This window comes from Osmerus mordax, chromosome 3 (genome assembly GCF_038355195.1).
Source record: "Osmerus mordax isolate fOsmMor3 chromosome 3, fOsmMor3.pri, whole genome shotgun sequence".
NCBI lineage: Eukaryota > Metazoa > Chordata > Actinopteri > Osmeriformes > Osmeridae > Osmerus > Osmerus mordax.
In genome coordinates, this window is record NC_090052.1 from 21,447,028 (window position 1) to 21,515,488 (window position 68,461).

At 45.1% G+C, this 68,461-nt stretch overlaps 8 protein-coding genes and 1 pseudogene across 18 annotated transcripts; 3 read left to right on the forward strand and 6 right to left on the reverse strand.

Moving 5' to 3' along the window:
- Positions 1-2,677: 2,677 nt before the first annotated feature.
- hrob (homologous recombination factor with OB-fold) lies at positions 2,678-7,202 on the reverse strand. 2 transcript variants are annotated; one of them, XM_067233056.1, is made up of 10 exons: positions 7,030-7,202; positions 6,818-6,868; positions 5,772-6,710; positions 5,468-5,551; positions 4,799-4,933; positions 4,160-4,268; positions 3,649-3,734; positions 3,412-3,534; positions 3,127-3,313; positions 2,678-3,045 (listed from the first exon to the last, which is right to left on the reverse strand). In XM_067233056.1, the coding sequence occupies exons 1-10, from the start codon at positions 7,042-7,044 to the stop codon at positions 2,990-2,992; spliced, it is 1,785 nt and encodes a 594-aa protein (XP_067089157.1). In that variant the 5' UTR covers positions 7,045-7,202; the 3' UTR covers positions 2,678-2,989. The 2 variants fall into 2 exon arrangements, with proteins under 2 accessions (XP_067089157.1, XP_067089156.1); XM_067233055.1 differs by having other exon boundaries at positions 6,818-6,871.
- A 213-nt stretch (positions 7,203-7,415) lies between these two features.
- Positions 7,416-10,252, forward strand: asb16 (ankyrin repeat and SOCS box containing 16). Of its 2 annotated transcripts, none has more exons than XM_067233233.1 (7): positions 7,416-7,583; positions 7,823-8,173; positions 8,251-8,518; positions 9,028-9,436; positions 9,523-9,606; positions 9,698-9,736; positions 9,926-10,252. In XM_067233233.1, exons 2-7 carry the CDS (start codon positions 7,837-7,839, stop codon positions 10,109-10,111), a joined length of 1,323 nt encoding a protein of 440 aa, XP_067089334.1. In that variant the 5' UTR covers positions 7,416-7,583; positions 7,823-7,836; the 3' UTR covers positions 10,112-10,252. The 2 variants fall into 2 exon arrangements, with proteins under 2 accessions (XP_067089334.1, XP_067089333.1); XM_067233232.1 differs by having other exon boundaries at positions 7,417-7,583; positions 9,698-9,811.
- Positions 10,253-10,431: 179 nt separating this feature from the next.
- Positions 10,432-13,828, forward strand: tmub2 (transmembrane and ubiquitin-like domain containing 2). The gene is made up of 3 exons (XM_067233689.1): positions 10,432-10,526; positions 11,165-11,757; positions 12,088-13,828. The coding sequence occupies exons 2-3, from the start codon at positions 11,180-11,182 to the stop codon at positions 12,455-12,457; spliced, it is 948 nt and encodes a 315-aa protein (XP_067089790.1). The 5' UTR covers positions 10,432-10,526; positions 11,165-11,179; the 3' UTR covers positions 12,458-13,828.
- A 6-nt stretch (positions 13,829-13,834) lies between these two features.
- On the reverse strand, positions 13,835-21,583 carry atxn7l3a (ataxin 7 like 3a). 5 transcript variants are annotated; one of them, XM_067233683.1, is made up of 15 exons: positions 21,267-21,583; positions 20,484-20,567; positions 20,134-20,244; positions 19,876-20,008; positions 19,388-19,559; positions 19,169-19,266; positions 19,000-19,058; positions 18,730-18,775; positions 18,268-18,354; positions 17,682-17,719; positions 17,516-17,584; positions 17,361-17,404; positions 16,342-16,413; positions 15,442-15,578; positions 13,835-15,185 (listed from the first exon to the last, which is right to left on the reverse strand). In XM_067233683.1, exons 3-15 carry the CDS (start codon positions 20,182-20,184, stop codon positions 14,995-14,997), a joined length of 1,197 nt encoding a protein of 398 aa, XP_067089784.1. In that variant the 5' UTR covers positions 20,185-20,244; positions 20,484-20,567; positions 21,267-21,583; the 3' UTR covers positions 13,835-14,994. The 5 variants fall into 5 exon arrangements, with proteins under 5 accessions (XP_067089784.1, XP_067089786.1, XP_067089787.1 ...); XM_067233685.1 differs by having other exon boundaries at positions 19,036-19,058; positions 21,267-21,582; XM_067233686.1 differs by lacking the exon at positions 16,342-16,413.
- A 181-nt stretch (positions 21,584-21,764) lies between these two features.
- ubtf (upstream binding transcription factor) lies at positions 21,765-31,757 on the reverse strand. 5 transcript variants are annotated; one of them, XM_067233678.1, is made up of 22 exons: positions 31,705-31,721; positions 31,494-31,562; positions 28,912-28,964; positions 28,603-28,775; positions 28,185-28,268; positions 27,397-27,552; positions 27,217-27,281; positions 27,003-27,129; positions 26,769-26,879; positions 26,535-26,668; positions 26,273-26,414; positions 26,142-26,183; positions 25,927-26,040; positions 25,632-25,787; positions 25,278-25,424; positions 25,082-25,192; positions 24,878-24,966; positions 24,605-24,794; positions 24,443-24,490; positions 24,270-24,338; positions 24,062-24,187; positions 21,765-23,942 (listed from the first exon to the last, which is right to left on the reverse strand). In XM_067233678.1, the coding sequence occupies exons 3-22, from the start codon at positions 28,946-28,948 to the stop codon at positions 23,847-23,849; spliced, it is 2,217 nt and encodes a 738-aa protein (XP_067089779.1). In that variant the 5' UTR covers positions 28,949-28,964; positions 31,494-31,562; positions 31,705-31,721; the 3' UTR covers positions 21,765-23,846. The 5 variants fall into 5 exon arrangements, with proteins under 5 accessions (XP_067089779.1, XP_067089781.1, XP_067089783.1 ...); XM_067233680.1 differs by lacking the exon at positions 31,494-31,562 and having other exon boundaries at positions 31,705-31,757; XM_067233682.1 differs by lacking the exon at positions 25,632-25,787.
- An 813-nt stretch (positions 31,758-32,570) lies between these two features.
- Positions 32,571-42,306, reverse strand: slc4a1a (solute carrier family 4 member 1a (Diego blood group)). The gene is made up of 20 exons (XM_067232634.1): positions 40,923-42,306; positions 40,697-40,752; positions 39,735-39,832; positions 39,543-39,589; positions 38,430-38,595; positions 38,119-38,254; positions 37,847-37,919; positions 37,713-37,755; positions 37,373-37,557; positions 37,006-37,213; positions 36,690-36,893; positions 36,408-36,556; positions 36,006-36,200; positions 35,587-35,832; positions 35,329-35,418; positions 34,839-35,005; positions 34,489-34,730; positions 34,217-34,386; positions 33,797-33,970; positions 32,571-33,498 (listed from the first exon to the last, which is right to left on the reverse strand). Exons 1-20 carry the CDS (start codon positions 40,947-40,949, stop codon positions 33,421-33,423), a joined length of 2,754 nt encoding a protein of 917 aa, XP_067088735.1. The 5' UTR covers positions 40,950-42,306; the 3' UTR covers positions 32,571-33,420.
- A 2,921-nt stretch (positions 42,307-45,227) lies between these two features.
- Positions 45,228-46,436, reverse strand: LOC136941108 (migration and invasion enhancer 1-like; annotated as a pseudogene).
- A 1,179-nt stretch (positions 46,437-47,615) lies between these two features.
- Positions 47,616-49,014, reverse strand: LOC136940692 (migration and invasion enhancer 1-like). The gene is made up of 4 exons (XM_067232950.1): positions 48,881-49,014; positions 48,558-48,655; positions 48,299-48,375; positions 47,616-48,218 (listed from the first exon to the last, which is right to left on the reverse strand). The coding sequence occupies exons 1-4, from the start codon at positions 48,907-48,909 to the stop codon at positions 48,135-48,137; spliced, it is 288 nt and encodes a 95-aa protein (XP_067089051.1). The 5' UTR covers positions 48,910-49,014; the 3' UTR covers positions 47,616-48,134.
- Positions 49,015-50,830: 1,816 nt separating this feature from the next.
- Positions 50,831-54,516, forward strand: si:ch211-214j24.15 (uncharacterized). Its single transcript, XM_067232751.1, has 5 exons — positions 50,831-50,846; positions 51,079-51,765; positions 51,877-52,584; positions 52,680-53,351; positions 53,480-54,516. The coding sequence occupies exons 1-5, from the start codon at positions 50,831-50,833 to the stop codon at positions 54,277-54,279; spliced, it is 2,883 nt and encodes a 960-aa protein (XP_067088852.1). The 3' UTR covers positions 54,280-54,516.
- Positions 54,517-68,461: the final 13,945 nt, after the last annotated feature.

Consider the following 68,461-nt stretch of genomic DNA (forward strand, 5'->3'; position numbering starts at 1 on the left):
AGGGCAAAAAGAAAGGGTGAAAGTACTTAGCAGAAGAAAGGAAGAATGGAACGCTGCAAATGAGACGAAATTGAAACGTACAGGATAAACCCATACAGCGCATCAGCACTCTTCAGTCTGAACTTCGTGTTGTGCATAGTCACCCACATTATAATAGGCGACATTATAGTATTGCCTGAGTCGGTGGTCCGGGTCAATATGTTCAAGGTCAAGAGTTCAAGAAAACATTAGTATACCAAATGTCAACATTGTACTCTATGCTTTGGCAATGTAGACTAGGTCATACATCCCAACCTGCAGAGACTCATTTCCGGGAGGTAGCTCCCCCCCACCCCACACACACACACACACACACACACACACACACGCAATCAGGACGCGCGAGATGCACCTATCTCTACCAGAAATGACCATTAGACAGTCTCTCGATCGCTCGAAATACAAAATCCCCGATTTCCGGCAGATTGTACAGCATTTGCGGGCGTCAGGGAGCCGCTATTGAAATGCGGGAGCCGGGAGACTCCCGGACCTTCTGGGAGACTTGGGATGTCTGCTAGGTCAGGGTTTTCAACAACAGACTGTCAAGTTTTCGCTGTAAAACTGCGAATCGTGACGGTCACATCTGCTGCAGTCACTTAACAATGATGCTCCCTGCAACCTCGTTCAAGCCAACATAACGACATAACAGCTTTTGGTGTGTTTACATATATCCTGTATTTATGAAGTAGCTCTGTGTGAAGACTCCCTGTATGCTACTCGAAAAGCCTACAGGATGTTGTGAATATTTTGCTCATTCAGGAAATAGAATCTTTCTTTACATACCTTTGACGTACGCGTCAAATTTAGGCTATTGCTTATTTCACATAATCTAGTCGAGACGCCACCTTGCGGCCCAGTCACACATTGTCAAATCTAATCTAATTGCACTGCCTATTGGAGCACACTAAGGCGTTCTCTCTCTCACACACCCGACATACATTTGATCATCACACACACCCACACACAATTTTCCCATGCAGCCTCGGGTGTGCAGGCGGTGACACCGGCTCCTTAACAACTTAATTAGGCTAATCTCCCCTTTCCAATTGAGGTAATGAGCGCAGGTTTGCAGGGCTTATCAGTAGTTGAAGATATAGGCCTACAATAAAAAAGTATTAACCTATGCTCGTGTAAGATAAATATTGTTTACTGAATCAAGCAGTAGGCCTAGGCTAGACTACTCCTTATAGCCCCAAACGGAAAGCTAGAGTCCACTAATTGGGTGTTACAAATATTCCAAAACAAAATAGAACATTTGGTAGTTTTGTTGTCAGTTCAGGCTCAGTGGTCAACAAACATTGCTGTTATTTGTCATCATCTTAAAGTCAGAATACAGTTACTGACTTTTGCCCTGCTGACTGCAGGGCAAAAGCTTATAGCTGTTGTCGCCTCATCCTATTTGCCCGTTTGACTACTCAAACGTTTCCTTGGTCAAGAATGTTGCTTAGTTACAAGTGGGCTATTAATCATTTGTACTAGATTCCATCTCAGTCACTGTCAACCGGCAATGATAAACCAGAATTCCCTCTCACGGTTTAAGTCCTAGCAACGGTGACAGATGTGAGCTGAGGGCTGACATTTTATAAAATGATTAATACAAGCACCCACGATATGCCTGTGGAGGTTGAATACATAATTACTGCTTCAAAACATCTTAATGGTTCATGAAAAATAAAAGATTTTTACTGGAGGACAATTAGCAAGATTACTCAGGCAGTGAGGACTCAGAGTGGGCATCGTTACAACTATTTCTGCAGCGATATGACTGAGCCAACTAAAGTTGAAGGCAAATTAAATGCATTGGGGCCTCTGTTTGAACTGAGCTAATTAAATAGACATGTTAGCATGTATTAGCACATTTGCACGTGACAGTAAGGGATGTTCAGTGATTAAAACACTAATAACACTCTTAAAATCGAACGTATACGCGCTTGCACGATTTTCCACCCAAACCACGAATCTATACAGTACCAGTGGATTGGATGGGGAAGCTGCTGCCCTCTGTTGGTTATAATACGGATGCATGGATATTATTATAATGCGTGTACGGCCGTAAGGGTAGAGTTGATGCGTGAGTGTTGGACCAGGCCTCTGAGCCTTAGAAGACCCCATCTTATCAGTCACCACTCAGACACACAAGGAAGCCCCCAGACAGCTGGAGAAATGATTACCCCCTTCAGGAAGAACGTTTTTTTTTTTTTTTTTTACAGAAACCGACGACTGTAAACACCAAAGAATCCCAAAAAGGTTGACATTGTCTGGACGGCTGGAGACCAAACTAAAGACCAGAAGTCAGGGAGAGGAAAATGAGGCAATAGAAGGCAGCATCAGACAACCTGTTACAGCTGATTCTCCCCATTCTGTCAACTTTCAAAAGGGACATGTCTTGTCACTGTTTCTGCAGCCAGTCCAATTAACAGAGAACAATAGTCAGGCAAGAAAAGCATCTCGCCCTCATTTTATGTAACATTGCTTTAAATAATTGTAACCCACTAAAAGGCAATTAACCCCTCAGACACAATTCGAAAAAAATAATTGAAAGAGAAAAGGTGTTAAAAGACTTAGACTGACTCCTCCATTCAGCTCTAAGTGCAGACATGTTTACTGCAGGTAGACAACAAACCTTGGATGAAAGAAAATAAGTGGAGAGCTTTATAAAAAGATTCTATTTTTCAACCAACTGTATACTTTTACTGATTATATACAGTACCTATTGAAACGGTTACATATATACACACACACACACACACATTTGTATATTTTGACAAACTAAACACTGATTCTCGATTAATTTCTGTACAACAAAAATGCATTGAAGGGCTAGGGTTAGAAAAGAAAGTATTGGAAATGGTGCTCTATGATAGGAAGAGATGTTTTTGTCCAGAACATGTGATCATTGTGAGAAGGGGCATAAGAATGGTGTTTCTTTGGGATGAGGGTACGGCTGAAGTCAAAGGCTGTAGGATTCCACTGGCAACTCCACTAGAAGATCATCCAGGTCATCATCTGGGAAGCACACACAAAGGGGCCCATTGGACATTGCTTTTCAGAAAGCGTGCCCACACACACACACGCACACACACACACCTGCACCCCATGCCTGGTCTGGGTCTTGTAGTGCAGCTCCAACAGCCTCCTGGGAAACCACGTCAGAAACCCTGTTAGAACCTGATCTGGAGGCTCCATCTTCCTCCTCATCAAAGTGCAGCTCCATCTGAGACACAGGGGCTTCTGGGAAGGTGGAGGACCCACCGGACAACAGCAAGACGGGCTCCTAAACGAACAATCCCCCGGAACACCAGTCAACGTCACTAACAGTGTTCCGGAGTGACCTTTAAGCTTTTCCTTCCCTCCACAGGGTCGTCCTCTCACCAGAAGCAGTGTCGGGCGGCATGCGGAGCCCACGGCCACGCCGTCAGGTGGGTAGATCCTCAGCAGATTATTGGGCGTGACGTTGAGGTAGTGGTTACGATGAGAGGGCGAGAACACGCCCACCTTAAAATCGGAGAGAGTGAACGCAGAGGAGCGCAGCGTCACGTCGGACGTTCTGTGACATCACTAACCCGGCACGCGCGTCACATCCCGAGTCAAGTCACGGATCCATCTTACCTGTTTGAGAAGCAGCACGGCTCCTGCCCTCAGCTCCCCCAGTCTGTCCTCCAGAAGACGCCTATGCACCGTGCCCTGGATCTCCCCTGCAGGCGCACACACAGCCACACCACCACCACCTCCTCAACAGCCAGCTCGCTACACATGAGCCAGTCTAGCAAATAAATCATAAACTTCACATATCCTGCCAACATGAATGTGCTTGAAGAGGAGGAAAACTCCCCAGTGATCATAGAAATATGCTCCCGTCATCTACCAGCCTGGTGTAGTGAGCCTAAGCAGCGTTTGATTGTGTTGAGTGCTTGGCTTTCTTCGAGCAGTTTGAGTCACCGTTTTAGCGCAATAAGCACATAGAGACGTGAAGAGAAAGGTAGAGGGACTGGAGAGCAACATGAGGAGAAACAGAGGGAGGAGGAGAAGGATGAAAGACAAGAGGCCCACAGGAACCCAAATCAGGCCAGTCTTCCACTGGCCTGATCTGCTCACATAGTGTGCGTGTGTGTGCGTGTACCTGTGGGGTCCCTGAACACTGCCTTGGCATCAGCGTGTGTGTGGATGATGCTCTTCAGTACTACAGCCATGTTAGGGACCTTGTTCTGGGCCAGCTGTTTCAGTGCAGCCTGAACACAGAGGGAGGGGAGGGATGAAGGGAGAGAGGACTGGCAGAGGACTACACTTCACTGGCAATTATCAACCTGTCAGTTACTACATACCCAAACACACACACGTGTAGATAAATGATTCATGCAAACCACATCATTAGTAGGAGGCACATTCACACTGAGAAAAACAACAGAACCACCATTATAGTGATTGATGAGTGATCTCATCGAAGATAATAACTACCAACACATCAGGCATGGGGCTTCCATTTGTTATGATTATGTTGATAGAGACCTGTTGTGGAGACCAGCTCCGTAGTAACAGAAAAACAAGATTCCCTGAATACAAACGTAGAGTCATGAAGACCCTATTATGCAAGCAGTGTTGCACATCTATGCCCTATTTAATCTGCTAATGACACTGTATAGTGCTAACACACGTAACTGCTAATGATGCAGTTACCGGTAATGGCATGAAGTGAGAGAGACTGTTGAACCACTGATGGTATAAAAAATAATTTAAAAAAAGCTCAGTCATGACCACTGACCTTGCGTAGCACCATGACAACACTGTAGGAGTGGAGGAAACAGGACGGGTTCCTTTCATCCAATCCCATCTCGGCCTTCATTGCCGCCCAGGGGCCTCCGGTGCAGTCCTCTTCCTCGCACTGCGAGCTGGGAACCTGGACCGTCACAAACACACACTGAGAGATTGATTTGTGTCTTTAAAACATCAGTGCAACCACCCACGACATACCTCAAGGAACACAAACATCAAATGTAAAAAATCACATCAACTGCTGCGAGAACCAATGGCCACAAACATTAAGGATAACTAGACTAAGATGACACAGTGGTGATATCACCTGTCACACAGTGGTGATATCACCTGTCACACAGTGGTGATATCACCTGTCACACAGTGGTGATATCACCTGTCACACAGTGGTGATATCACCTGTCACACAGTGGTGATATAACCTGTCACACAGTGGTGATATAACCTGTCAGTCAGTGGTGATATACCCTGTCAGTCAGTGGTGATATACCCTGTCAGTCAGTGGTGATATAACCTGTCACACAGTGGTGATATCACCTGTCACACAGTGGTGATATCACCTGTCACACAGTGGTGATATCACCTGTCACACAGTGGTGATATAACCTGTCACACAGTGGTGATATACCCTGTCACACAGTGGTGAGTCTTTTCCTACCTGGCAGGGCAGTCTGGCCACAGCACCATGAGCAGGAGTCTGTGGGAGGGCCACTACAATGTCATCCAGACTGTGGCCTTGCGGCTACAGTGGGGGACACACAAAGTCATGTTCAGTATGCTACAACAACCCAACACATTAATGCATTTAGCAGACGCTTTTATCCAAAGCGACTTCCAAGAGAGAGTTTTACAAAAGTGCATAGGTCACTGAAGATAACAATGAGATAGCCCCAAACATTGTGGGTAATGATCCTGGAGGAAACTAACACGTGGACGTGGGGACCAGACGGGGGGAGACCCACCTGCTGGGGCAGGAGGCCGGCGGGGCCAGGGAAGCGGCGGGTCCTGGGCCGGGCGTGGTCAGAGCGAGGCCTCCTGGGGGTTCTGTTGGAGGCCGACACCAGCTGGACCAGGTGGTTGGTGAGGACTGGGGTGTGCAGCGAGCGGGGGGAGGGCATGGGTGCACCGCACCTCACGGAGGGGGCAGGGGATATGGCGTCAAACAGGCTCTGCCCGTGAGCAGCAGGGGAGGCTGTGGGTCGGTGTAGCTGCTGTAGTCCTCGGGGTGGTCTAGGGGTCACAGCCCTGGGGAAGTGACTGGAGAAGGGGGGAGCCCCAGGGACCACGCCAGGGCTCTGGGCTGGAGCTGTGCAGACAGGACGACCAGAAGAGAGGGAAGGGACAGGGGTGGAGGACCTGAGGGGTGGATTACTATTAGGTAGGCCAAATTTTTGGTTTGAGGTACTAAATCCTCTGAGCCCCACACTGGGCAGAGTTTGAGCCCCACCACAGGCTGAGGGACACAGCCTTTTGGCTGAGGAGACAGTCTTATCTCTGGCTATTGATGATGCTGGGGCTGTGGACACTTGTTTGACGTGGGCTTCGTGACCCAACTGTGGATCAGTTTCATCTAGTTCTGCCAGGTCGAGATCCCAATCATCAAATTCATCCTGAGGCCAGGGAGCCACTCCTTTCCCCAGGTGATTAGGCTGAGATTGACCCTGGCATGGTACAGAATCTGCAGATGTATCTTTATCTGTTTGCTTTGACCCAGGTGTAGAAAGCTGTCTTAAAGCCACAGAACCCTGTCCTGTCTGCAGGTTCCTCAGGGAAAGTGAGCCTTCAGTCTGTAACTGACAGGTGGCTTTGCGGTCGTCAGGATGCCTAGTGTCAGAAGATTCTGAAGCCGCGTTGGCAGCAGCAGAAACGGAAGGAACATACCAGTCTGCCTCAAGTAGATCCTAAAGAATGCAAACATTTAACAGACAATAGTAAAATTGCAGGTGTTGTTGGCACACGTCAACAATCGTAATTAACTAAATGAGATTCAGGTGGTTCTAAAATTCACCTCATCATCGAAGTCCTCGCCTACATCAAAAAGTCCATTAAACTTGCAAGTCTGCTGTCACGAAAGAAAGATGAAAACAATGAATAAGAAGTATCATTTATTTACAACGCTAACTACATGCTACTGCTAGATCTGATAGTTAACTCATTTTACAAACTAGCTAACACGCTATCATGAAAATGCTACACAACCCTGAAAATACACGCCCTTACCATGATCGCAGTCATGTGATCTTGCGAAAGAAATCTATAAGGCCATGGGTTATGTCATGTGTAATATAGTTTAACCATCTTGTTTTGGCCCTTGCACTGACAAAGTTAGTAAAGGGGGTAGCTAACTATAACTATGTTACTTCGACTTTGTTCGCTAACTAAACTTGCTCGTATTCCGGTGTTGGCGCCGCCACGTTTAAGAAGAACGTGCCTACGTCAGCAATGTTTACATGCGTTCTGCCGAGAAAGCGTGCAGTGGTTCTCAACCCTGGTTGAGAAGTAAGTTTCTGTAACAATGTCGCCACCTGTAGAGCGCGGTTGGTAAAACAGTGTCAAGGTGTCGGCTTGCACTGTCTAGTCTATTTATAACAAGCTCTACGGGTTCAGTTGTACTAGACAACAGCATTTCGGGACTGTACGTTTCCAGGACAGACACTTGGACGCTTGAGAAATAAGGGAAGTTAATGCGCGCACGTTCAAGCACCACAAGAACTAGCTAGGTTTCAATTTAGACTTTCAACCTTCAGTACCCACGTAAACGCCAGCATTTCATGGTGAGTGTAATGGCCTATTTTAATTAGTACTGCTAGTTATTTAGAGACTGTGGAAATGTTGTTTAGAAGCTAAGAGTGACCTTTTGATGTCAGAGAGTGCTGTACACGTTGATGCACCACTCTTTCCTTATCTAATTATGTGGAATTGGCTTAGATTTCACCTTAGTCCAACCTCATCATGAATATCTGTCAGTATTACTCTGTTAGTAATGGACTTTCTATTGGTGATTTGCCCCTAGCTTTAGATGTTGTCATGGCCCGGGAAACGTTTGCTTTTTCCTCTGCCTCCCTGCGCTCCCTGAGGGTGGAGCAAGAGTTCCAGGACTGGGAGGACACAAGAAGGGCATTGGCTCACAGAAGGGCGATGACCAGGGCACCTGTATCCCGGCCCCCCAGGCCCCCTCCCAGACAGCAGCGCCTCCAGGAGGTCCGGGCCCCCCCGCCCCCTGCTCGGTGCCGAGACACGGCCGTCCACAACACCTTCATGTGTGGGGACATGAAGGGAGTGCATGCCGTTCTGAAGGATCCCACCATGATCAACGCTCTGATGGAGACCGTGCATGAGGAGATGGTGTGGGCGCCCGAGATGGGTACGTATCAGAACCCCCACATCCGTATGAGCATCTGCCCGATTGACAAACCATAACGTCACTACCCCGTGTTGCAGGTATGTGGACCCTGAGCTCCAAGACGAAACAGACGTCAGCTTTGCGCTTGGCTGCCAGCAGGGGGCATTACGGCTGCGTGGAGGAGTTGCTGTTCCGTGGGGCGGAGGTGGATGCCGATCCCGGTGGCAGCGCTGCCCTTCATGATGCCTGTGTAGGAGGCCATGCGGTCTGTGTACAGCTGCTTCTCTCCCATGGAGCAAGCCCTGATCTGCTGTCTGCAGAGGGAAGCGCACCCCTCCACCTCTGCACCTCTGCCCAGTCATTCCAGTGAGTGACAACTATATATTAAAATGGCACCATTACGTCCTTTCTACACACAGCATATTTCTAAGATAGACGTTCTATAAAAATGTTGTATATAACTGGTCCCTGATGTACAGGCAACACGTGACTCTACAGGAGATATTACGCATTGTTTCTTCTGCGTTGGAGCCAAACCTTGAGTCTTAAGCAACCCTAAAATCTGTTTGTGACAACGCATGTAAAGGAGCCACGCAGAAAAACACTGTATTTCGATTCAGTGGGTGGTGACTGTCAGCTCATTGTGTCTCTGTTGACGTGTACATTTACATTTACATTTAGTCATTTAGCAGACGCTCTTATCCAGAGCGACTTACAGTAAGTACAGGGACATTCCCCCGAGGCAAGTAGGGTGAAGTGCCTTGCCCAAGGACACAACGTCAGTTGGCCTGACCGGGAATCGAACTGGCAACCTTCGGATTACTAGCCCGACTCCCTCACCGCTCAGCCAACTGACTCCCGTGTCTCACGTGTAGGTGTGCCGAGCTGCTGTTGACAGGAGGGGCAGAGGCGAACGTGTCCACGTCCGAGTCGAAGCTCACACCCCTGCATGTTGCAGCCCGGCGGGGCTTGCAGGAGCATGTGGAGCTCTTCCTGACCTATGGGGCAGATGTGCTGGCCAGGAACCGCGAGGGAGAGACGGCGTTGAACGCGGCCTGCTCTGGGGCTGAGAGGCCTGCTGAGGCGGGCCGCTACCTCCGCGTGGTCCAGATGCTTCTGGAAGCTGGCGCTGATCCCCGCACAGCAGGACGGAAGCGGCACACGCCCCTGCACAACGCTTGTGCCAACTGCAACCACCGCATCGCGGACATTCTCCTGCAGCACGGGGCTGTTGCTGAAGTCGAGAACTGCGCAGGCTACACGCCCATGGACTGCCTGCTGCAGGTGGGTGTGACGGGAGAGGGGGGTGTGGGGGGAGGGGCGCTTTTAGGACACGCACAATCACATCCAAGTGCTTTCCCGTGTTTCAGGTTGTGGAGGACTATCCAGACCAGCAGCCTGAGGCAATACTCCGTTCCCTCCTAAACCACGGGGCTCAAAATGCTTCTCCCAAGGTAGAGTACAGTACCATGCGTAAGCCAAGCTCTATTCCCTGCCATGATTCTGAAGCTGTGCTAAGATATACGATTGCTGTCCTTCCCATAGATGCTGAAGCACTGTGTACTATCCCCGGCCACACTGGAGGTAATGCTCAATTCTTACACTGTCGTCCCTGCCTATGAAGAGTGGATGGACTCGGTCCCTGTTGAGATCCATATGGTTGGCCTCACATAATATGAGATTTTGGCACAATACTTTCCTCTCCTTTATCAGGTCACAGTCTGATAGTATATGTTACTCTATACTTGTTTTGTTTGTTTACTCTAATCCCAGGAGCACCAGTCTTTCTTTGACTCTGTGAAGCAGATGAGCGGGAATCCTCGGTCCCTGCAGCACCTGTGCCGCTGTGCCCTCCGTCAGCATCTGGGAGTTTCATGCCACTCAGCTATCAATACACTGGACATTCCTAGCTCTGTGAAGGACTACCTACTCCTTCACAATTGTGGTGAGCTCAGCTGAGAACAGTGAAGCCCATGGGATAGCCTTTCGGATAGTCATGTGGAAGTGAAGAGGATAGGCCTGTACTGTCACAACAGGGCATGTTGTTAGGCCCGAGCTTGTGCGTTTTCTGAATTTACCAATAAACTTCATGTTACAGTTTCTTTGTCTGACATTGTGTGAAAACAAGGAGTATAGACAAGTAGGTATGACGTTTAAAATGAGTTGCTTTTCTGACTTGATGGAGGTCAGTCAACAGGGCTTTTGACTTTCCACTCTTAACGTTCAGATTAGTACGTTCCAAGCCTACGTAATGTTGACGTAAGAACGGCTGTGTTTATGTGGCCCCGTGGTCGGAGGTTTTTCATACTTTGGGCTGTGGCTACATAAGCACCACGGTTGTTTGTTTTCCAACATGGTTTGATCACATTGCCAGGTAAGTAAACACATATAACCTGTTATCAAAACTACAAACTATATAACACACTTCGCATGTGTATTATTTTGCGTCACTTGGCAATGTAGCTCGCGTACACACTAGCACAATAATGGCTAGCTAGCAAGCTAATCTAGCTAGCTAGCTAAATAGACGAAGCTGGCAAAGGTCATTCATGTTTTGAGGCTAGCTTACAGTAGCTAGCTAACTAGCTTTCAACGTCTACGATCTCATAAATGGACGTTCTATCCTTGTCTAATGTCCAAAAATACCCTCCACTGTTTTACCCAATTATATAAACAAGGACTGATTACTGACTAGGTAGTGTTCAAAACATCAGTGACACAACACTCTTAGCTTAATACTATAAATTAGGTAGCTGGCAGGGCAAGTTAGTCCACACCATATTGTTAATCAGTAATCCTTTATATAGCTTAGTCCACGTTAGCTAAGCTACCTTGCTAAAGTCATCTAATATATATTAGTGTTCGCTAACTCGTGCTAGCCTGCCAGACCTAGTTAGCTTGAGCACACAACATCCAAGGATTAGATTACATTGACTGCAAGGGCCTGTTGTCACTTTATGTTCATGTAATATTCTTACCCTATGCACTTGAATGCTTCTCCGTTCTTCACAGGTCTTGAAGACAGTGATGGCGGTGTGTGCACTGACCATGTTGGATGGGATGGGCGGTGAGGTGACAGCCGCCGGCGGCGTCTTGTTCCTGGTCTTGGCCCTGGTCTTGGCTTGGCTCTCCACACATGTGGCCGACCGAGGGGATCACATCCTGGGCACCATCCTCACCGTTGGAGCTCACGCCTCCCTGATTGGGCTTGGGGGCCATGAAAGTTACGGCGGTGGACCTCCCAGTGTAGACACACCGGAGCAGCAAACGCCTCAGAACGCCCAGGAGAACAAGCCGGAGGAAGGCCAGCCGGGGTCGGAGAGGACCGACGGCGAGGGGACAGGGGAGGGGACTGCAGGAGCAGGTGCCGACCTGCTCTTGAACATACAGAGTAAGAAACCTCATCGATACCCTTCTGAGGAGGAGGAGGATGAGGAGGACGATTACGAAGAGGAGGAGGAGGATACTGACGAAGAGGGAGATAAGGTCTTGAAACAGAGCCCGATGATATCCACTGCCAGCATCGCTGTCCGTTTGAAGTTCCTAAATGACACGGAGGAGATAGCAGTCCTGAAACCACAGGATACAGTAGGTCTACTGAAGAGGTTCGTAAGCCCTGAAGAGAACCATATACATTTAGTCATTTAGCAGACGCTCTTATCCAGAGCGACTTACAGTAAGTACAGGGACATTCCCCCGAGGCAAGTAGGGTGAAGTGCCTTGCCTAAGGACACAGCGTAATTTGGCACGGCCGGGAATCGAACTGGCAACCTTCAGATTACTAGCCCGATTCCCTAACCGCTCAGCCACCTGACTCCCCATATAACCCTTAGATAGGTCTTTCGTTTCCATATTTGTTTAGTCGTGCACCAAGGAACACGTGGCTGTGTCTATTCATAACAACATTTTACATTTCTGTATTTTTTTCCTTCCAGCAAATACTTCTCTGGTCGGGAGCATCAGATCAAGTTGATCTACCAAGGCCAGCTGCTCCAGGATCCCAAACGGACCCTGCTGTCCCTCAACATCACAGATAAAAGTGTGATCCACTGCCACGTCTCCCAGGCGCTCAGGGACCCCAGCCCTGAGGAGGCAGCCCTCTCCGGGGCAGGAGCCGGCGTCAGAGCTACAGGTGTGGCACTGAGCACCAGTAGTCTGGTGGTGCCTGTGTTTGTGGTGATGCTGGCCGTAGTGTGGTACTTCCGTATCAACTACAGGCAGTTCTTCACTGCCCCAGCTACCATTTCCCTGGTGGGAGTCACTGTGTTCTTCAGCTTTCTGATCTTTGGGATGCATAGCCGTTGAAAGGAGAAGAAGCATCACTAAAGGATGGGGTTGATTGTGGACTGGATGGAGTTACAGCAGGCGGTGGATAGCGAAGGACCAAACAAAGACACGGGAGGCCTTGGAACTAATGCCACACAGCGGGCTGGGGTCCCTCACATAGGGGTGTGCCAGTGTCTCTGCATGCACCTGGAAACAGCATTTTATTAACTATTATACAATGTGCAAAGTATCAATTAATTCTGTGTTAGTTTAAATTTGAGGAATTTGAACAGGGCTGTGATTAGCTTCTCAGAAAAAGAATTATTAATATGTGTCAACAGGGTAGTTTAGAATAATTCTCATGCCGGTAGGTTAGATTTGTTTCATTATGTCACAAATTGTTTCTGGTCAGTTGGTTTCCGCACAATCTTCTAGATTGTGAAAGAATAATGCTTTATTGTGGAACATGGACACATTATTTCATACGCTTTATCATAGTGTGTATTGAAGTGGAGAAAAAAAAAATCTTAAATTAATATTTGAATTTCTGGAACATCTCATAAACCATTCACTGTGTGCTGGTTGTCTCTGTTCCATTTCTAGTTCTGTGGTGAAGAGAAGGTGTTCTCTGTTACTACGGTAATTGTTGCCTAGACTGCAACGACTGCCTTACTTCCAAGGCTGATATTTCTATGGATACATGTGGCTGGAATCACAATGCTAAAGTTATCTTGATTAGGGATACTCTAAATATTATAACATGCTGCAATGGCTGATCATTGAAATACTCAACATTTGTTTATGAACAGAACTATGTACATATAATGTATTTACTGTATATAAAATCTCAGAAGAAATCGAATGAAGAATCTGGCACTTGAAGAATCATTAGGGGATTATCCCATATCAGACTGAAACAGTCTTTAGAGGTCTCTCTCCCCCCTCTCTCCCCCACTTCAGTGCTAACTGAATAAAGCTTTTCAAAATGAGGCTACTTGTTTGCTCACTTGGTGTAGCCACAAAACATTCTCTTGACAGTGCCCAGAATGACGTGGTTTAATTCTGACAAATAAGACAACCCCTTTACACAAGGAACTGTAAGATAAAGAAAATAGTGTATCATAATTCTTCTTACTGTATACAATAAACATATTTTCACATGCACATATACACGTGCATGTGTATGAAAAAATATTTTTGTTTGTGAAAATTCACTTTGTATCGCGTCCTTTGTCCGCACTCAGGAGAAACACACATTGACAAGTGTACAGCTACTTGTGTAACACCCTTCATCTACCCTGTTCGTAAAGCGTTATGTGTCATATCTGAAGGGAATTACATTTATAATACATTGTATGCTCATGATTATCTTACAGAGCAGCTGGAACTACTTTGAATAAAAACAGGAAGCATTGGTAATAGTTGCGCAGTTTTTTTCCAGTATTTGAAAGTATTTTGTATACGATCGACTAATCAGCTAGAATAAACAACTCGCACAATGGATGTAAGGTTACCAAGGTTACCAATTCTGATAGACGCCACCTGCCAGTGCTGTTGAAAATGTATATAAAAGCGCTTATGACTATGACAACCAAATGCATACACCCTGAACACAAGATGATCACTTCAGATTCAAGTCATGCTAGTCAAGTCAAGCGAGGCTTCTTTGCAGAGGCTTATGTAAAGCAGATAGATCAGTGAGAACTTGTTGAAGGCAGGCATGTTGGGTATTAAGTTCAAGTTTTGTCATACAAGATGCTTTGTGAGCACAGAATGTTGTGTGTGTAGTGCCCCACCACCTATCATATAAGTATTATGTCTTATATAGAAAAGGAAATAAATAGATGGGGCTACATGTCTAAAAGCAGGTTCAAGACAGTTACAGTTATGTCAGAGTTTCAGTTGACGGGCAAAAGAAACATTGCGTGTAATGATCTATGGAAAGATGGAATATATTTTTACATTTATAATGGGAAACAACTGAGTCATGATTTTCTACACCACAACACCACATACATTCATAAAAACACAATAGTTCACACCATGATACATAGAAAATCAGCATTTACACTTTGTTGTTTAGAGACAAATCAAATACTCTCACTTGAACACAGAATTGCACATTTAAATATATATATTAGTCAATGTAAACAGAAAAGTCAAATATTTAAAATGGCACACACATACACACCCCAATGGCACATTCAGAGGTGCATAGTCATCAGAAAACACACTCATAACATTAAACAGTCAAACTTCCATGCACACAAACAAAGTCTTGTCTCTCATTATCTGACACACATACACACTACTGTGCAATACAATGCTATCACTGAAAAGCCACCATTTGATACTTAACTCCAATGTACTGTAGGGTAAACCACAAAATGGCACACTTGTTGGACACACAAAAAAAAAAATCTAATCTCAAAAGAGCTTGAAAAAGCATGATTGGTCCCATGCCTAGACAGATGACAGTCTAACTGACTCATCCTATTTCTCCTCTAGGTTATGATGGGGAGAACAAGCTGCAGGCTGAGGGGAGACTGGAGGGGGGGGGCAGAGGGGCATCTTTGCTAGTTGAGGTCGTCATAGATATTAGGAACAGAGGGAGCTGTGAGTTTGGGTCTCTTCTTTCGGTTGGATAAGGTGAGGTTACTCTGGGAACTGCTGCCCCCTCCGCTCGCACCACCTCCACCTGCAGCACCAAGCCCTAGAGACAGCTTCTTCTTTTTCTTCGGCCTCTTTGAGTCTGAATTGTTGGTGCCTGGGTGACAGAGGGACAGAGAGAGAGAGAGAGAGAGAGAGGGGGAGAGGGAGAGAGGGGGGGGAGGGAGGGAGAGAGAGAGAGGGAGGGGTGGAGGGAGAGAGAGAGAAAGGGGGAGAGAGAGGGAGGGAGAGAGAGAGGGGGGGGGAGAGAGAGCAATGGACACAGAATACACAGGCTTGAGATTAAGACAACACGGGAGATCAGCTCGCTAATTCCTTCACCATGCGTAGACATGGAGGAAGGGTTTCCTTACTGGCTTTGGAGGACGCGGAGTCGGTGGGGGATATGTCTGAAGACCCATCCCACTGCAGCCGGCTCATGAGGCCCTGTCCGTCTGAGGCGTCGTAGCCGTCGCTCTCCACCACAGAGTCTGCGTCAGGCAGGGACGACCTGCCAGAGACAACACCAACACGTCCTGTCAGACCAACCAGTACAGCACCGTTTCCTGTCAGACCAACCAATACCGCACCGTTTCCTGTGCTAACAAACCAAGAAAAAAAAAAGTATGTACGATTACTATGGCTAAATAAAGAAATATATATATCGGGCTAGTAATCAGAAGGTTTCCGGTTCGATTCCCGGACATACAAAATGACGTTGTGTCCTTGGGCAAGGCACTTCACCGTATTTGCCTCTAGGGAATGTCCCTGTACTTACTGTAAGTCGCTCTGGATAAGAGCGTCTGCTAAATGACTAAATGTAAATATATATATATATATATATATATATATATGCAAATGCTCTTTTTTTTCTTCTAACTCCATCGCTGTATTTCATGGAACCAAGTGAGGTGTCAATGCACACATCGCTGTCAGAATCTAAACATGAGAATGGAAGGGAACTCCACAGTGCTCCTGGGTAATGTCAGTAAGATCTGTGTCTGCCCTCAGCTTCCACCAGAGTGCTCACAGCTTTACTCCAATGGTACTACGCAACTGCACTTGTCCACCTCGCAAGAAGCACCCAAATCAGGGAAACGCTAAATGCAACGATTCAAGCAAAATCCGCAGTTAGTAGCACAGCATACACATGGCTCTGCATGGCAGAATATTGCACTGATTGCACTTAATGATGGGTCTAGACGCCGCTGGTGGCCAAACCGTGGACAGGTCTGAGGGGAGGGAGGGATGGGGGTTAAGGGGGGCACACTCACGCGGACGGCCCCAGGAGGAACACCCTGACTGCCCTCCTCTGTTCGTCCGTGTGCTGGGGGCAGCGCTGGGACCTGGCGGGACACAGCGTGGCATTACAAATCCCTGAGAAACAACTGCCCACAATGCACAGCTCAGTGGCCCTGCCTACCCAGGGCCACAGCGAGAGGGTGGGATCAGACTAAAACGGACGCAGCCAGTGACCAATCAGAGTTGCAAATGAACAAACGGCAGTTAGAGAGGAGGGTTTGATCACTGGCGGTGTCCTCTCAGTCTCCCACTATATGAGGCAGTGCCCTATCAGGGTCTCATATCGTCCAATTAGAATATCTAAGTTGATAATTGGTCAGATCAAGGCTGACAAACTTATTTATTTATTTTAATTTTGGGGGGGGGAATGCTCGATCCAAATCATAGTATTATTTAAGTTATTTGAGTTTGTATCTTGAAAATGGAAAACAATTGAAGGTCATGCTGAGTTGCCACTTGTGTACCCAGAAGTCCATCCCAACATACTATTCATGATCACTCTCATAAACTAACTTATGAAACTGATCATGACGACACGTCTGTTTAACACAGACAACAAGCACGTCTCCACATCTCCCATCAGACAGAAGCTCTTCCTTAAAAACTCCAACAAGCCTGTGAAGCTCAGCACCCAGGGAAACCCCAGGAAAGGACAGCACTTACTGACCTCAATACAGTCATGGCAAGAAATATAGACACTAGCAAGTGTCTTGCTAAATTTATTGTGTGTAATAAGTTGAGATCTAATTTTTTTTTTCTTTTTGCTCTACCGCAAACCCTTCCAAAAATGTGGATTACAACACGTTAGAAGAATAGTTTTAATTATTTAAGAAAATTGCAAGTGCCTATATTGTTGGCCACGACTACTTGACTGGCTCTGATAGAACCCGTTCATTCAGAGCTTATAATGATTCTAAATCAGCCTTCTCTGCTAAAGTTCTTCTGACATGGATCATCCACTCAGGAGCTGTGTGTGTAATGCAGTCCTTACCTAGTGCACATCTTCTTTGTATGCTCTGAGACCACCCCACATTGCTGTTGAAATAGTGATCCGTCCAGTTAGACAGGCATGCACACCGCATAAATACACTGAAGAGTAGGAACAGCTGCACTGATTAAATGGTGAGTAAAAGGAGAAATACTCACTGTAGTCAACAAAGATCTCAGTTCATCAGGACCTAACGTTTCGTAACTGATTCCCGTATTATAGTTGTACTGCAGTAGTGGAAGAAGCATTGAGAAAGAGTGGATGTCAAAAACGCTCTCGTCAAAAATGCAATCTCATACCCAAGCAATAGGGAACTTCTGTTACCTTGTATGGGTCTGTGTTGACAGTGTTACTAAGCTCACCTGAAAAAGAGAAACACAAACCGAGTTTTCACTCATTGTAAAACCATACGGCATCCTTATGACTTCTATTCAGTGATGACTTGTACTAGGCCAAATAATAATTAGAGGACTGCTTAACTCGTCTAAATGCCAAAAACACACCCAGAATGGAAAACATTTAATGCCTCGATCATCATTCTATGATTTGAGACAGCTCCTTTTTCTAGGAAACATGGTGTTAAGTTTTGCTAGGGGCCAAAACAACAAATGATGTGTCAAACAGATGAGGACTGCATTCATCTCCTTTATTCCACAGGATCTAATGGTGGTGTAGAAGGTTTTCCTAAGCCCTTGTAGGAAAATAGCATCACCAATTTTACACATGGTACATTATAGGCTTGAACAAGAATAATCACATTTTGAACACAACCACAACACTCCAGCAAGAAACATGATTAAAGTTGTTTTAAAACAATACTGATGAAAAAAAAAAAAAAAAAAGATATACAATATTTCAAGACATTGGAAAATGTACAAGGGTCACTTGACAAACCAAACTGCCGACTCACTGTTAGAAACGTGTGTGTAGTCAGTCATATGCAAAGTAGGACGATAATTGAAAGATGGTTTCACTCTAGCTGATAAAATTAAATCACCTTATTCAACACAAAATAAAAAGAACATGTATCATAAATCTGTAAACTTGAAATTTCACGTAATTTATTACACAACATTTAGTAAAAATTATCCTTGTATTGATCCTCTAGAGCTCTCCAGCAGTCCATTACCTCTATCTATTCACTGGCTTCTGATGCATAACTTTGGGTTATGAATTAGAAGGAAGTGTATAAATCAGCATTTTCCTGTCACTGAGGAAATGCCTCATTTCCCAACAACACAAAGGGAGTTTCCTGATCTGCAACACAAGGCTTGGGACCCAGCACTGCTAAACAGACCAGAGAGGTTAGACAACCAGTACCAGCTCAAAATAAATACATAACCTATCTACAACATCGATAGCTGTAACTCACCATTTTTATGCTTTAAAGATTTTGATCGCCTGGGTGAATTTGGATTCTAAGGAAGACAAAACGTAAACCTCATATTATGCTACTTTATAAATAGGATTACAAACTAAACATATATTATGTTGCATCAAATCATGTTTGATAATTTGTTTATTTAATCAATGCAATGCTGGTGTGTGGATAAATCAGTCAAGCATATGTTCGACTATTGGCTATTAGTTTACAATGGTTGTGATACAGAGCCACATGCACAAGAATGTAAGTGCTACTTACCAAAGTTACATGTTGTTTTAAAGAATGTAAAAGTACCTTATCTGATTTTCTTTTCTTGGCTGCGACAAGAAAAAGAAAAACAGGCAAAATGAGAGAAAAATATTATAAAAATTAGGATCAACAGCATTGTTGTACATCTCTCAACAGATCTGTTTATGTCACTTTTTACCTTTTTTTTCAGACCCATATGACCAGTCATTGTCATTGACGTCATCGTTATCTTCCTGATCACTCTCGGATTTGCTTGTGTTGTTATTGGTGGCTATTCTGTGAGGAAGTAAACAAAATACTAGTACTCTTAAAAAAAAAAAAAAAAAAAAAAAAAACAAGTTACATAAAAAGTCCTGTATGGTTCAGCCATGGTGTTGTGTTCAGGTCTCTTTCTGACCTGCGGTTGGCAATGCGACTGCTGTTGCGCCCCATGCCCAGACATTTTTCCAGGTGAGGTGCAAAACGGGAAGCTGCAATGCTTCTGCTGCAGTTGGGACACACACATTCCTTGTTCTTCCACTGGTTGTACACTTGCCCAAATATGTCCACCCCTGGTTGGTCCACAATTTCTAGAGGAGGTAACGAAACAAAAGCAAACCAGATTATGAGAATTACAAGTTTTCAAAACTCAGAAATCTCACCCCTTTACCATCTCATTCTTCTGTGTAGTTTACCAATAACTTATGACAAGACTTTCTATATTTAGCCATGTTAGATGATGGACAATGAGAATGAGTGGGGATAATGAGAATGAGTGGGGGTAATGAGAATGAGTGGGGGTAATGAGAATGAGTGGGGGTAATGAGAATGAGTGGGGGTAATGAGAATGAGTGGGGGTAATTCGCAAACAGCCTGAACACAATGGAGAAAGCACCAAAAACTAACCAAAGTCCTTCATGCTCTCTTGGTCTGTCTCATCCAAGAAGAAATAGCCCTGTTTAACAGCACGATGCACCTCAAAGCAGAGACCCAAACAGGTGTCCTCCACCAATTCTGAGTAGATGTCATGAGCCAAGGCCTGCAAGGTGAGACCATTTCAACACTCGTCAAAAGGTTTCCTTAAGTCTCAAACACTGCACACCATCCAAAATGAGAGCATGGTAAATAATCAAATGATGCACATCACTACGGGTGGCACTTCACCTCTAGCTTGGTGTTGTCCAGGCCTGACAGAGACATATCCTCCATTTTCATTTGCAAAAATGTTTGGGAGGATTCACAGCCACATGGTACAGTAAGGGAGATGTAACAGCACTACAAGGAAGACATATAAAGATCAGTATTAGTAGATACGTATGCATTATATTACATTTGCAGAGGTCAACCATTACCAGATTAACCATTAATCACTGTATATCATTTGCTGCTTCTCTTGTTATCTTGTTGGTCGTTTCTCAAAAACAAGTTAAGGGTCATGTGTCAGTATGGGGCGATTTGTATGATACAATTATAATGGGGTCATAGCTGAAATGTAACAACTGAGAATACTGTACCTTCTCCGGTACTTTTCAAATAAGTCCCATCAAGACTTTTTCACGGAATGGTTGGTTTGAATGTCTCTCTCGTTGTGACACTTCCTGAAAGTGAAAGTAAACAAACGGGCTAGGTTACTGCTAGGCTATCCTCCTGGCGTCGTTGATACTGTAGCATTGTAACTCCACCACACCATATCATTTTTTCGACAAAGACGGATGCACTGGTTAATATTATACCTACATTAACGTTAGACACGCTGTACGAGAAAGTGGGTTTGCACACTTTTACCAACGCAGTAAAAATAAAAACGTCACGGCCAAATACGTACTGTACTTACGAGCTAGCCACCTTTCTTATCAACAGTAGCTAGCCACCTTTCTTATCAACAGTAGCTAGGTCTGTACTATAATAACAAACATGCAATTCGGTTAGGCTAGGCTAGCTACTTAGATAGCTCTTGTTCTAACTAACGTCAGTACAGATCGAGAGACTTTATTTACAGCTAGCTATTTTTTTGCTAGATTATTATTATCAGCTAAACTAGTACTATACTAGTTCATAAAATAGCTAGACTAGCTAGAATAGCTAACGACGTTTACAAAAAAGACATGGCAATTAGTACTGTACTGTACACAAAACGAATCGCTAATTCACACTGTACGAATAGCTAGAGCTAGCCGGCTAGTACAGCTGTCATGTCGAAAAAGGTAGATGAGGTCCAGATGTTGCATATTATTCTGACACACTTTACATTCACTTAGCAAACTGTTTGCTAGATTGATAGATTTCCATTCACTCACCTCCACAGCTAGCTCCCCTTAGTTTTGTGAAAATAAAGCACTGTCTGAACTGACGACGCTCTGCCAAAGCAGGCCAGGCGTCATAGACGCCAAATTATTTTTTTACCAACTGGCATTTCAACAATCTTTGTTTCCTTTCGTCCAGTCTGTTTAATGATGCTCCAAATTAAATTGCTAATAATTTTCCACGCTGAATGCGCACTGGTTGGAGAAGTGACGAGAAATAGAATTTTACGCAGAAAGGACAGCCATTTTCTTTATATACAGACAATATAAACCGATCGCCGAGGTGTTCCTTCTTCGACAAATCTAATCTGTGGTAGATTACTTTACAAAGCGGAACAAATCCACATCCAATTCGTTTATTGCAAAATGTGACTGAGCTCAATAATGCATATTACCCCCGAGTGTGTTTAGGCTTGTGATTAGTCCTTCAAATAATGTTTTTTCTCGGCTACCTGAATGCAGTTATTCGGCTCACTAATACACGTACATACATTGCATTTTGTTAAAGACCAAGTTTATTTGCCCAAATATTTAAATTGCAGGGACATAAGAACACCCTTAGCTATAGAAAACATCAAAATGTGTCAAATGATCCGCAGTACAAATTTGTAAAGCTTTTGTTCTTTTTTTTCGATATCTCTACAAAGAAAAAAACATGGGGAGATGTAACAACTAAAACCGACAAAATTAAACTAAAAACGTCTCCCATGTAAGCAATGGGCTCACTGGCCTCAAATGAAGCCAATGACAAGGCTTTGCCAAATAAAAGTACTACTCAAACAATAACCACTCAATACAAAAAAGCAATATTTACAAATACCATATAACAATGTTTACCCCACTTTTTCCATTGGCAACTCAGGTCCCCCCCAAGTCCCTTTTCCCATGTCCTGACGTCATGCTTTTTCACCCTCGCTTGACAAACCATAAATAGCCCACTATGCTGGTTTAATTTATTTAACAATATTTAAATTCGTAATTGTCAAACTCAGTCTTATCTAACGTTTTTACCGCATTCTGGTATATGGTATTTAATTGGAGGTCAATTCCAAGACACTAGAAACCCATGAAATAACCCGTGGGTCATTTGTATATATGCTGGTAACAATCCAACAGCACTGATCAGCTGAATTATTTCGCTTTTAAACGGAGGCTTAATCAATATCTACATTCATGTTATTGGTGTGGTGTTCGGATGTGTCCTCGCGCAGGAACATTCACACTACGTAATCATAAACACGTAACAGAGTGCTCGGTCCTTTCTGACAGACACTGTTGAGCAGAGGACGAGGGTAGGGGCAGGTTTACATTAAGTGCACACCTTCTTTTGGGATACACATCAGACTAAAAACATCAGGCTTAAATTCAATTCAATTTGAATCTATGTCAAATGAATGGATTCACTGAAAATACAGACAACTATAAGCATTTTCTAAATCCATCTTAATGTTTCAAATAGAAAATTAAAAATCAGCAAATCATCAATAAATCAAGTGTAAAACAGTGGTTAAAGGAAGAAATCAACACCAAGTCTGAAACGTTCCAGCAAGTCAAGAAGAACTATACTCCATTTGTGGAAAGCAAAAACTGAAATTGCTCATGTCCACCAACAAACATTCAGTTTTACAGGTCTATTGATGAACATCTAAACCTCAAAAGCAACATCAGAATCAACATGAGTCAAAAAGAATTGTATTGGATTTGTTCTACAAAATTCTGAACTTTCCAAAAAGGTAGGTCATGTTATATAAATAAATAGGCGTCAGTTACCTTTGAACTTTGACACCAGTCAATGACAACGGAAAGGCATTTAAAAAAATGCACCTAACCCCACTCAAACTGTTAGCTAATTGTTACATCTCTGATTTTCCAGCAACAAAAAGACATTCATAATGGCTTAAATTTTTCCTGAAGTTACCACCTCTGTAAGAACCAAACAATAAAAATCACATCAACATTTTTAGCAGAAACAAAGCAGAGGCGCCAAAGAAGAATTGAAAAGAGAGAGAAAAAAAAAAACATTCTCAAGAGTGCAATTATTTGGTCACCTGCTACCTCCCACCCCAAACTAATCCACCAGAAAACATAGGTTCTTTGGCTTTGTGAAGCCTCTTTACAACACCCCTACTCCAATGCATGGTCGAGAAACCTCACACTTGATCAGTCAGGATACACATAAAAATGTGGGTTGTGGGGCCAAATTCAAATCACCAACCGAAAAACAGACAACCATTTCAAATATTTGCACCCATGCAACTTAAAACTATCCAAATATACCCAACTGCCCTATCACAAAGCCAGAGCCTCAACATAGGGTAGCCTAAGACCAGATGGGCAATGGAACCGGTTAGAAGTGAAAGAGATAATGGACAGAGGGCCTTAAAGAGCAGGGTATCCCCCTGATTGAACAGTTAACCACTACAGGGGAAATGAGGGGCTTGTGTGAAATGGAGGTGGGGTGCAGGAGCGCTCTCTGGTGGCGGGAGGGCAGCAGGGTCGGCACAGTGGCAGAGCTCCCTGGACTCTTGGCTCAGCTCAGCGCTGTTCAGTCTATCAGGTCAGAACCGACCCTTATTAGTCTGAATCAGAGTCCGACGTCTCAGCAGAGCTCGACTCGCTGCTACTGCTCTCAGACTTGTTCTCCTTGTCTTCCGCCTCCTCCTCCTCGTTCTGCAAGTGGAGTCCAAACAGAAACCGTTAGCCCTGCATCGCCATGGCAGCTCGAGATACCAAAAATAAACAAATCAGCAGTGAATGGCACTAGAAAGCCAGACCGTGCGATCACTAACATCATCATTGTCGTCGTCTTCCTCTTCACTGTCGTCTGCACTGGAGGAATCAGCCTCGGAAGAGGCCTTCTCTTCCTCCTCCTCCTCCTCGTCGTCATCATCATCATCATCTTCATCCTCCGATTCCTAGGGGGGGGGGATTCTGTGATGAGTGACCAGTGTTGAGCTCAGCAGTGTACCAGTCTATCAGTGCTGAAACGGAACGTACCACTTTTTTTACTGCCTTGGCTGGAACTTTGGCATTAGTGCCTCCTGGTTTTGCTGTGCTCTTTCTTTTCTGAGAAGCAAACAGGAAATGCATTAGCATTCTTTTTAAGAGATTTAGTACTGCATGACATACAACGTCAATCAAAAGGAATTCATAGAACATGCATGACTTACTTGCGAGTTGTATTCCTTGTAAGTGGCTCTCTCTTGAGGAGAAATACTCTGTAGAACCAGGGAAATAAGAGTTAGACAACACTTTGTGGGTTGAAGATGCACAGGAAGCACATAGGACGTTTAACTTTTCAGAACGGCGAGATCAAATTGAGGAAAGTGTACCGCTAGCCACTGTTCCAGCAGGACTTTGTACTGCCTCTGCTTCTCCTCAGCAATCTTCTTGTAGCGGTCCTTCTCCTTCTGGGTCTGCCTCTGCCAGCGGCCACCAATCTCAGCCATCCGCTCCTTCATGGGGAGATGGTTCAGCTCGCCATTGGACAGCATTTCCTGTGAGAACTTCTGATAGCCATTTCTGAAAGAAGACACAAATGATCAAAATGATGTAATCTTGTATTGTCGACCATACATTATTTTTATTTAAAAAACAACACTCACGATGGTGGTTTCTTGGGCTCGCCCTCAAACTTCATCTTCTTCCCTGAGGCGATGATGGTGGCAGGTGAGCGCATCTCACTCAGTTCCCTCTGTCGGGAAAGAGAGAGAGGAGGGAGTGAGTCAGCTGTATCACCTACACTGGTCTACATCCTGTCCATTCAGCAGATCAGCCTGAATCTTGTTACAACTGCTATCTCTGCTTACATCGTATCTTTTCTGGTCCTCTGCTGCCTTCTTGATCCAGACAATCTTCTCCTTCTTCTCCATGGTGTTCCACGTTGCTTCCATGGCCTTTTGGGCCTTCGGTCGGTCGTTCTGTAAAGCAACGTGTGTGATGTTTAGACAGGCAGTGACTTTCGAGGTGTGTGGAGTGGACTTGGGTGGTGAGTTTAAACCAAACCTTGAATCTGGCCAGGTAGTCTCCTATGACGCTCTGTTGCCAGATGTCCTGAGCTGTTTTGGGGGTGTCTGGGAGCTGGTTACGATCCTGTTTTCCTTTCTTCTCAGACTCGGCTTTCAGAACAGTCTCAAGCCGCTTAAACTTCTCCTGAAGGGGCAAGATAACAACTTGTCACCACGGTAACAATGCCATGTAACCTTCAATAGCTAAGCTTGCCTGCTCTTTTCTACTGTATAGTGAGCTGTGCAATTATTTTTCCCCAGTCAGTGAATGCCATCCGTGTTTGAGCTCTGGACAACAGCACCATGCTGTACTGTACTGCACAACGGTGTGCTATTTTCAAAGGTATTGTACCTTTTTCTTGTCTGAGAGGTCATTCCACATGCGTGCCAACAGCCTGGTGAGCTCACTCTCAGACAGGTCGGGTCGCTCCTGCTGCAGTTTAGGACGTTTTTCTTCCGAGAAGATGAACATGGCTGAGATGGGCCTTTTGGGCTTCTCTGGGCTGGCCTACAAGTCACAGAGTGGTGGAGCATATTGACAAGACCTCGAATTTAAGGAGCATGCTCCAGCTGCCCTGGAGCTCAAACTAGCTGATCCCTCGGGGGTAGTGACGGACATTTTGGATCTGGTGCATAGAGATGCTTACCTTTGCTTTAGAGTTCTTCTTTTTGGCGGCAGTACTGTTGGCTCCATTGCCTTTTTTAAAGCCCAGCATCTTTTGCTCGCCCAAGACACGCTGCTGTTCCTCCTCTGACAAACTCTGTGGACGAACACAAACAGCTTGTAGAACAGAACATTTTCCAATGATCATTAAAACAGGTCATTTCATTCATAAACCCCCCAAAAATAAACAAGACTTACACAAAGAAATCGGTTCATCTCAATTTCGTATTCTTTCTTCCTCTGAAAATAAAAATAAAAAATTAACTTGAGTAAAGACAAGACTTAGGGACAATTTGAAATGCATCTTCACAGACGGGTAGGTTTCTTACCTGCTCACAGCGTTTCTGGTATCCATCTTTTTCAGCCTGCTTGAGCAGCTTCCACTGTTGGCTGCACATGACCATGCGTTCTGTGCTTGGTACGTCCTTCATACTAGACATCAACTCTGCACAGAACATGGAGTAACCGTTCCTGAAACACACATGCAAAGTTCAGGAATGCACAGTATGAGCATTTATTTCCTGCCTGTCTTTCCATAAGAGAGATCAATCAGTAACAGTAGTGAACAAATGTCTTAGACGGTCTACTCACGGAGGTGGTTTGTCCGGCCTGCCATCAGACTTGTCTTTCAGATGTCTCTCAGCCTTTGTCAGGGTCGACTTCACAATGTTCTCCTGGGTCATGTTCAGCTCTGGGTGTTGTTGAATGTACTCCCGCATTGTCTCCTGACGAACAGAACACCAAAGAATTCACACCCACTTTGTTACTGGACTGACACTTGTATAAACTCCTATGATTGAACTTAAATAAAATAACTTCTCTCACCTCATACAATTTCTGCAGTTCCAGAGACTTTCCGATCCACTTAAGTCTCTTTTTGTCAGACAGCTGCGTCCACTGTTTCCCAAGACTATCTTTAATGTCTTTGGTGGTTGCCTGCCATTGAAAGAAACCAATACTGAGATGTTGACAAATTGTATACAGCTGACAGCAGTGAATGCAAGGTTCCTCTGCCAGTGCTAAATAGTCGTCTTGGAAGACAAAGAGACTGTGACTCACATCTGGGTGTGTTTTGAGGAGTGCCTTCTTCTCATGGTTATACCACAACTGCTGAGGTGTCCTGGGCTTCTCTGGCACATTGGAACCTTTCTTCGTCATGCTCTCCATCAGATCTGGGTGCAGCTCCCTACATATGCAAGGTACTTATAGGTCACAAACACAAATCCACCATAAATATGTTACAATAGTCAAGCATGATGACATGAAATCTCACCTGAACTTCAGCATGCTTTGCACAAATGTTTCCTTGTCTCTCAGGAAGTCTTCTACGTATTTTTTCTGTGTTAAAACGCAGAGGACAGAACAAAGCCGTACATGAGAAAATGACCAAAAGATATATTCTCTTTATATCCATCTGACTTTTCCCCTCTTTGACTCTCTGTGTGTAACCAACCTTCTTCTTGTCTGGAAGCTCTCTGTACTTCTTGGAGAGAATCTTGGTGAGGTCCAAGTTGCTCATCTCAGGGTGCAGTTTGGCATACTTTGCTCTCTTTTCCATGAAGAACCGGAAGTATGGGGTCAAGGGCTTTTTCGGAAAATCTGGATGCTTCTGTTTAACCAAAAGAAGGAAATAGTGTGTGAATATGTTTGTAGGTTTACATTATGTAATTTAGATATTCCTTGAGTTATTGAAATGCTTAGAAAGCTACTATCGTTATTCATATATATTCATCTAGGGAGTCAGGTGGCTGAGCGGTTAGGGAATCGGGCTAGTAATCAGAAGGTTGCCGGTTCGATTCCCTGCATTGCCAAATGACGTTGTGTCCTTGGGCAAGGCACTTCACCCTACTTGCCTCGCGGAGAATGTCCCTGTACTTACTGTAAGTCGCTATGGATAAGAGTGTCTGCTAAATGACTAAATGTAAATGTTTATGCTGAATTAGAAGTCCAGGTGCCATCCCTAATGGGTAGACTGATTCACTCTAGCCACTCAAATCTTTCTACTAATGTACCAGAATGAATTCTTTGTATTGCTTTAAATTAGATATCTGACTTTATCAGGATTCAAAGTCATTTCTTGACTGTATAACCATCTCCAGCTGAGTGATCAATACCTACATCCAGTCAACAGATTTGATGCAATTTAAAGATTTTTTTTTTCTTCCACAATAGATTAAACTTTCATTGTCATGTTGTGAGTAACCCTTTTGTCGATGTGGAATTGACAAAATTCAAGCATACCTTAAGCTTCTTGCCTTTGTAGGGATTCTTAATGTAGTCTTGGGCGTCAAAAATCAGCTCTGTTAATGTACGAAACTTACGAATCTGTGGGGGAAAGAATTACCGACATGCTTACACAAAAGACCACTAATCAGATTTACACATAGTCATTTAGCAGACGCTCTTATCCAGAGCGACTTACAGTAAGTACAGGGACATTCTCCCCGAGGCAAGTAGGGTGAAGTGCCTTGCCCAAGGACACAACTTCATTTTGTACAGCCAGGAATCGAACCAGCAACCTTCGGATTACTAGCCCAATTCCCTAACCGCTCAGCCACCTGACTCCCACACATCTCGAACTGCGCTTTAACATCACTAATCTGCTAGAAAACCCCCTCAGATTTTTTATCAATTAGGTAAAAGGGAGCATATGCCTCACCTCCTTGGAGACCTCCAGCCATTTCTGTTTACACATCTCTGCTGTGTAGGAGTTGAAGGCTACCTTTTCCCAATCAAGATGAGACTCAGATGTTTTATACTTAGTCAGGTCTTTCTGAGGGAGGTTCACTTTCATGACCTCCAACAGTTTAAGCAGATCATCTTGTGGCCATACTACAAACAGACAAAAAAAAAACATTTAATGTTTGATAGGACATACTCAAATGATTAAAAGTTATTCACTGCTAAACTATGAATGATCACTATTAACACTGAATAACACCACCGCTGAGCATACACATTATCTCACCTATATCTTTGATGGACGGTTCCATTTCCCCATTCATCTGTGCGGTATTTAGTCTGCATTAAAAAAAAATGAATAAATGTGGTAAGAATTAGGCTACTGTTATCATCAAAATAAACTACAATGGTAAAAAGGTTGTAATAATTCATATGAATGTAGGGTTAAAGCTGCAATAGGTAACATTATAAAATAAATTCCTCTAGCCCGAATGTGGTTTCATACAATAAGCCAAGAAGGGGGAAGAGGTTTAACGAAGGCGATTGGCCGGAACAGGATTGTTGGAACATAATTGGATGGAAAGTAGCAGGCGCTCCCCCCAAAAAATGAAATGACACCGATATGGAGCTGTCTTTGTTGCTAAAATCTCGGTGGGACTCATTAGCTTATGTTTATAGGGGACAAAACTATTCATGTTTATACGTACTCAATCTTATCTTTTGTACCCCAACTATAAAAATAGCATTCATAAAATAATGTGTGTAGTATTATATCGTCTCAAAAGTTATAAAAAGTTCAAACAAATGCATTCGGATTGTACCAAGTTAAAATAGATTCGATTATTAAATCAGTGGTATCTGCGTAACAAACTCCAGCCTATTCAACTCGTAATAAAAATCCACCTCGACATAATGGTTGATGTTCATTACACCGCCCCTAAACGTTTACGCTACATCGTGAGGCATAGGCTGTTGCTTGTGACGGGTACAAATCTCAAATAACACTGCAGAGCTTCAACTGACACTAGCAATCGCTCCGTCGACCTATTTGTCTGCTGGAATCTGATTTATTCGACGAAGTGTGTCTCTGGACGCACCAGTGTCGACCATTTCGTTTCTCGTGCGGTCGGTAATGGAGTATTTTCGTCGGAGTGGTGGTGGGGAGGTACCACGGAAGGAGGAAGAGAGGGTTTAGACACAGGCAGCTGTAGGCAACCAGCTGACCATGGACGGGGATCTGCTTTCGGTCTCCGACGAGGGGGAATGGTGGCCAGGGAGAATTACAGCCAAACGCGCCACTCGAAACTGCCTCACTACAGACATGGAGCTGGACGCGAATAGCTCCGCCATGAATCTCTAATCGCTTGCCTTCTTTCTAATGCTAAAGAGAGAAAACAACACGTCTTTCCATTGAAAAATTGATTTGTACAAACCGTACGGATCGCAACGTTTGACTTTGGTTATTCGGTTAAGAGACTGACCAATTACTCAACCAAAAATTCGAAGGGCATTCTTTGGCTAGGCGTAGCCGCGCTCGAATCTTGGCGATTCAGCAGTCAGCATCTCCTTGGTAGTCGTTTGCTATCTGGTACTTTTTGGTACAGTGGTTGTAAGACTATAATAATCTAGAACTTGAAATTCTGTTGCCAGAGTATGTTGTCATATACTATGTTTCTAGATGTAGCCATTTGAATTTGATACAAATAATATAAAATAAGTGATTAAACCCATTAGCTCGACCATGCCCAAGGCAAAGCAGCATAAGCTGCTGCCGCTTTGTGTAACCTGGCTGGGTGAAAAACATATGGCTATATTTGCAGCCAAATAATGACATTGGTCATTTATAGGTTAGTCTACAATGTAATTATGTATTCAAGCTTTATATCGCTCTGAATGACGAATCTTTTTGGCCCATCATGTCCGCGCGGACGTAGCTAGCTAGCTTTTCAGCTTAACCCCTGGTCCCCGCATGAGGGCAACTCGTTCTCTTAAAACCCGAGTGAAATATTTGATTAGCTGCGATTAATATAACTCATGGACTAGCAGTAACAATTAACATACGACTTAACATTTCAATTTCTAGACTCACCGAGATTGAAGATCCGGTCGCTTAGCTACTTTTAATTGTTTTACCACGGTAGCTAGCAATGTAGCTAGCTACACAAACGGACAAGGCTTGTAGCTGGCTTGCGAAGCAGCCAGGGTCCTCGATTGGGGGTGAGCACCGAAGAAATCAAGAAAACTGAAAATAATGTATATTCCGTATCGCTAAATGCTACAGCGTCAATGTTAAAATATTAGAAATCCTTCGTCACTCATTTCGTTGCATCCCACTGCTTTTTAGTAAACAGTTCTCACTGCTCGTTTGGAAAAAATGTTACACCCGAGACCGTGACTGGTTCACTGGCACAACGACGGTTCTAGAGCCGCCATTCTAGGCATAGCGAGTCTGCGAGGATACCTACCGTGACAAGGTCCTTTGGCGCACTGTGTGCTTACCAACAAATGGGCTTAAAAAGTAAGCCAGTGTGTGCAAACTAACCAGTCAGTTCCAACACCATAAGCAGGACAGAAGGCGGGTTTATGCAGGTTGGCGTTGACGGTTCTAGCAGTCAGGCGAGAGAGGGCGAGTCCATACGGTGAGATATTAAACCGAGATCCCTGATGGCTAACCAGAAAGGCGGCTGGCTGTTCCGTCAACAGCCGCATGGAGGTCTCGGCGCGGAAATTGTTGCCGTTTATCTTAGAAATATAGACAAACAGCGTCTGGTATGTTGACGTTTTAAAATCTAAGTGACTTATAAGTGTTAAATGCAAATAATTGCATTTAAAGAAACCAAAACATGAGACTTAAGTCGAATTTCCTACCCGTGGCTATGGACGACAAATTCGGCTATGGCGACCTCGGAATATGGTCTCCTCTCCAGCAGTCAGTCACTAACACGAGGTGATTTTGAAAAAAAAAATTAACAAGAAAATAAAAACATATTCGCGTTATTTACGCGAATGACGCTTGAGGGTTTATTTTAATTTATTTATCGTGCAGTTGAATTGTGGAGAGAGGCGGCTGGTACGTTACCTGTCTCAGCGTGAGTCGATCTCGTTGTGGAATAAGGGGTGGGTTGAATGTTGGCCAGCACTGCGCTGTCGGTCCAGGGCACAGGCGCTCCAGTCCCCGCAGAGATGGAACTTCCCCCCGCCTCCATCTCACTTGCTTTCTCCCTCCACTCAACGCTCAGCTCTCTCGATCCAACCATTTCTCTTAGCAGAGACATCCGCATTTTCGATCTCTCCCCCGCTGCCTCACGCACGATCCAGAGAGAGCGGTGCAGACCAGGCTATTCTTTCACCACATTCAGATTCTCGAACCGGCGCAAGTCAGTCACCAACCGAGCCACCATATATTGTAATATCTCACTAGGGATCTATGTGTCCCTTTTTACTTGCAAATATTGAATCCTTCATATCAAGACGTTAAACTTTTTTTGCCAGCGAGTCACCGAAGTGATGGCATGAATTTACATTTAGCCTACAACATCTCTTAAAAATAAAAAATAAAAAAAATTAAAAACTTGGTATTTCATTCTGAATTCCCCTAACTTTGGAATTTAGAGAGGATTACAATTTAAAATCCGAATTCAATAAATGTACTTTCCCAGAACAGTGCTTCCTTTTGGGAAGTCTGAAGCGGTTGTTTGACAGCTTCATTTTGTCCCTCATGTAATTTCTTTCAACTCCACCTTGTCTGTTTGTGGGCGTAACCCTGCCGTCCAATCCAGTCAGCCAGATTCATTGAAAACAAACGACTTTCCAATGAGCGTAAAGCCACGTTATATAGAACTGGGTTGGCATCTTTCTCCTTGTCCCTGTGGGGCCGGAAATGTCTAACATCCTCCTTCCATTCAGTCCACAAATTAAATGATGAATTTGATAATTGAGTCACGTGAATGTTTTTAATTGATAAGGTGAACATCACAGCAGTTGTACAGTGATCCACGCACACAGACATACAATAATGAACGAGCAAACTGCCCAATATGCATTACTGATGATACAATGGTAGAATACAACTACATGTATGTGATAACACTAAGATATTTACATTGATATGTAGATACTGTTCACCCAACTGTCAAAGCAATCACTCCAGCTCCTTACCAAGTTTGCAATTCTGAAAGCATGAGGTGAATACATTCACTGGACACTCATTAAATACTTTTGGCTATATATTTACAGGTTCTATAAAAGTATGGCAACCCAATCAAACATAATAGCAATTTTAAGAACAAAAGGACCAAATGCATAAGTTATTTTAGTTAGCAGACACAATCACAAAAAAGCTTGAACAAAAATTGATTAACAAAAAACATCTTTAGATATAAAAGGACTGAGTTAGGAAATTCAGTCTCATGAAATTCACAGATTTTGGAAGATAGTTTGATCTGTGTAGCGGTGTTAGATATTTTTTTATTCTATATAATAATGTTGATGTAATGGAACATTCAAGGCACTTTTAAACTATTGTATAACTTTAATATATATATATATATATATATATATATATATTCAGAAAAAAGTTTAAATTCTCTCTTGAGAATTTTTAGATTTTGATTGGAAAATGCTATATCAATGAAGTTTAGAGACGAATATACCGATAGCAAAGTAATTAGATTAAGAACAGAACTACTCAAAGATAACTATCAACATTTTGGAATCCAATTTGCACAACCATCTGTTTAAAAAAAAAAGAAGCTAGATTTGAATTGACTGGAATTCTTCTTCAGGTTAAAGGTATTTATGGCAATGGGGACTCATGGTACATATCCTCTCCTGGCTCTTCTTCAAACTTCACTTTGGCATCATCAGCATCCAGCTGCAATTTAACACACAGTCACAGCAGGTAACTAAGCAACCATCATATAGACAGGTATGGCACATTCTGTCAAATAACTAACATATTATTTATTTGACCACAATTTGTCTTGATTTCTTCAATTTAGTTTTCTGGGATCTTTCCGGGAGGATATGCCCTTGCTACAAGACACTTGTTTGCCCCCCCCCCCCACTCCCCCCCCCCCTTGTTTGCCACCCCCCGCCCCCCCCCCCCCCCCCCCCCCATACACGTTTTTAAATACATGAATGAGGGGGAAAACTAAGTCAGTGGTACTTACACATTTCATCTCCGTGACTGAAAAGACTGTACCAGTCAGGAGCATGCGCAATGGGATGGTGAGGATGATGACGAAGGGCAGAGCCAGAGAGAAGGGGCTCATCTTCACCGCCCACAGCACGGCCAAGCACACAACTTGGATCAAGGTGAACATGTGCATCCGCAAGGTCTTCACCTGCGACACAGTGTGGGGGCGGGGGGGGGGGGGGGGGGGGGGGGGGGGGGGGGGAGGAGGAGGAGGAGGAGGAGGAGGAGGAGGAGGAGGAGGAGGAGGAAAGAAACATTTACTGTAGGATTGAATACTGTATGACTGTATAGATGTCTGGAATACAATAAGAATTTGAAATAGTCAGACTGGTCCACCAGTTGAAGGAATCACAACAAGACTGGGACAATTGGGTGTCTGGGGGAGGCAGCATACCCTGGTGGCATAGGCATCCTGCGGAAAGTATTTCTTGGGTACAATCATCAGAAGAATGCGGTCCCACATCTGAATCCCACTGAGTGAGGTGATACCCATGTAGAGGAATATTCCAAACAAGGCAGTCATGGGAATCATCTTCAGGATGGGCTCCATGAGAATAGACACACCTTGAAAAAGGAAGGATGAACAACGACAATCTTTACCGCCGCTTGCACACAGTTGAAATGGTTCTCCTTTTGCCTCCAGGGATACCTGGCTGTGACACTCACCAACCATAATAGCCACAAGCATGCCACTGATTCTTTGCTCCAGCACCTTCTCAATCTCAGGCTTTGGGCCTTTGGACATGACAGTCAGGGCGTTGGCGTGGGTGACAGACCGCACAGTGGCAGCACTCAACCATGGCACTCCAAACAGAGACCCGATGCCCCCCATGGTCACCAGTAAGAGGAGGTCAAAATGGAAACCAGAACCCTTCACCATCTTCCTTTCGGGTTTGCTCACAATAAGTCTGGAAGCCACCAGAGAAGGAGGGTTAGTAAATATAATTGAAACGGTAAAAGGTGAGCTGAGGGTTGCGGGACTCCATTATGACACGCTGATGCAGGATGTCGCTTACGTGGTGATCTGGGATTCGAGGAAGATGAGGATGAAGACGAGAAGGGCGGGAACGCAGCAGGCGAACATCATCCAGGTGGGGAAAGGCTTGTGCTCTCCCATGGGGTTAATGAACCAGCCTCTGACTTTTGGGTTGGTCACCATGAGCCCCTTTGGCACCACCAATTTCTAAAGGCAAATGGATGATGATGTATGTGTTTCCTGCATCATATACTGTGTATACTTAAGCAATAAGGTACTCGAGGCAGTACTTTATCGCCAATAAAGTACGTGTTCAAGGGTGTTGTTAGGCCCGACGCGCAGCGGAGAAATAGTAAGCTGCCTTTCAGCACAAAGTGTTTTGAAAATCTCACAGTAGTACAGATGAGCAATATTATAAGCAGTAATAATGGTGTTCATTACTGTACAAAAATATGTGCTTTTTCTTTTAAGCTGATACATTTTACACAAATGACCCTGGTTGAGACAATATAAACCTAAATACTATTTACCTGAGTGTAAGCATCCTCGATATTGATGTCTATAGCAATCATAATGAAAATAGCGATCGGAACGCCAAAATCTCCGATCAAACGACGAATCTGTGGAAATGTTGTGAAAAGTACATGGTGACATATACTGACAAAGTCAATTTGCGAAAGATCATCATATTCAAGATATACTGGCTTATTAGTATCCACGAGTTTCAAACAAGGCAACTATTTTACACTACAATGATAGTCAGAATCGAAAGCCTTTGTGTGTCTTACCGGACCCGGAAGGAAGTGGCCATTTTTGAACATGCGGAGGAAGTACGCGATGAAGAAACATCCGAACATCAGACACATGGAGAGAAGAGCTGTGTTGGGGTACGCCGGCTCGATCTCCAGCTCCTTTATTGTGACGTTGCCATCGGGATGGACTTCAATGTGCTCCTTGATTACCGGGCGGAATGGGTTGTCATGGGTGTCGTTCAAGTGGTCGTAGTTCAGAATCAAAGGGTGAGCTTTGAAGATCTGAGGAAAAGGAACAGAATGAGGATAGTGGAGTTGGCGCAGAGGTAGAGAATGGAGACAGGGAGGTTGTGATTTCCAAACACATCTACAGGAAATGCCTGTAACTGGATCATGGGAATGAAATGGATGTGAAGATAGACAGGATGTGATGTAACAGTGTGGATCCTGTGTACCTTCATGAGCTTGCTGAAGGTCTCGTAGATGAAGATGAGGGAGATAAGGATGGAGAAGATCTCCTGGGTGAAGCGGGATATGTATCTGACCAGGAAGCTGCCCTCGACAGCCACGATGATCACCACTATGATCACCAGCCACATACCCACCCAGATGCGGCCCACTATGTACTCCAGGTCCTGAGACTTACAGAACTATTAGAAGGAATCAAAAAACGTTCATCAAACGATCAGAACATGACATGAGAAGAGTAAAGTAAGTAGGGCTTTGATCGAAATATAATAAATATTTCACCTCCATTGAAAATCACTGACATCTTTAATTGCTACAATTTAAACAAGGGCAAGGGCCAGAACAAGGTCAAACAACTATCCTGTAACCAATGCTGTGCAGATACTTACTACATAGAATGCCTCCTCAAACACCAATAGTGGTCCTGAGAAGCCGATGACCAGAACGGGTTGCGCAGCAATGAGGCAGAAGATGATGCCCTGAATACAGGTGGAGATCATGAGCTCTGACACGCCCATCATCTGCTCGGTCTTGTCAGCTACGATCATCGGTAAAGGGAGAGATGAAGAATGCAGTTGCTTGTTATTGATCAGTCACCTAAATAGCCAGCTGTGAAAGTGATAGCTTAAAAAGGTCTCCAGCGCCCACCCAGACAGGGCCTGTGTGCTCACCAAGAAGTCCTCCGAAGGTGATGGCAGGAGATAGGGCAGCAAAGTAGATGAAAATTACAGCTGCCAAGACCTGAGGATTCAGAGCATCTGTGTAGTCGCTGATGTAATGGCGGTAACGGCGCTTGAGGTCTTTCACCATCCCACCAAACGGATAGCCTGTACGTGCCAGAGGGTCTTCTCTTGGCTCCTCAGGACCCGTGTCCACTGAAAATACATTGAACGTTTCTCATTTTTCTTCATTTCAATGGTTTAGGTTTGAAATCAACAAGTTGTGTTGTGTTTTGATGGGTTGTGTTGTGAATGATGTCAGACTGACCTTTAGCATCTCCACCCATGATGAGGCGGGTGTCATAGGGGCGGAGTCTGTCACGCAGCATCTGCTTCTGGAAGTTGATGATTGGCTGGAGCATAGTCTGGTCTTGGATCTCAGTGGGCGGGATGACAATGCTGCAGTCCATGAAGTCAGCGATGGCATTGGTCAGGTCCTTGTCAGTCTGGGCCAGGTACGCCTCAAGACTGAACACCTACACAACCAGACCAGTGAGGAAAACAAACATACAAAGCCATAATGCACGATTTTTTAAGAATAGAATATTAAATTTTTAACACAGTGTAAGTTTGGAGTTTACAACCACCTCCTCAATGTGCGGTCCTCCACCCCACCCCCACGCCTCCCAACATACCCAGTCAGCCATCAGTGCCCCCATGGCTCGCCCACTCTCATGGTAGTCCAGGCCGCTCTTGCTGGGCCCCACCAGGACAAACACGAAGCGCACCGGCACAGGGACCTCCAGAACCGACTCCATCACCACAGAGTCCTTCAGCCTGACAAAGGCCACAGCAGGACTCTCCAGCGAGTCCAGGACCCCTACAAGAACCACACACACACACACACACACACACACACACACACACACACACACACACACACACACACACACACACACATAGAACACTAAGATTTCACACAAGCCAGACGTAATTAGTATTTGCACAAGGTTCTTCATAGCGTCACACACTCACCTGACAGGACGATGGAGGCTTCTATACTATCAGATTTATCTCTCTGCAAAAAAACAGAAATATATCAGATAGGAGCTGTTTGAGTGAGGAAGACAGAGGGCAGTGAGGTCGTTTTTTGGGAGTAAACATATTACCTGCTTGGTGACAGAAAACGTCTGCATCTCTATGCCTCCTGGTGTAACTTGAATAGGTTGTCCCTCAGACTGACTGTAAAAATAATGTAAAAACACGTGTGCAATAATTTTGGACCATATTATAGTTTGGTGAGCAATTTAGCGTAGACCACTGTACTACTCTAGGGTGAAGAGTTTGCTCAACAATACAGAAATACAAATAGTTTGATATTTACAGGTAGTTTAATGTGTAAATGTGTGTATGTCTGTGTGTGTGTGTGTGTGTGTGTTACCTGCGTCTCTGCAGGAGAGCCCTCAGAAGAACATCTCGATCACTTGAGCGGATCTCGTTCTTGCTCAGCAGTTGATCAGCCACACTTTCGGCCACAGCAGACAGACTGCCTGCGTTGAGGTCAAGGATGACCACACCTGCACACAGACACACACAGCAACAGAACAACTTCAAGTAAGCGAAACGATTTCTTCGAGCAGAAAAAGTTCCTTTTTCCCACTTCACTGCATAACGGATGTCATTTACAGTTCGAGTGATGTAGCTTAGCTTGTCATTCGTCGCATGCATTCTCATTGAGTGAGTGTGTGTCACCTGTGCTCATGGTCTTGCGGAGCTGGATCAGACTCTTGAAGGTGAGGTAGGAGATGTGGGAGGGGCTCCAGACGCCCGTGGCTGGGTTCATATTCTCCTCAAAGCCCACCCATCGACCAGTCTCCTGCCAGGTGCTGCCCCTGAGCTCGTTCAGCTCCACATATGCCTGGAACACACACACCACACACCAAACACACACACCAAACACACACACCACACACCAAACACACACCCCACACCAAACACACACCAAACACACACACCAAACACACACACCACACATCAAACACACACACCACACACCAAACACACACACCACACACCAAACACACACCACACACCAAACACACACACCAAACACACACATCAAACACACCAAACACACACACCACACACCAAACACACACCACACACCAAACACACACACCACACACCAAACACACACACCACACACCAAACACACACCACACACCAAACACACACCACACACCAAACACACACACCAAACACACACACCACACACCAAACACACACCACACACCAAACACACACCACACACCAAACACACACACCACACACCAAACACACCAAACACACACACCACACACCAAACACACACACCAAACACACCAAACACACACACCACACACCAAACACACACACCAAACACACACACCAAACACACACACCACACACCAAACACACACCACACACCAAACACACACACCAAACACACACCCCACACCAAACACACACCACACACCAAACACACACACCACACACCAAACACACACCCCACACCAAACACACACCACACACCAAACACACACACCACACACCAAACACACACCACACACCAAACACACACACCACACACCAAACACACACACCAAACACACACCCCACACCAAACACACACCACACACCAAACACACACACCACACACCAAACACACACCACACACCAAACACACACACCACACACCAAACACACACACCACACACCAAACACACACCACACACCAAACACACGCACAGCAATTTGGAACACACTTTAGTCCCAAGAACACAAGTGATGATGAATTGAAGAGCGTTGACAGATATTTATCCTCACCTGAGCGTCTCCTCTGGTTGTGGCATTGGTGTTCATGTTGAGAAAAGCTGCGAGACCGAACATATTGTTGCTCACGTTAAAGCATTTAAATCACGAGTTTAACAGAAGCTGATTTGGAATAGAGAGTTGGTGTTTGAATAAAAAACTGATTGATGTAGCCGTTTTAGTGTCCAGTTGTGGGGTTGAGCTTACCCTCTGTGGCAGCAGGAAGGCTAATCGGCAAGGGGGGCTTGTTGTCCTCCTCCTGCCTGCTCATCTCCAGATCGTAGCTGTACCGGTCTGAAGGAGTCCTAGGGGTGAGGTGGAGGGGGAGAACAGGGTTAGAGAGGGAGGCAAGAAGTCCTAGGGGTGAGGTGGAGGGGGAGAACAGGGTTAGAGAGGGAGGCAAGAAGTCCTAGGGGTGAGGTGGAGGGGGAGAACAGGGTTAGAGAGGGAGGCAAGAAGTCCTAGGGGTGAGGTGGAGGGGGAGAACAGGGTTAGAGAGGGAGGCAAGAAGTCCTAGGGGTGAGGTGGAGGGGGAGAACAGGGTTAGAGAGGGAGGCAAGAAGTCCTAGGGGTGAGGTGGAGGGGGAGAACAGGGTTAGAGAGGGAGGCAAGAAGTCCTAGGGGTGAGGTGGAGGGGGAGAACAGGGTTAGAGAGGGAGGCAAGAAGTCCTAGGGGTGAGGTGGAGGGGGAGAACAGGGTTAGAGAGGGAGGCAAGAAGTCCTAGGGGTGAGGTGGAGGGGGAGAACAGGGTTAGAGAGGGAGGCAAGCAGTCGGCCATGTTCAGAAAGCTCTCTCCAGGTCTCCCCAGATCTCACAAACAACAGGGCAGGCAGTGATATTTCTGCTTGCATAGCAGTATAATTCAGTCCTTATAGACACAGGGATCTTGATTTGAGGTTGGGGGGGAAATAAAAGCAATTGCAATCCATGCACTTGTGGGAACTTATGAGTGCATTTTATTGTAGCCAAAAGGGGGCAGCAAAAACATTAATTAAATAACATGCCTGTGCTTTTGAAATAATATATTTGGTCAATGGGGGTCAGAGTTCTATCATCTATTTGTTTTCTTATCAGACAAACGGAATTCAGTAAAAGATGACTGCATTAAATATATTATTATGTAGATGAGAAAAAGTGGCATATGACATAAAAGAAAGGAATCACTTACAGCCTTAGCAGAGATGGAACAAGTGAATCATTCTCATCAGAGGACATGTTATTGTCCTGGATGGGATTAACAGGAAAGAAAAAAACTAAACAAATGGAAGGTATTGAGGATTTGAGGATGCACTACACACATTTTGGAGTAACATGCAAATGTCTTGAGGCATGTAACGTTGATACTGGAATACCTAAATACAATGCTATAATTCACTGAACATGTTTTTGCCCACCTGTCCGAAAGACAGATCGTTTTCCATTGGTGTGTCTCAGAGCTTTTGTTGTCAGTCCTTTTAGTCAAGCTTGTGCACACCCTGGAAAGTCAACCCAAAAGGACAACAAATTTAAAAACATGTATGAAGTCTGGAGGGGATACAAAATAAATAAAGGACAAAATTAGGCACATTCTCACATTGACAGATCAATTATAAAGGTTGCTAATAGACTCATGATAAATATGGAACACATCTTCCTTGGGTAACCTTCTGAGTCTAGGGTCCTTCCAGTAATTGCTTTAGTAGAAATAATAATGGTCCAGAATCAAATAAAGGGAGGCATTTTTCCCTCAACTCTTCAGAGTAAACCATTTTAACCGAACAGATTAGGTTCAATTTGGTACCTAACAGAAACAGCAGATGCCTGAGAGCACAGTTCTGGAAACAGTGAGGCCCCTACAATCAAGATAGCGCCATCTGGTGTCCTGGCCCCAGAGAGACGTGCTCAGCCCCTCAGCCACTGGCAGATAGCAGGCAGGCGTCAAGACGGTGTGACCATCTCTGTGCGTGGAGAAGCACATTGCCTTATCTCTTGGGTTACACCCTCCTTCCAGTAGAAGCTGCAGAGCCCCTTGGTTCGTCAGCACAGTGTGTCACTACGCCACCATCACCGTAAAACCTTCCTCTATGTTATGTATTCTTACAAGTAGATGAACAACAATGTACCCCAAACAAAACAACAAAAAAAAACATTTTTTATTTTGTTTCTCAATGTAATAAGGTCAAAGACAGAAGTCGGCATCAGACTTGATGCATATTTAGATACATTTTCAGTTTATCCAAGGTCAACTTTGAGTTGAGTGAATAAAACCGTGCGAATATGATACACTACTCGGCTATGTCTTCAATACGAATGTCATCACTACACAATATATTTTGGCATCAAAGTTTAACAGCAGTTATTGAAAGGAGAGATAAGGAGACCCTGCTTCTGCTGTCTTCAAGACAGCTAGAACTCAACACGCTCAACCGACTTGAGCGGGTAAAGTCAACTGTCAACTTTTGACACTTATCATACCTAAAGAAATTGGTGAAAGAATTGTGGTACTGTCGTTGTACTACCTCAGCAATGACAAGTTTAAATTAAATGAACTAGCTAAAGTTTGAGCTCAATTCTTTTTTCTACTCTTTTCAAATGTAGTACATTGCATTGACAGGTTGGTAAAAAACAAAAAAACAACTTAAATTGTTTACCGCTTCACTGCTAATTCTACACCTGCTAAGAACTAATACTTTTTAAAATGATTTTCCTAATTCAACACAGTCTCTTAATAAATAGCTTGTTTGTCACTTTTAAGTTAAATAAAGCTTTCAGTACTGTTCTCTTTGCAAATCCTCCTTTTTCCTCACCTGTCCTTGACCTCCACAAAGGCCCCCGAACCACGACAGAATGACCCTAACCAGGAGGCTAGAGACCACACCCTTACCTGTACACAGGTATCCGAGCCTGCTCTCTGGGCCAAGGAGAAGTTCGATCACCGTGTCGCCGTACTCAATGATAGAGTGACTCGAGACTGATGGAAACCAGAGAGAGAGTGGGCAGTTGAGGGAACACCCACATGAAGCTACGTCAACCAAGACAACGCAGCACCCCACAAGCTCCAGGCAGCTCGTCACCCAGGGGGCCGGGGGAGATAAGGCCTGATGTACAGACAACCAGGCCTATCGAAGCCAGACACCTTGACCCTGGGATATCCCAGCCCTGCTCTCCTCCCTCCACCCTCTCTGCTTGGACAGGGGCCAAGCCAGAATGTAGAGTCAGAGAGCAACCTGTATGGACCAGCAGGTCAGCATCACCGTGTCTGAGGGAGGCTCCGAGGTCCAGAAGGGGGGGCGGTCAATATCGGGAGGAGGGCATCTTGACTGCCTACGTCATCTTGTTTACACCCTGAGGATTCCCTTTCTGAGAGGCGATGGGGACTTCCCCCCCCCCCCCCCCACCATAAATATTGTGAACAAGTTTAGATAACTTTTTTTTTTCTCTCTCCCACAAACAGCCTCCATCCTCGTATGTTCAAGACTGCAGTTATAGGATGAGGATCAATGTTGATCGTCTCCTTCAACCCCAGTGGCTTGAGGCTGTACCGTGTGGTCACTCTCATCAGTCAGGTGTCAGGTGGCTGAGCGGTTAGGGATTCGGGCTAGTAATCAGAAGGTTACCGGTTCGATTCCCGGCTGTGCGAAATGACGTTGTGTCCTTGGGCAAGGCACTTCACCGTACTTGCCTCGGGGGGAATGTCCCTGTACTTACTGTAAGTCTCTCTGGATAAGAGCGTCTGCTAAATGACTAAATGTAAATGTCTATATGTCATCAAGACAGACAATGAAGTCCTCAAACACTGGGACATGTAATGCAACTGAATCACGTGAAACGAATACATACAACATGAAGGGGTTTCTAGAGGACATGAATTCTGAACAAGAAGGGAATAGTCTGACTGCTCCTCTAATTTGAGACAGAAACTTGACTGTTGTACAGTAGTTACAAGGCCAGGCATTAACATGGGTGTAAAATGCATTCTTAATTTGTGGATAATTCGATTTTTCTTGTTTCTAACTGAAAAACTGTCAGTATTTTTTACTCTTGTGGTTTAATGTCTACTTTTGATGTGTTACTTTTTGCAGGAGGTAACTCTATACCTATCAGGAACATTGAAAAGAGTACAGCATGTGTTTGTCCTTGCCAGAGGCCTGTCTGATAAGGAAAGGAGTCCGCCCATATTCTCTTGACAAATGTTAATACTGACAGGACTTTACCCTTTCTTCTTATGCTATTTGGTAAGGAACCAATACATTACAGTAAAACACTTAGTATTGCTAAATATCCACTGGAAATGTGTAACATTATCAAGTTCAGTCTGTAAATACACACACACACAAAAAAACATTTAGTCTTTTTTATTATTTTGTTTTTGCATGCAGGTTTTGAAAATTTGAAGATTTTACTAAAATAAAAATGGAAAAAAAGGTAAATGACAAAAGTGAATTGTACTGATCAAATGAGGATATAACAAATGTAAATAGTAAAGAGAGAACTCTAACTTAACCATGGCAATGGTCTGTTATCATCAAATCAAGGAGGCCTATCTGTGGTGCCCATATGCCTGTGCTCTCTACAGAATTATCAAACAAGCAGGCACTCCCGCTCACCACCGGGACTTCCCCCTACCACACTTCTCACAGTGTCCTCTTATGTCTCTGCATAGCCGGAAGAGTCATTTTGATGTGTTCAATTAGTTATTCAAGTTGAAATCGAAATGTGAACAGTAGTTTTACATCATAATTTAAGATTTATAATTGACAGTTGCTGTTTTACTTCCCTCTCTCTGGTGGTGTTGTCAAGATTACGAGGAAACTGGCATGAGGGCATCGAAAGGGGAGATGACAGGGTGCTGACAGGAGAGATGTTTCTCTGAACCTCATCAGGTGACGCCTATCTGGGTAACCATTAGGCCATTTGGAGTGTGTTGCAACTAATTATGACGTCAATGAACACAGAGGATAATACATGAATATATGAATTGGATGTATAAGTTGGATGTACAAAGTGTACATAATGGGGACTAAAATACTGTATATTATCAGATCACAATGGATGAAAACCCTATTTATCAGCCTTGAGATGACGTGTATTTTGAAATGCCTTGTTTTTACGTCTTCATTCTTATTGGGAGGTTGAGACATGGTATGTAGGGGGGGGGGGGGGGGAGCATTTAGTGTTTCTAACCTCCTTGGTATAGAGAGGGGTTGTGGGGTGTCTGCTAAACTGAGAAACCCAGCCCACAGCCTCTATCAGTTTTACACCTATGCAGACTTGCATGAATTATCATCAGTCACCAGGGGCTGCACCCTGGACCCTCCTAATTCTAGTATGTCAATTAGACTACTTATTAACCACCCCTACTTCTCAGAAGCCTCATCGGTGTTAATAAAAGACAAATCTAACTATACTAATGATATAAAACATGTTCCATTATGTGTAGCAGAATAAAGATAAATCATAAAAGTAACATGTAATTGACAATGGGTATGATATTTTCATTACATTAAGATTGAGATAGGATGATCAGCTGAAAACAGCTTTTTTCTGTATCCCCCTCTAGTGTTAAACTACTTAATAAAGTGTTTAGAAGTTGTAGCGCGTGCCAATATGATAGATGCAAAACTGGACAAGACCACCAATGTCAATAGCAACATGAAAGTAATAGTTTAAATAATCAATCACTTTATTATAATATTAATTATATGAATTTATTGTGTATATTTACTGGCCTGAGTAAACAAACAGTTGTCTTCTGCAATTTTATCAATCCAAAACATTATGACATAGCTGATTAAAAGTGACAGGAAACAAGGCACTTACCAGTCAAAACTATCTGCCCTTTCCGACGAAGAATCTCTGTTCCTATGACTATGAGTTGCCAGGACATCTTCTCATCATACCATCACCTTTCAACTTTAGGCTATAGTAATCATTAACGTCCTGGGACAACGTGATGGGATCAGAGAGGGGACAGGAGATCTCCATTATAACACGTAGAAGTTACTCTACCTCTTTATGGCCTAAACATGGAACTGAATCAGACGGATGTGCATCACTGATTCCTCGAGCCCCGTCTGAGGGAGCAGAGCGACAGCAGGACCTGAGTGTTGCGGGTCAGAGACTGGAGGGGAGGCCGAGTTATAAAATGATGCAAGACGGACGGCTTTTAGTGATCTTCTCCACAGGCTTGCCATCGAAAGCGTTTTGGATAACCTCCCTCACCTGCGGGGATAAAAAGATACGATTTAAAAGGCTGCCAAACAGCAATGTTCACTGTTTGGCACGTGAAAGGGTGAGGCTGCTCACGTCATGTTCGTATGGGAAGCCTTTTGTCTCCAGTTTGGAGAAGACCACTTCCCCATTGATTTCAATCTCAAAACTCCCTGTGGAAACAACAGTTCAAATTGAACATAGTACATCATCAATAAACACTCCTAATGATGAATATATGAGAGATGTCAGGAGGGAGTCAGGTGGCTGAGCGGTTAGGGAATCGGGCTCCACACCTTTAGACAATGTTCTTACCTTTCCTTCCAACAAAACCAGAGACATCTGCTTCATGGAACTCCGCTTGTACAGAACGCGCAAACTTCTGAAAGCGGGACCCGTACCCTCATCCACCACTGAGGAAACAGAGGACCACAACACAACGCACTTCAGGACAGCCTGACATTCTAGATTCAACGACAAAATCACTCAAATAACAATCACATTAGGCTACTGCCTATGTCCCAAAGATCTACCAATCTATGAGCTAGTAGCAGAAAAGTGTAACAGAATAATCAATCCTAAAACCAATTAATCCGACAAGCACTGTTGATATAGATTAATCATAATGGCTCCAAAGACAAAACCCTTTACCAGAATTCCACTTTGATTATCACACCCATGGTTAAAGATCTAGTTTCTCTCTCGTGCCGTTGCTTTATTTTTTTAGTCCCAACAACTCTCTGATGTTGAATCTATTCCACTGTTCCGAAGGGCGACGAGGAAGAGCTCTTATAGGAACCACACCCGTGTAACCAAAACAGGTTTGTGTCGTCAGGTGTGCTAGCTCTACAGATACACAGAAATTTGATTACAGAAGAGCTGTCAACATACACCTCTACTAAATTATATATCAAGGCAAGGAATCCATTACACAATTAGGTAAATACAAGTACTTCAAAGGTTTACTTCATGACAGTTTTTTTGTTATATTAAGAATCAATAACTGTAAAATGTAGTTTGAAGTTGAGCTGCTGTAGTCAGCAGTACCATCATTGCAGGTGCAGATATGAAATTCACAGAAACCTTTCCTGTTTAAGGTCCCTTGTATCCTGGTGGCTGTTACCATGGCTGTCTCTATGCTCCCTTCAGGCAGGGGATTGAACGTGTGACAGTGGCTTTGTGTGTCTTCATTTGGATATTACCAAATGGTCAAGGGAGCCATTACCATGAAAAACATGTTTAACAGCAAAGGGAGGGAAGGTACTTCTTGTGGGTGTAACTCTTGTATACCCACACGTCCTATTATTACAATATTAAAATGTTAGTAAACAAATTAGTGATCCTATCAGCTGCATATGAATGCAGAAACCATGCAAACATTCATTTTAACTCAATGTATCCTATAGTGAGGACAACACATTAAATACACAATAAATAAATATCAGACGATGGCATTGGATAAATAACTTCATTTAATGCCAGCAGTATTGCCTGCCCAGAGTAGACAAATATTACAGTATTCTGCGAGGATAATCTGTGCGTACAAACAGCAGCGGATGTTTCATAGTGGGAGCAGAAAGAACAGTGAGCGGTGGCCTTCACAACTGCAACTGATGAACCATTTGCATGTCTGACCACTTCTACAGAGCACAGCAAGTCACTAATTAAATTCAACGGGTACTGACAGTTCATATAAAATGTACAACTTGTTTTGTGGCATTAACATTTCAAGTTTAAGAGTTAACATTTTAATGTTTACGCGGTTTGGCTATTGCATTAGACCTGCATACTCAGAAAAGTTAACTCCCTTTTAATAATCAATAATAGTTAAGTTAGCAATTAACTAAGAGTACCACTTAGTTGTCAGAAGACAGCATGGTAAGCATTTTGACCCATCTTAAAATCATGGCAGCGTGGCATAGTCAAGTTTGCAAAAACATACATGCTATAACCTTTATTTTTTGCATTCCTATAGCTTGTTGAGAAATTAATCCTGAAGAAAACAATTGACCGATAATCAAACAGTAACTGCATGCCAGGCAATGAGGCTTAAGAATCTTCTAGAAGTTCACCCCCAACCTATCAGCCCATCCAACAAAGACCTTCTCCCCTGCCTCTCATCCCATAGACTGAGTACCGGGAAAGGTCTCATACCATAACCTTTAACCTTTAGGATACAGTAGTCATTAATCTCCGGCAATAAAATAATGGGATTAGAGAGAGAGGAGAGAAGGCACAACAGATCTTTATATTACCAAGCAGTGGCTACAGTGGTCTCAGGCTGTAACTCTGCTGGTGTTGTATACGTGGAGCCCTCTACAAACCCTACGAGTACAAATAAGGTGAGAGGTGATGGTGATTGGGCCACACTGTCCTTTCATCAGCATGTTACAGGTTGCAGATATAGGAGACGTGATTTACAAGATGACACAAGGTGGGCGGCTTTTGGTGATCTTCTCCACTGGCTTTCCATCGTGGGCTTTCTGGATGGCATCCATGATCTGTTAGGTAAATAGTGCAACGTTTAAAGATTGGACTCTGTCTCTCACACACACAATCATAGAACACCATAGTTACTTACATCATCTTCGTATGGGAAGCCACTTGTCTCAAGCTTAGAGAAGACCAGCTGCCCATTGATTTCAATCTCAAAGCTGCCTGTAAAAAACAAAAGAGCAATTCTTTGATACAGTGTAAAAGCTAATTTAGCCTACTTTATTGTACGGTGTCATAACAGCTGATTGCCTGAAGGGAAACATGGGACTAGTTTAACAACTCATATCTGGACAGGGTGGTGAGAACATGTACAAACGATTCTTTTATTTTTAAATCTACTTTACCTTGTCTCCCAACAACCCCAACCACTTCCGCTTCAGTGAACTCGGCGGTGACCACCCGCGCGAGCTCTTGAAAACGGGGTTCGTACCCTCATCCGCCGCTTAAAATACAAACGCATAAATCCTCGTTGCGTTACCAATTGAGTAAAATGCAACTGCCCATTTAACGTATCTTACCTAGTAACAATATGTAGCCATACTGACAGTTGCAGATTGTAACCAGCAGCAGTAGCTAAGACAATGCACTAGTTAGCCGGTCAAGTAACAATTAAGCTAGCAAACTGATTTAGCAAACCATTCATCTGTGGAAATTAAAATCGACATACCAGTATTCGACTTTGACTTGCACACCCATGGCTTTTTAACTGTCTTTAGATACTTCCGTATCCTCGACAAAAATATTTTTGTTCGTTGCTCTCCAACCTACAGCTGCACAGGGTTACTCAAACAGTGTTGTAACAGTGGGAGGAGCCAGTAGAATCTCTTACAGGAAGAAGTCACTGGAATACCGAGTAATGTCCCTTTAGGATGCGTCCTTTCTCCACATAAAAATAAAAAAGCTTCCAGGGCTTGTAATGTTATTTGCAAATTCAAACAGCAAATTAGTTTTTTTTCGTTATATAATACTCTGGCAATTTAATTTGTTAAATTGTTCTGTATCTTATCTTAGCTGTCAGAATATGTGACCCCACTTGTAACTGTTTAATAAAGGAGTTCAACTTCAAAATATTGTTTGGGGTAGTTATGTCATCCCTTCACACTCATCTGGACACATGTTTTCTTATTTGGAGTCATCACAGAGCCAGTACCACATAAGTCCCCAAACAATGAAGGGTTGACATAACTACCCCAAACCATATTTTGAAGTTTAACTCCTTTATGAAGCAGTTACACCTGCTGCACCAGTCCACACTTGACCGGTGGGGATCTCATTCTATTATGACTGTAACTGTTAGCTGCTCCTGGCATTCTCTAATCCCTGCTCTCCTCTCTCTGTCCCCCCCCCCCACACACATCCCTTGTTGTGTGGGGGGTTTGAGTTGTCAGCACCTGCCTGGTCGTCGGTCAGCCAACGCTGGACCTGGTCGCGAGTCTCCCGGTCCTGTCCTACATCTATAAAGTTGAACAATGGATTTTGGTGTTTCAAAACCCATCGACACTCTATGACTATGTTTAGCCTGTGTTCTGCTCCTCTCTCTCACCAACCGTCTCTGGAGGAGGGGATCCCTCTCTGAATTGCTCCTCCCAAGGTTTCTTCCATTTTTTTCTCCTGTTGAGAGTTTTTTGGGAGTTTTTACTTGTCTTCCTTGAGGGTTTAGGTTGGTTGAGGGGCAGTTATATGGGCGTATGTGAAGCCCTCTGTGACATGCTTGCGTGTAAAAAGGGCTATACAAATAAATTTGATTTGATTTGATTTGATTTACAGTGGGGTCACATATTCTTACGGCTGTCAGATATGGTGACCTCTGTGGTACTGGCTCTATGATGACTCCAAATAAGAAAACGTGTCCAGATGAGTGTGAAGGGATGACATAACTACCCCAAACAATATTTTGAAGTTATTATTAATAACTTCAAATTAGTTATTATTAGTATGAATGTTTAAGCTGTTTGCATAGACGCTCTTCTTCGTCTTCCATTGTCTACCAGGCACGGGCAGACGATGTGCAGCAGCGCCCTCTGTGGTCAGTTTCTGATGGGTCACAGCTTTCGGTGCAAGAATGGAAATACGCATCACTGTCCTGTGCATATAGCCAATTGTTAGCTCTATTCGAATAATCGAACCATTTTTCTGGAGATGAAAGTTATGCAATGTTGATTGTGAAGAGCGTCTGCTAAATGAAAAAAAAAAAAAAGACTACATTTAATATTTTTTGATAAAATAAAAAATATAAATAAAGCGCAAGGAGAAAGTTACTTTCCTTTCCTACACTTCCCTATGTTGTTATAAATATAACTGCTGACTCAGAGGGGATTATAATTCCTGTGTTAAAGATACTGCAATAAACGGATTGCTTCTTGTGTATAATAACTGATTGCTGTCGACCTTCAGACTCATTAAATCATAAATGTCAGAAGACGCCCCGAAGTTAGCTCATTTGCAGACTTACAGCAACTTGATGAGGAATGTTTGTGTTAAGGACTCATAGGGCAGGACAATGGAAAAAGATTTGCTGTTTGGTTTTCTTCATACGTTTGGACTACATTTGACAAGAATTTTATTTTACTACAGAAAACTCGTCACAGATTAGAAAAGAAACATGACAACTGGAGAAATGTCAGCGAGCTGTGGTAAGTAATCAAGATATTTGGTAATCCTCAGGGTCCACTCTTGAATGTGTCTAAAATTTGTCAGAGACTCAACACCGAGATCCACAGTTGGCCAAATATATATTTGTTGATGGTTGGCCCATCTTCAAAACAGTGACAAACTGTTTTTACTGTTTCTTTTTTTCCCCCTCAAAATGATTTGAGAAATACAGTATGATTATACTAGGAACAAACCTCTCTGTCTTTTTCAAAGGGTCCAAGGCACTATTGAATGTAGTCCTTGTTGGTGGTAGAAACTCAGGGAAGAGCTCAGTGGGGAACATGATCTTGGGCAGGGAGGAGTTTGTCACCAAAGAGAGAACTACGTGTTCCAGAAGAGTAGGGGAGGTGGCAGGGTGGTGGGTGACCGTGGTGGACACACCTGGCTGGTGGTGTGACTTCACTGCTCAGGACACCCCACGCCTGGTCAAGACGGAGATATCCCGAAGTATCTCTCTGTGCCTCCCAGGACCTCATGTTTTCCTGATTGTTGTCAAGGCAAGGTCAGCGTTCTCCGAGAAGCGCCGCAGGGCTGTGGAGGAACATCTCGCCCTCTTTGGTGAGAAGGTGTGGAGCCACTGTCTAGTCCTTTTCACCTTCAGTGACTGGTCAAAGAACCCCACGGTGGAACAGCACATCACGACGGGGGGAGGGAATCTCCAGTGGCTGAGGGAACAATGCAACCACAGGTATCATAGCGTCAACTTCAAAAGTCAACCTGGTGGTGCTCAGATCACAGAGCTGTTTGAGAAAATGGAGAGGCTGGTGGTAGAAAATGGAAGAAGGCATTTTGAAATGGAGGGGCCGATCTTGCTGGAGGCAGAGGAAAGAAAGAGGAAAGTGGAGCATTTGGCTCAAAAGAGATTTATGATGATGAAGAGACAGAGGACTCTTCACCAGGGTGAGTTGGCTTGGCTTCATTATTTTATTTCACAGTAACAAAGTATTTCAGAGCAATCGATTTGGAAGTAATGAATTTGAATGGGTCACTGTTTACCAAATTCCTCTGCAGGGGAGTGTCAGCGTCTCTCTGAGGTTAGACTGGTGCTTCTGGGTGCCCGGGGATCTGGGAAGAGCTCGACAGGAAACACAATCATGGGCGGAGGAGGAAGTCTCCAGGTCAGGAGAACAGCCCAGTGTGAGACGAGGTCCGGGAGTGTTTCCGGGAGACATGTCTCTGTGGTGGACACGCCAGGCTGGTGGATGAACTACTTCACTGAGGATAGTCCTGCTTTCGACCAGCGGGAGGTGGTGCGGAGTGTCTCCACGTGTCCCCCTGGACCCCACGCTGTGCTGCTTGTAGTGCGGGTGGACAGGGCCTTCACGGAGACCTACAGGAGAGCTGTTCAGGAACACCTGGAGCTCTTCACAGAGAAGCTCTGGGATCACCTCATGGTGGTTTTCAGCTTTGGGGATTGGCTGGGAGAGACGACTATTGAGCAGTACATCGAAAGTGAGGGAGAGGCTCTGCGGTGGCTGGTCGAGAAGTGTGATAACAGGTATCACATTCTGAACAATAAAAGCAATGGAAATGGATTTCAGGTCACAGAACTGTTGCAAAAAATTGAGGAGATGGTGGCCGCCAACCGTGGGGGTCACTACAAGTTTGAGCGGGAGGTTTTGCAGGCGTTGAAAGAGAGGATGGAGACCGAGGAGGATAGAGCAGCTCAGAGACTGATAAGGACACAGACGCAAAGGACCCACGCCAGGTCTTTAATGGGTGAGTTCCTCGTGTTTCCATTTAACAATTGATGTCATATCCTAGTCATTTTCTTGCAAGAACATATGTGATTCAGGGATTTTTGTTCCTTATAGGGGAGCTTCATTTTCCCTCAGAGCTGAGACTAGTATTGATGGGGGCCAGAAACGCTGGGAAGAGCTCAGCTGGCAACACCATACTGGGCAGAGAGCAGTTTGATGTGGGTTTCCAAACCACTGGCTGCGCTGAGGGCCACCGCCGTATTAGTGGTCAAAGTGTGACAGTGTTGGACACACCAGGCTGTCTTTCTGCCGGCCCTGACTTCCTAGTGTCTTCTCCAGCCTACGGAGCAACAGTTGTCCTCGTGGTCGTCAACATGAGCTCATCGTTCACCTTGTCTCATTGGAAAACCACAGAGAAACACCTCGAACAGTTTGGAGAGAGAGTGCGTAGCCGAGCTGTAGTCGTGTTTACTTTCGGGGACTGGCTGGGGGACACGATCATTGAGCAGCGTATCGAGAGTGAGGGGGAAGGTCTCCAGAGGCTTGTGGACATGTGCAGGAACAGATACCATGTGCTGGACAATAAGAACTGGGGAACCGGTGACCAAGTCAGGGATCTTTTGAATAAGATAGATGAGATGTTGGCGGAGGAGAGGCTGGAGGTTCTTCAGAGGGGAGATCAGATGAACCAGAGCATCCCAGTGATGCAAGACCCACAGTCAATGTCAAAACAACGGAAGGTGGTGGATGTGCCAATGATCAACACAGATGGTTTCCCTTCTGACTGTAAGCAACTAAGCATAACAGGAAACGTGAAGTCCTTTATACACAGCAAACACATATGTCAGATAGGGTTTTTGTTATTGTCAGTCACACACACACTGATCTTAACAGATTCTAATGCTGTCTTACAGTGTGTGCGGTGTCCAGTTCAGAGGTCCTTGCTCCTCCAGTGCAGTCTGAGGTGCACGTTTTGGGTGACCAGGAGGTAGCCCTGATTGGGGCCACAGGAGGGATGCCTGGAGCAGATCTTTCTCTCCTAGACAGAGAGGGCCACCTGTCCGGCCTGGACTCTCTGCTCCAGGGACGTGAGAGTCTGAGATGGAGAACCACAGGCAGACAGACCCTAGTAGTGACCCTCCCTGACTGGCACCATGCTGTTTATTCTCACCTCTACGTGAGCAAGAACGGTCAAATCCCAACGAGCCCATTCTCACCAGGACAGCAGTCTCTCGTGGTGGTGATACCAATGGAGAAGCTGCGAGCTGAAGACAAGATGCTGTTGGAGAGGAACGAGGATGTCGTGGACGTGCGCTCCTTGAATCACCCTCGATTCAGAGACAGGGCCATCAGGGAGATGGTCCAATCTGGAGGCATTCAGGCCCTCATCGACCAGTGGGGGAACAGTAACCTGGAGGAACTGGAATCCTTCATTGACTCATACTTTGAGATGGTGTTGGAGGAGACCATGAAGACTGCGATAGCGGAAGACTGTGCCCCTGACGACTGTTCGGGGTGGAGCGACGCCGTCGAGGAACCTGAAGCGGGGGTCCTGTCATCCATCGACAGGAAGCTGTCCAAGTTGGACATCCTGGAGGACATGCAACGAGACCTCATGGAGCTGAAGCAGAGTCTGGAGAGGAGCTGGAAGATCATCCAGCAGCTCTGTGACGGCAGGGCTGCGGCCCAGGATCTGGCCGCACAGGGAAAGTAGTGTGTAGAGTACATTATGTACATTGTGACCAAAGGCATTTACCTGTATCTAATATCTCCAGTTTTCAAGAACCGTACCAAATGGTGAAAAGTTTAATCAAAAAGACTGAGTGGTTGACTTGCACAGGAGAAGTAGTGTGCCATAATCATCTGTGACTATGATCATCTGTCTCCACTAGGGGGAGCTCTCTGACAAGATAATCCTATAATCTCTGTCATCACAGTGGCACGAATAAACTAAAAGTGATCATGTTGACTGTATTTTGTTCCATATTTACTATTATACATGCATTAATGTGCATTAATTCATGCATTACTATACAATTAAAGGTAATGAGAAAGGTACCTTATGTTACAGTCACGAGAACAGCAGCAGGCAGGGTAGAACTGTGTGTATGTTATGTATCTCTGGGGAAGCGACAGTGTGTGATGCTAGAGCACGTCTGCACGATGAGTCACTCCCCGGCAGAATATGTGGACAGTAGAGATACACAAGCAGCATGTATAAAGAGAGAGAGAGGGAGGGGGGGTGGAGGGGGGGGGGAGGGGGCCGGAGGAGGGGAGGGAGGGAAGGAGGAGAGAGAGAGAGAGAGAGAGAGAGAGAGAGAGGGAGGGAGGGAGGGAAGGAGGGAGGTAGGGAGGGAGGGAAAGAGACAGAGAGAGAGACAGAGAGAGAGACAGAGAGAGAGAGAGGGTGGTTGTCTTTCCTTCATGTAAATATTCATGACTTTTTCTATTTCTTCTTCACCTGTCAACTGATGCTGCCACACGAATAAGGTCGGTACGGGAACACGAGACTGTGAGGGATTGTGTTGGCTGAGAGTTTCCTATTTACAACCTCCAGGATGACTCACTCAGACTACAGGAGGCAAGAGGCTTCTGTCTGAGTGAACAAACACTCAGGAAAGTCTGCTGTCGTCAAGGTCAACCGCTATACGCAATTATACTGTACAAAGACAGCTTACACCACCAGGAGACAGGTCAACCTCTAAATGAGATGACATCACAGCTCTTCTCTGGAAGTTGGAATTAAACCATGAACAGTAGCCGGCGGGTGTTGTGCATGTAGATCGAGGTACCCAGCTGATTCTGGTAGTTTGCTGATTAATGTGGTCGGATGGATATCGTGAGATCCGTGAACCTGTTCTTAGTTGGAACAGGAGAGATCCTGTCCTTTTTGGGCGTCTGGCATCTTGTGTTTTCTTTTTAACATAAGATGTGTCCGTGGTTCAGTCTTGGTGTATTATGCAGAAACCCCCGTCGTTTTCCGGGAGACTGGTAGTCACCCCACCTGGTGGGCTCCAACAGCCTGCAACCAACAAGCATCTGTACTGTCCAATATGGGAGCAGATCTAGGGAGAAGGAAGATAATGGAAAATAAGTGATGAAAGACTAGAGAGATTGCAACTGTTGGAAACCAGAATGGAATGAATGACTTGTCAAACAGGATTGGAGCCTGCTTGACGAAGGCACAGGGGTGATATGTTGGCAATAATGATCTATTTGTTTTTTGTCAGTCTGTCTCCTTCTGTCTTTGCATTTTCCCCTTGTTGAATATCATCGCTCCTCTGCCCTCTCTGTGCTCCTCTTCTCTGGCCCTGTCATTCATCTTCATGTCGACAGGTTTTTCTACCAGTCTATTTTTCCTCTTTCCTCGTCTCTTTATTCACTTCTACCTCACTTCCCGGGCTTTTCTCCCCTGCATCGTAACCTCTCTCTCTCTCTCTCTTTTTCTCTTTTCTCTCTCTCTCTCTCTCTCTCTCTCTCTCTCTCTCTCTCTCTCTCTCTCTCTCTCTCTCTCTCCTTCCCCCATTCTCTGTTTGTCTTCAGTTGAGACAGCCCACTCATTAAAAAAGATTTGCAACTCTATCTCCTCCATTTCTCTCCCTTTCCATGTTTCTCTCTCACTCTATTTCTCTCACGCACGCACGCACGCTCACACACACACACACACACACACACACACACACACACACACACACACACACACACACACACACACACAACCGATTGGGAGACAATTCTGAGACCATATCCATCTCCATTAGCTGGGCAGAGCAGTGACCAGGACGACCCCCACCTGCCACACAGGATCACATTTCCCTGTCTGCTCATTTTCCAGGTGGAGCGAGTGAAGACAAGAGGGAGGAAGGCAGAGAAGAGAGAGGGATGATTTACACTTCATATTTAACCAAAATAATGAACCATTCTTCACTTCCTCTCTTTGGTCCGATATCAATAGTCTTGTGTCAGAGGTTGTAGTGTTGTGTTTACAATACTACAGTGTAGGAGTAAGAGAAGAAACTCTCTCCCCCCCTCTCTCTCCCATCCCCCCCCCTCTCTCCCCCCTCTCTCCCCCCCTCTCTCACCCTTCCTCTCTCCCCCCTCTCTCCCCCCCTTCCTCTCTCCCCCCTCTCTCCCCCTCTCTGTATACATGTATAGCCATCTGTTTGCAGTTTCACAACAGGCGGTAGATTCGGTCATAATTTTGTTTGAAGCAATGATAGAAGTGCAAAAAATCATGTTGCTTCAATTATAGTCAAATGTTGAGTTAAACAATTATAGAAAATGAATCATTCCATGTCTAATTGCACTGTTACATTATAGGCAACGATACAAAAGAATCCTGGGACCGGTGATAAACAACGTTCCTCATTTCACACCAGCTCAAATCCATGGCAATTCCTGTCAATCGTTCTTGCCAATCCACCCAACATCAGGACGGTAATGTTTGCTATTACACTATTCCTGTGGGCCTCATTCTAGTGGTGTATAACAGGCACAACCAGCATAGCGAGGAGGGGGGAGAGGATTGGGTGTCAGGGATAAATCAAGTGTGATTGGTTGGCACCTGGTTCCTGGCCTGTTCTGGACCCCTACACCAGGATATACCAGGTCTGGGAAAACCTCAAGGGCAAAGTTCAGGAAACAATTACGTCAAATAATTGAGCACAAGTGACGGTGAGTTCCAGTTTGTCGTGAACATTCGTCTGTTTCTCAGGGAATGCTACTAAATGGTTGGCTCTGTGATTGCCAACCAACAGCAATGCTAAACTTGTCAACTTTATGTTTTCTATTCGACAGTGACAAGGTGGTTGCAGTGAATCCATTGAGGAGATGGCTGTGGAAGAAACTGCTAATCAATGAGGGCTGGCTTTCAGCTACCTGACCCTGAAGTCTATTTAACCTTCAGACATCAAACCACACACTCCTTCCAATCATAGACTGGGCAACATGAAACTGCTGGCACTGCATTTTATTAAATCTCTATTTTGTAACGTCACTCCCAATTTTATCTTATGCCTGTGGAGTAAGAATTTAATCTCTGGTTGTAATTATACTATTTGTTGTTTGTTTTTTTGCATTAAGTAAGTAACAAAATCATTATGCAGTAGTTTAATGTATGCAATAACAGCTTTCACAAAGAATAAACACAATTTGTCGGTTTGCTAAAATTGAGACGATGTTCTGTATCGCACACATGCACACAAACACACACATACATGCACACAAACACACACACCAGTTTACAGTTTGCTTGTTGAGGATTTCCAGGACATTAACAGGCAGCCATGTGTGCCGGGTGAATGGATGTGACATGCCCACACAGGGAAAGGCCTTTGATCAGCATCACTGAGGCAAAGAACATGATGGGACTGCCACGTGCAAACAAGTAAACACACACACACTAAATACAGAGTAATCAGTTGCAATATTTCTCTTAACCCTCGTGCTGCCTTTGGGTCACATGACCCAAAGGTTCATAACGAACCATCGTTGTGTTTACCCAATTTTACCCAATACAAAAACAAATTAAAATAATTTTCTTTTAACCTTTGCAATGTGGGGGGTCTGAGACAGCCTAGCTGTTAAAAGAAAATGCTTCACTTTGTCTTTGTATGCGGTAAATCTGTCGCAATACGACGGTGGGTCACAATGACTGATGGGTCAGAATGACCCGAAGATAACACAAGGGTTAACATTTTTTGTATGTCGTCATTGTTGGTTGTTTAGCATTAGCCAACACACAGACCCACATTTGTGAGAATCGAAACACTTGATCGAAACAAGATTGCCCCGTTGTAGCTGCTTTGTTGCATCATTTTAAACCTTAGAAAACGCACACACAAACTTTGACAATTATGTTGAATTAAAGTATTCATCAGTCAATATTATTTAATAGTATTGAGTTGTTTGAGGAAGTCCAGATCTCAGAGGGCTGTATGAGACCTTGGGAGCGGATCACATTCTGGAAAGGAAGGATGTTCTGAGGAAGAGGGAGAAGATCAGGTTAACTGACTGCTATTCAATACCTTTTCTCTGACCAATCGTGTTGCTCCGTGTGCTGTGCTTGACTGTCCACACTCATCGGTCAGATGTTCTCTGACCAATGAGTGCTTTTCGTCTGTTCCTATTCATTTTCTTTGCAAAGCCTCCTTCTGTCCCCCTTCTCATATTCTCTCCCTCCTGCCCGTCCTTCTCTCCTCTCGGCCGTGCGGCCTCCTCAGCGCTGTCTTGGTCTTAAAGTGGAGGACTTGACTCTGTGGTTGTTAGAGATCCCAGGACACTCATACAGAAAAGACAGGAGCTTTAAACGATGTTTCGCTGGCTTGATTCCCATGCTCTCCCTCACGGATCACTCCACTGCCTGTCCCCCACCCCCACCACCGACCCAGCCCCCTGTGAAATGGTCCAACGCTCCAAATGGTTTATGTGGTTGAAATTAAAAAACATCTCATCTAAAATCATATACATAATTCCTTTGTGTGCTCGTGTTCCTCCCCTATAGAAGTCCCATATGGAGGCGCCCTCAACACCATCAATAATCACGAGGAGCAGACCATCCATTTAGCTGATTGGAGCGGCTAACTCAGGCAGAATAATTAGTTGGGGGGAGGGGAGGCAGGCAGGGAGGAGGAAGGAGAGAGCAGAAGACTACATCCATCCCCTGCGTAGGTCTCTGGTGAAACGTCAGTTCACAGGTGGTTAGCCTGCTACACAGTGAAATGTTCCAGCCGACCATTACTAGAATTTCTTCATTTTCTCCACAAATCTAACGGTAACAAAGAGAGCAGTACACCAAAGAAAACATAATAGAACTGTATCAAAACCACAATGGCAGAAGTCACCACTAAAGAAATGTTTCATCATGCCCAGTCAATGGAGACCAGATGCTGCGGTCATTAACTGAAGCTGCATGCTAGGAGACAAGCTCCCTTCTCCAGCTGGAGGATGTCTGGTTCTTTTGGACTTCCTGCAGCTTGGCTAGGACCTGACCCAGGAACAGGCACGCTGGAGCCCCAGCGTGGACCTCCGTGTCCCACGCCCTCTCACCGATCTGGCTCAGTGCTCTCCAGGCTGGGCTGTTGTATACAGTTGTTTCAAAAATCACCTGTATAAATACATGCCGTCCAGGTCGTGGTCGTGGTCGGCTGCAGCAGGTCGTGGTCCTGGTCCGTGGCGCAGGGCCGGCTGCAGCAGGTCGTGGTCCTGGTCCGTGGCGCTGGGCCGGTTGCAGCAGGTCGTGGTCCTGGTCCGTGGCGCAGGGCCGGCTGCAGCAGGTCGTGGTCCTGGTCCGTGGCGCTGGGCCGGTTGCAGCAGGTCGTGGTCCTGGTCCGTGGCGCAGGGCCGGCTGCAGCAGGTCGTGGTCCTGGTCCGTGGTGCAGGGCCGGCTGCAGCAGGTCCTGAGGTCCAACACGAAGACCTCCTCTGCTGTTTTACAGCCAGTCCCCTGTGCACCTTGCCGCTGTCCTGATGGCTGCCTCTGTTTGCTTTCGTGCCGCTGTCGTTATACAGTGACCACAGGTGGGCTGGGGGGGGGCTGGGGTGGGGGGCTGGGACACACACACACTCCTATCATCAGCTGTATGGAGACAGGAACTGAGCTGAAAGATTTTAACAATTCCCCAGGACCACGACACGGCACCTGCCAGCTTGCATCATTGCCACCGGCTCAGAGATTCAGTTAGTTAGAACAGAGCTGCTTCAGTGTTCTGAGGGGGTGTGTGGGTCGGGTCACTGTAAATACACTGAACCAAATCAGGCCTGTCTTGAGCCAGTCACTGAGCTCAGATGCTTTACAGCTCCCCTGTGCCAGCCAGGACTGCCCCAGACAGACACAGCAGATCGTACACCTTCCTCCCCGGGAGCCATAACTCCAGCAGCCCTCGTCCTCCTCAGTCCCACTGTCCCCCCCCCCCCCCCCCCCCCCCCCCCCACACACACACACACACACACACACACAAAAGCTCCTGGGACTGGGTCAAAGTCTGGTCAAAACAAGGGCCTCCTACTTGCCTGCCTCTCTCCTGCTCCCACAGATGTCCTCTTACGATGACTCGTGACATGCGGAGTGACTTTACACTTTTGGAGTATAGCAACTTAATATGTGAGAAAGTAAAGCTTTCGTGATGAAATGCACGAGGCTTTACGTTCCTCGTTCGGCTTCCCACTGTGATGTCATTTGGATTCATCGCCATTGTCAGTCAGAGGAATTTTTGCATTGTAAAATGCAACCTACACATGACTTAAGTCAAGCAACAGCATTCACAATGTCCCTCACGACACACAGCATTCACAATGTCCCTCACGACACACAGAGACACGTACACACTCCACAATGTCCCTCACGACACACAGAGACACGTACACACTCCACAATGTCCCTCACGACACACAGAGACACGTACACACTCGCACGCACGCACACAATAAATGAATCTTTGACTAAAGAAACGATAGAGCAGAACAAGGGTGACCGGAACATTCTTCATGGCCAAAAGCTGGAAACACAGGATGATCATCCATCATACAACCCCTTAGAGAGAGAGAGAGCTAATTAACATATAACTAATGCATTTAGCAGAACATTAAGAGTGATGGAGGACAAGATGGAGAAGAATCTCTCAAGAAGTAACAGCCCCCTTTACTGTCTCCCACAAACATCCAAACATGCCTCGAACCACTAGCCTTGACAGATCTCATCATTAGTTAGATTAGTTCCTACTGCAGAGATGACTTTGCATAAAAACAATCTCATCTATCTGTCTGTTAAATGTGCAGTGGACCTTTATGTTTGTGTTGAGCTTATATGATTACATACCCTGTTTAATAATGATGCCAGTACTTTGGAGGGCTGAGCATTTATTTAATGGAAGCCTTTTGGCCACGGATATTTTACCTTCAAATTAACTCAAACTTCTTGAAACATCTCTTGGTATTATACATGGTATGTGATTTTGTAAACTTGATCTGTGTGTCTGACGCTTCGAATAAAGTTCTAAAATATAGAAAGTAATGAAGTAATGTTCTATAATCTAATCCTTATACTGTCACAGAATACATACTGGCTGTGCATCATGTGAATTGCATATACAGAGAACAGTTTCAGTAAGCTTCAGTAAGTTTCACAAGCACGTAACCACACATCTATCTACCTTCTTAAAGAGAATGTTGTACTCCCCTGCCTGCCTCCCTCCACCCTGCCTCCCTCCCTCCACCCTGCCTCCCTCCCTCCACCCTGCCTCCCTCCCTCCACCCTGCCTCCCTCCACCCTGCCTCCCCCCACCCTGCCTCCCTCCACCCTGCCTCCCTCCACCCTGCCTCCCTCCACCCTGCCTCCCTCCCTCCACCCTGCCTGCCTCCCTCCACCATGCCTCCCTCCACCCTGCCTCGCTCCACCCTGCCTCCCTCCCTCCACCCTCCCTCCACCCTGCCTGCCTCCCTCCACCATGCCTCCCTCCACCCTGCCTCGCTCCACCCTGCCTCCCTCCCTCCACCCTCCCTCCACCCTGCCTGCCTCCCTCCACCCTGCTACAGGACTTCCACACCTCCACCTTGCAGGGCTTCCACACCTCCACCATGCAGGACTTCCACACCTCCACCATGCAGGACTTCCACACCTCCACCTTGCAGGACTTCCTTCTCTCATCCATCTGGGTTTGGGGGAACGTCATTATAACGACTAGCAGAGTGGTTGTGATATTGGACCACATATCAAAAGACACCTTCCAGTTCTGGTCATTGGTCATCTGGTCATTGGTCAGGTTCCAGACAGTCTGTCCAATCATCAGCCTCTGAATAACCAAGTTCAGAGCTTATTTTACCAACAAAAATGGCTGTGTGTTCACGATTAAAAAAAATAAAGCATTTTATGTTGCATGTGAAGTCTGCATTTGAGATTTGACATGACATGAAGATACATGAACCATAGTTACTAACCTTCTGGTTCCCATGATATTGTTATCAGGGGGGGGGGCTGTTAAATGCTTGATAGGACTGTTTTCTTGCGCATCAATTTTATTCATCCCTTTGAACCTCTGGAAAGCGATCTGAACAGTTAAGGCTCTATCAGTCAGGGTTAGGGTATACTGAAGTGAAACGCAACAATGAATGTGACAACACAAAAAAGAGCTCCGCTTTGAAAAATGCACGTCCGCCTTAAGCCTTGGCTGTTGTCCACATTTCGACATATTACTCACATACGATTTGTGAGGGGTGAATACCACTCCTCCCCTCCTCTTGTACGGAAACCATATTTCTTGTTTTTAGAAGTCAGCCTTTCTGTAACTGTTCGCAGGTGACTCCATGTTCTGTACTTGGCAGTCAGAACACACATGTGGTGTCCACTCTCTCCCCTCACGCTCCCGTGTCCATGCTGCGGTGCATGTTGGGACACGGCCCCATGCGGAGACCGTCCATCTCTCTGTCAGGGCCTTCCTGTCAGTCTGACCAGCAGGGCGCTGGGGGCTGTGACCTCCACCCACACCAGCCCCCTGGCCCAACCACGCACAGACTTCTGTAAAGAGACACTGGAGAGTTTGTGGAGATTCAAAGTGTGCGCAGACTGGAAAGCGTAGGTCAAAGAATGCACAAATGGAACACATTCTTTGACATCTCAAGCATTCCAGTCGACCCCTTTTTCATCTTTACTTTGTGGATGGAAGATTTGATTAAAACCATAACAGTTAGAAGGCTCAGCCTGGCTGAAACCTTCATTAGGAATTTATCTTCAGAGTACCCTTGCTGCTTGAGATGACATTGCTTTTTGCTGAATAATCATAAAGACAGGAAAGTGATATGTGCGTTTGTGCCCGAGGGGGGTGGGGGGTGGGGGAGGGGGGGGTGTAGGGGGATAATAGAATGCATGTTCCACATAAGGCCATCTCAGCGTAGCGGCCACCAAGTATCCATAACATCACCTGAAGAGATCAGATATAATGGTGTTTCTATTCCTGGCCTGTTTGATGGACAAATGAGTAGAGAACCTGTGTTTATTCCTTTGTTGTCCTAATCCCTCTGCTCTCGTCACCTCCTCCACTTTGCTACGTCTGCTATCAGCCTGGACTCACTGTCAGTCACTGACCACGTCAAAATTAGGATCACCATGAAGCCACGAGGTATGGTGCATCACACAACTGAGGCGGGAGTCTCTTACAGAACTCCTGCAGGACCAGAGACGGCATGTTCATGAGACAAATGTGCAGTTTGCGGCCTCTTGTCCTTTACTTTGCCTCCAGCGACTGTGAGTCCTCAGAATCGGGAGTGGGCTCCGGGCAGTGTTCCGGAAGTCTCAAGGGAGGATGTAGGAAGTGGAATTATTGACGTGTCCTGAGATCAATATAGGAGATCCTTCCACCAAATTTCACCAGTGTAACCTAATCACACTGCCCCCCCCCCCCCCGACACATACATTTGCCCACACCAACATCTCTTCTTATAGGTGAGGAGTGGGTGGAGCTAGCACAAAGCCACATCTGTGAGAGAGGTAAGATGGAGAGGGTTCGACTTTAGCACACCAGATTCTCGCAGATCAATATCCATCAACACGGGTTTTCCTTAAGTGTTGGGGCTGATTACTTTAATGAGACGTAAACACAGTTACAGTGCTCAGGCATGCATTAGTGGGCTTTCAGTGGTTCTGACCAACTTCTGCTGTGGTTTCGCTTCGACTGGTACAGTCAATACAGAACATGTCCCAGAGCTTTGTTCATATTTGAAATGGCTCAATGTGGAATCCAAGCCTGCTCTCAAATCCTCATCTATGTCTCAAAATGTATAATATGATACAGTGTTCAAGTAATAATATGGTATTGAGCATGCCTTGGAATGACATTACACATTACAGCATGATGGAATATAATAGGTTGTAAAAAATGGGTCGATAGTAATTCAGTTTATTCATTCATGAAAGTATGCATCCTCGATCCCTCTGTCAATTGACTTCCTGTAAGACAAGACAGCCTCATCACTCTCAATTAAGCTTCAGCTAAAAATCACCACAATTCGTCAGACCAGTTTAGTGCAGTCGCCCTCTTGTGGTATATTCTACAGAACGCTTAGCTAAGTGCCTCGTGAGTCATTAAGAGGGAGAGTAAAGACAATCAGATGCTTTCTCACTTCTACAAGCTCTGAATAACAGCATCGCATATCGCACGTGTTTAAATACAAGACTGTTTGACTTGCGAAACCGTTTAAGTGTTTAACTTTTGAGATGTAGCAAGACTTACCCACAAAATGAGTTAAAGTTGATTCAACCTGCGATTCACTCTCTGCAGGTGAAGGCATGAGAGAGAGAGAGTGAGAGAGAGAGAGCACGAGAGAGAGAGAGAGAGAGAGAGAGAGAGAGAGAGAGAGAGAGAGAGAGAGAGAGAGAGAGAGAGAGAGAGAGAGTGACTCGAGGTGAACCTCAGATATTTCTGCACAAATCGCAGTAGTCTTCTGCTGCAGGAGACACAGTGGTGGACGTGCCCCTCTTCTAGTCGTGCACGACTCTCGCCTCGCAGTGCACTGCTGGATAGCCCTTAGTACAGTACTGTCGTCTGCGCGTGGACGCGGCACGCACAAGAGACCTGCCAAAGCGACGCACCTCACTTCAAATGTCCTGAACGCACAGTGAAGCGAGGAGCACGGGAAATGAGCCGCGGGGTCATCGATAAAATAATATTGTCTCCGGAATTAGGATGAACAGTTTGCCTTCTCTTACCCACTTTGCATGTTCTACTTAGTACAGTCCGTTTGTTTATGATACTCTCGGAAGCGAAGCATGATGAGAACCTTATCGCTGCTGGTGGTGTTTATTGTGGTGAGTGGACTTGATTTATCTGATTCATAGAAATGTTTGTTTCCTGTATGTCTGCATTTTCCCTAAAAACAAAGGCAATTTTTTTGTCGTATTTGTTGAGATACAGATAGTTGAGTCGTGTTGGAAGCGACTTGCTTTAGTAATGTCCCGCGTGTTTCTCAAAGTGCTGGTGAAGTGATGGGTCGTCAATCACCGTATCTGAGATTAACTAATGCTACGAGCTTATAGTATGATGGTAATTATCATCGAGGGCCTTATCATCGTTTGCAAATCAAAATAGGAACATAATTGAGTAAAACCGGATATCTGCGTAATCTGTACCGTGTGTTTCATGGATTTACTGTGACTGCGTCTAACAGTAGTGACAGGTGCGTACGATAATCCAGAGTTGTAGTTCCCCTGTATGATCACATGTTCATTGTCCTTTTGCATACAATCTGATCAGATATTTTGAACTGAAATATCCGTCAGTACACAGTAGCCTAGTGTAGAGACCCGCTCAGAAGTTATCAGTTGTATTCGGAGTTATCAGTCAATGGGCTTGAGATTTAGGAAATAATCGAGACGATAAAGTGCTGAATCAAAGTGACGATGATGGCGGTGATGACCGTGATAAAGAAGATAACGGTGGGGATGATTGAGATGAAGATGATAACGATGACGTGAGGTATCAGTCCTACAGTAGACCTCGCGGTGTGTCCAGGGCAGCTGGTCACACTGAAGCGTCTCGCAGTCCATATGAGGAGCACCGTATGGCTCGGACCAAGCTGTTATGACAGCTGCTTTGCAGCAGGCTGCAACTGCTGGACACTCCTGGAGTTAGATTGAGAAATAAACGTTCTAATTGACTATGAAATTTAAAGACTACAAAACACACAGGCCGAGTCTGGGTGACCTTGTGTGCGTGTGTATATATGTGTGTATATATAAATATATCCATGCGTGTACACACGTGTGTGTTTTACCTTGTGTGAACTGAAAGAGAGGCTCATTGACAGGAGCCACCCAAGCACTGGAGGCTTAAGTCTTAGGCAACATTCTTAGCTTATACTCTTGTGTCACCCACACCCACAACCACATTCAAATCTAATCTGTTCGGAGCCAATGCTTTAAGGGATACGTAGATATGAGAAGGTATTGATGTGTATTTGGCAGTGCTGTGGGCAAGTCTAGGAGATGGAGACATGACGTAAAGATATGGAGGTGATGAGATTAGGAGGAAGGTAGAGGATATCACTGGGGGGCCTGGAAAGATAAAGAAGACAGAGTGATAAAGGAGATATACAGAGAGAGAGAGAGGGATAGAGAGAGAGAGAGAGAGAGAGGGATAGAGAGAGAGGGGAGAGAGAGAGGGAGAGAGAGAGAGAGAGAGAGAGGGAGAGAGGGATAGAGAGAGAGGGTGAGGGTGAGGGTGAGGTGAGAGGAGGGGAGAGGGAGAGGAGAGAGAGAGAGAGAGAGAGAGAGAGAGAGAGAGAGAGAGAGAGAAGAGAGAGAGAGAGAGAGAGAGAGAGAGAGAGAGAGAGAGAGAGAGAGAGAGAGAGAGAGAGGGAGGGAGATAGAGAGGGAGGGAGAGGGAGAGGAGAGAGACAGAGACAGAAAGAAAGAGGGAGATGGGAGGGGGGGGCCTCGTCTCTCGATGCATCTGTTTTTGAATGAAAGCAGGGGTAGAGAGGGGAGGGGGGAGAGGGGAGGGGGAGAGTGAATGAGAGCAGGCGTCTCGGCAAGCAAGAATGTGAAGAAAAAGAACATTTTCTGTGCCATGCCAAAGTCATGAAACATGAAGCAGTTTAGTCAAATGAAGCTAATGTTCCTTACTTGATGTGGTTTGCATCTTGTATGCTTACATCAATATATTGTACTGTTTCCAGCATACTTCCGTTTCTATGGCATTTATAGTACAGCTAAATAGTTTGCAAATCTCAGGAGAGACCGGTCAAGAGATGAGAAACACAGAAAGAGAGAGAGAGAGAGATTAATAGAGAGATAGAGAAAGCTTTGATAGAGAAAGGAGTAGGAAAAATGCTAAACTGAATAATTACAGGGAGGGAGGAGATCAGTACTAGACTGTCATTGGTAGGAAGTGTGTGTGTGTGTGTGTCTTTGCTGTGTATGTGTTAGAGAGACATAGAGAGAGGGGGAGAGAGAGAGAGAGGGGGGTTGGAAGACTGTATGTGTACAAACTGAGGACTAGCAAACGACTACATTGGAACATGGCAGTGTTGCAATGTTAAGTGCTCATTAGTACAGTATCAGAGTAGATATTTAAAGTCCAGCGGGTCAACTGTGCTGGAGTAACTTGGCAGTCAGAGCAGACATGCAGTTAGCCTAGCCCTGCTAGGGCCCCCTCCGGGTCTAAACTGACCACTCTGTCTCCTCCAAGGACAGCTGAGTTTGGCCTCAGAGAGATAAGCTGTGCAGAGGCACTCCCACCTGGGTCTCCGTCTCAGCCAGAACACACAGAACATGCCAGAATACTACATCCTGAGGAGGAATAAACACCCTTAAAGTGATCGCAAATGCAGGCATGGTCCCACCGTGGCTTGATGCTGGGGCTGAGGAAAATGAAAACAGTTCTCACTTCCTGTATCTGTGTGTGTGTGTGTGTGATGTTCTGGAGTTGGGAGTGGTCACTTGGTCTTACCCCTGACCATTAGGCTGAGGGGGGGCAAATTATACTGTGTGAACATGTGTTTCATGGTAGTTGGTTTGAAGTACGTGTTTTTTTTTGTTGTTGTCGGGGGAGCTCTGAGGTACTTCGAGCACATGAACTGCGTTTGCCCATTTGTGTGAAGAGAGAATGATTTATTGCAGTTCATGATAGGGTTATCTGAAAGAAGAACACGTAGCAAACCCTGGGTGCCATTCAAGAGCGTTCGGCACCTCTCACTTGCTTTGTGTGTGTTGTTGAGTGTCCCGTGTGTAACATACTGTCTCTTTGCTCTTCCATGGCAGGTGGGATGGTACTGGGCTCCAAGACGGAGCGAGCCGTGCTGCAGCCCTGCGAGTCGGGCCAGTACACCCGGAGCGGAGACTGCTGCGAGGAGTGCCCCCCGGGGGAGGGCGTGGTGCGGCCCTGCGGAACCTCCAGACCGTCTGCTCC

Excerpts from the sequence above, each read along its gene's own strand:
- tmub2 (XM_067233689.1), top strand. The coding sequence starts at position 11,180 with ATGGCGGTGTGTGCACTGACCATGTTGGATGGGATGGGCGGTGAGGTG. Across the intron at positions 11,758-12,087 it reads ACAGTAGGTCTACTGAAGAG|CAAATACTTCTCTGGTCGGG; the intron begins GTTCGTAAGCCC and ends TTTTCCTTCCAG.
- si:ch211-214j24.15 (XM_067232751.1), top strand. Across the intron at positions 52,585-52,679 it reads CCACGCCAGGTCTTTAATGG|GGGAGCTTCATTTTCCCTCA; the intron begins GTGAGTTCCTCG and ends TGTTCCTTATAG. Across the intron at positions 53,352-53,479 it reads AGATGGTTTCCCTTCTGACT|TGTGTGCGGTGTCCAGTTCA; the intron begins GTAAGCAACTAA and ends GCTGTCTTACAG.
- atxn7l3a (XM_067233683.1), bottom strand. The coding sequence starts at position 20,184 with ATGAAAATGGAGGATATGTCTCTGTCAGGCCTGGACAACACCAAGCTA. Across the intron at positions 19,267-19,387 it reads AGTCGCATTGCCAACCGCAG|AATAGCCACCAATAACAACA; the intron begins GTCAGAAAGAGA and ends ACTTCCTCACAG. Across the intron at positions 18,355-18,729 it reads ATCTTTAAAGCATAAAAATG|GTGATTTAATTTTATCAGCT; the intron begins GTGAGTTACAGC and ends GTGTTGAATAAG.
- hrob (XM_067233055.1), bottom strand. Across the intron at positions 3,535-3,648 it reads CCGTGCTGCTTCTCAAACAG|GTGGGCGTGTTCTCGCCCTC; the intron begins GTAAGATGGATC and ends TCCGATTTTAAG. Across the intron at positions 3,046-3,126 it reads AGACCAGGCATGGGGTGCAG|ATGATGACCTGGATGATCTT; the intron begins GTGTGTGTGTGT and ends TGTGCTTCCCAG.
- slc4a1a (XM_067232634.1), bottom strand. The coding sequence starts at position 40,949 with ATGGAAAACGATCTGTCTTTCGGACAG. Across the intron at positions 38,596-39,542 it reads CAACCAGAGGAGACGCTCAG|GCATATGTGGAGCTGAACGA; the intron begins GTGAGGATAAAT and ends TGTGTGTTCCAG. Across the intron at positions 37,920-38,118 it reads GCTCTCCTGCAGAGACGCAG|TCAGTCTGAGGGACAACCTA; the intron begins GTAACACACACA and ends TTATTTTTACAG.
- asb16 (XM_067233232.1), top strand. The coding sequence starts at position 7,837 with ATGGCCCGGGAAACGTTTGCTTTTTCCTCTGCCTCCCTGCGCTCCCTG. Across the intron at positions 8,519-9,027 it reads ACCTCTGCCCAGTCATTCCA|GTGTGCCGAGCTGCTGTTGA; the intron begins GTGAGTGACAAC and ends TCTCACGTGTAG. Across the intron at positions 9,812-9,925 it reads TCCCTGTTGAGATCCATATG|GAGCACCAGTCTTTCTTTGA; the intron begins GTTGGCCTCACA and ends CTCTAATCCCAG.
- ubtf (XM_067233680.1), bottom strand. The coding sequence starts at position 28,948 with ATGAATGGGGAAATGGAACCGTCCATCAAAGATATAG. Across the intron at positions 26,880-27,002 it reads TCCTCAAAACACACCCAGAT|GCAACCACCAAAGACATTAA; the intron begins GTGAGTCACAGT and ends TTTCAATGGCAG. Across the intron at positions 23,943-24,061 it reads AAGACGACGACAATGATGAT|AACGAGGAGGAGGAGGCGGA; the intron begins GTTAGTGATCGC and ends CTCCACTTGCAG.